Source organism: Lactuca serriola, chromosome 8 (genome assembly GCF_051521515.1).
Source record: "Lactuca serriola cultivar US96UC23 chromosome 8, Lser_US96UC23_V15, whole genome shotgun sequence".
NCBI classification, from domain to species: Eukaryota; Viridiplantae; Streptophyta; class Magnoliopsida; order Asterales; family Asteraceae; genus Lactuca; species Lactuca serriola.
Window position 1 is genome coordinate 268,918,828 of NC_136415.1, and position 72,089 is coordinate 268,990,916.

The following is a 72,089-nucleotide window of genomic DNA, read 5'->3' on the forward strand; positions in this document are numbered from 1 at the left end:
AACAAAATTCTACAATTCAAGGTATATGAAACATTACTGGTTCCATCCTTACCTATCTTACCACCTTCATCTTTACACAGCCAAAAGATGAAAGAAAATATTGTCGACACTCACTCGAGCATTTCATCAAACACCTCACGTGCACTTCATCAGTTCACCTTAAATTAAAATTGAAACTAATAGAAATCCCACCAACAAGTAGATAACATAATCTAGATCAATAATGAAGATGTAAGTAAGAAAAAAATAATTTTTTTCTCTTGTTAGTGTGTGTATTAAGCTGTTGAGAAACAAAAAGAAGAAGAAAAATTAAATCATAATTACCTTCTATTCTGGAACCAAAGCTTGATGGTCAATGAAATGGAACCTAATTCGAGTTCAATCACCTTCTACATCTTCCAGGTTCTATGATTTGGTTCCCTAATGGCTTGGTAGATGATCTTGATCAAGTAAGGTTCAGGTTTTGGGGCTCCTTAGAAAGCTGACATGAACCCAAACCTGATACCAATAAACCCTATGAACCCAGATTGACTCTTCGAACTACTACCATTTCGAGCTTTGTTCTACTTGTATGGATCGATGAAAACGAAGGTTGAATGATTTCTTCAACCAGGAATCCATGTCGGCGGTAGGGTTATCCGGAGCCGATGATGGTGTAGTGGCGGGAGTTGCTGGTGTGGAAAATAAATTCATCAGAAGAAGAATGGATGAGTGGATAGAGCTTGAGGATGAGGAAAGAGGGCAGGAGGAAAATGCAAGAGAGGGAAGTGAAAATGCGAGAGAGGGAATGCGATTTTTTAAGAAAAAAATTATAGAACGATTATATGTGTTGTCGAGGTGTATAGCAGACATGGTATCGTGATTAGGGTTTGCAGAGAGAAGGGAAGAAGAGAATGAAGGGGATCTTGAAGCGGGGTATTAAAAAATTTAAGAATTTTGAGTGGATTTCATTTCCCCCCTTTCAAGAATGTGCGTTTTGAGTAAAAATATATAGCGACATTCTAAGAGGCCGCACATTTTAGATAAAGTGCCCTCCATGTTTTTATTTTTTTTTACATGAGACACTAATTTAAGGGCACGTAATAATGTGTGACCTAAATCCTTAAATATTTTGAAAAGACGACACTTTTTTAATGTCACTCTCTTTTGCGTAACATAAATCAATGAGTGTCGTGGTTTGCGCGTCGTAAAAGGGTCTTTTTCTTGTAGTGCTTGAGTGACATAATCTTAAGAAGGTTTAAAACACTCATCAAATGTTGAGTAAAATGTTTTTGCTCTTGTATATTTGAAATTGGTAAGTTTTCATGTCTTGGTAAGGGCAAAGACCAACTAAGACCAATTGTTTGAAGTGTTTATCTTGATAAGAATCCACACTAACTCTTGAATATTTTTTTTTCAAGGAATGGTTCATGAGATGAGAATCTTATATGTCAAGAGGGCAATGGGAGTCGTAAAGATCTTTAAAAATTTCAAGAACTAATCAAGAATAAAACCTATTGTTTATCACTAGCACATGACTTCAGGTTTGCAAATTATCATGTTGACATATTCTTGTTTTTTGTGCCCATTCCAGTTAAAAGTTGACTATGCATGTGAGTTCTATGAGTTCTCAATTGTTTGCATAAGGCAAATCACCTGGATCAATGAAAGTTTCATTGATCAGTATGGGTGAGCTGCTTAACAACTTGGAAGACATGGTAGACCCTTGTGCTACCAAGTGACAGGAAATTAAGATTGAACAAGTTCAGTCCATATGAGTTTGGAGTTGTTACAAACCTTGTCTTATGATTATGGTTTGACAAATTCACATCGATAGGAACATATAGACCATAAAATCTAAGTTTCATAAGGTTTCTCTCTAGTTTAGGAAAATGATTGTGAGGAAACGCTTTCACTAAGTAGATTTTAAGGAGATAGAAATTCTGATATTTGCATTCTCAAATTCGATTATGATTACGGCATCCCTCTTCATAGTTCGAATTATGAGAAATGAAAAAAGGTCTAAACATTTGAGACTTATTGCTGTAAGTTCTAAAATTGTTTAGACACACATGTGAGCTATCTAAGGAAAGGTGTATGAGTTTGAAAAGCCTAGATAAAGTCTTATCGAAGCATCTCGTATCATGACAATGCAAAGTACTAAATAAGCAATAATCCGGGGCGGAGGACGTCATGTATAGTATCATAACAATGCAAAGTAGTAAATAAGCAACAACATCATCCATTGCATTAATAGTATAATTTATACAGGTGTCTTCTTTCTAAGTAATAAGACACCAAACAATCAAAATAAAACACGAGTCTTGAAGATGCTCCGTCTTCTCAAAACCTGGTCATCGGTACCTGTCTACTGGTGACATGAGAATACAAGTTATTTTGAAAGAGTAGATCAGCATTTAAGCTGGTGAGTTCATAAGTATTTAGTGTCAATATTTATATAAGTTTGATGAAAATGTTTGTAAATGTTCAATGTACATGTTTGTATATGTTTGAAAACTCCAAGAAAATCTTATATTTTCTACTAGTATAAAAAGTAGTCTTCTACCAAGACCCGACTGTTTTGTATGTTTGTTTCTTTCTCAAAGTGAATGCTTTTCCCAAGTATGACTATCATTATCAAAATATAGTTTTATATTACCCTTTATGTGAGAAGATCACAATTTGAATATAATGGGAAAATGTATATGTGTATTGCAATATTATTTGTATTAATTACTGAAGTAATAACTACCTCAAAACCAATGGTTTAGTTAAGGAAAAATGTGATATGATTGTTACCATAGTAAATTGACTATAACACAATGATGAAGACGTCGGAAGAAATGACATTTGGCACCCGTTGACTTAAAAATCTCACTGTAGCGAACAACAAAGGTGTAGGATAGTCAATCCAGTATAGATCTATATGCAAATTCACGCTCTCACTCTAGGAGATTCAGGTTACAAAACGTGACATAACGAAATGGTCGATGTGTCATGAAGTAGTATCTCACATTATGTTATCTCTGAATCTTGTTATACCATACTTATTATAGTAATTGTATTCTATGTATAGTATTCTCTGTATAGTATCCTTTGTATAGTATTCTCTATTATAGTATTCTCTTTTATAGTATTCTCTATCTAGTATTCTCTATTATAGTATTTGTATATGATAGTATTCTCCTAAACTATACCTATTATAGATTACTAGTAAGTTATTTATATGAATAGATGAATGTATACCTTTGCTACACAAAGGTATTGAACTGATTGAATAGAACTTTTATGTCTACATATGTATACATAATATATATCTAATATTTAGACGACCTTCGGACAACTGGCCGATACCCTAAGTCCACATCCAAACAAGGAAAAGGAAATAAAGTGAGCTAGTAGTCATAGGGCCTTTAAACATTATGTATATAACTATACATATATAGACATGCTTTTAACAGTATATAAGTTAAAAATAGGCTTTGTAATATATTTAAAGATTTTTGAAAAATAAATAAATAATGACTTGATGTTAGTTTATAAAACGATTTAAAAGTAGTTTTTTTTTGAAACACGGTTTGAAGTATATGAAATCCTTGTTTAAAACACAATTATAAATCACATGTGATTGATTATATAACTAGCATGTTTTGTACTTGTATCCCCCCCCCCCCAATAAAAGCATTTAAAATCATTTAATAGATATGTTAAGGGGTATGAACTCACCTGAAGTAAGTGATGCGAATGTAAGATCGGTAAAGGATGCTAAGTGTCAAGTGAAGACTTGAGCACACACGGATCCTATTTAACATATAATCTTACAATTAGTGTTTAAACAACTAATCAAGCAAGTATAGACACACTAGAACCTAGAAAACACTTTGATTCAAGTGTTATAAGTATAAAAGGGTTGCATCTAAGGGTTGTAGGGCTTCACCTTGGCGTTCACGGCCCATGGTAATTACTACACAAGTTTATTGCCCATGGGCTTATGGCCCAATGAGTTTACGGGCATAAACTCATGGTAACTTGTACCATTCTGTATTTCAAGGTATTACAAGTCAATACGAAGTGTTCTAAGTTCAAAGAATGGTGGCACAAATGCACCACTTATGAGTGTTTACGGCCCATGGAGATTGCCTTGGTTGTAAACACGATGCGTTCTTGAGTTTTTTATGATTTCAAGGGGTAAACTAAGTGATTCAAGCATTAACACTAGTGTATGTTCTTGGTGTTCTTGCTGAAATGAAGAACACTTGAAGATCTATCAAAATGGAATGATTTCATGGATGAAATCAATGGAGTGTGCTAGATAAAGAGATGTATCAACAAATCAAAGGATGAAATACTTATATTTTTGGAAGATTGAAATGAAGATCCTTATGATACTTGAGAGAGAAACGGAAGTTCTTGGCTTGAAAATGGATGTAATGATGAAAAAGGGTGTAAACTCATGCTTTATGCATGAGTTCATGGCCACAAGAGAGTTTAGGGCCCAAACTCATAAAGTTTGGCCGTAAACACCACATTTTAGGTTTAGGGTTTAGTTTGTTGCACATTTAACCCTAGAGGATATTTCCTAACGCTTGATTCTTGAAGGTACTATGTTCAGAACACTCAAACAGACTCTAAACAGTGCTAAAAGTTAGCAGAAATAAGTCTGACTGTGATTGAGTTGAACAACTGTACAAGATAGAAATTTCGGGTTGTCAAGAAGAAAGTCAACAAGTATTGATTTCTAGAAGTACAACTTATTTTTGGGTACATGTCAAAACTAGTGGAAGAATAAGTGTTATGCTCATAAGAATGTAATTATTATACTAGTGGGACCACAATTATTACGTTAAGTGTTTCGAGTTAGCAATGTTAATTGTATAAAACAAAAGTTTCAATTCACAAAGTTGCAGGGTTTGAAAACTTGTTTTGCTATAATTAATGGAGAGGAATTCATACTTCATTTCAAATCTAAAAGCTTAGATTGATAATTTTAATAAAATTTATTCAAGAACATATATGGATGTTATGTTGAAATGGTTCAACATGAGGAAATTCTATATGTGGAAATATTGTAGCAAGAGACTATGAAGTATCATGTCTTTATGTGAGACATTATGAATCATATCCCATATGCTTCGGGTATAGGATCGATTGCATATGCTAGAATATTTAAGTGATCCATTTTTTTCAAATGCCTAGGGCATTAAGAGGGAAAAGGACTAGAAATGGATATGACTAAGATGATTAAGTAATTATCAAGAAAAATCTGAGGTTTGCCAAAGATTGATTGCTCATGGACAGTTGGAAGTATAATGTAAATTTCGGTAGGACCATATTGATATATTCTGAAAAGAGGGAACTCTTGTTCATAAGTGATAGTCAAAATGGGAATATGGAAATGTTTCCATGGGTGGAAGTTATTCATTAAATCTGGGTAAGATTACAAAGCTTAATACAAGAAGGATGTTCAAAAGAATGTACTTTGAATGTGATACTTCGTTTCCTCGGAATTGCTCTCCATTGAAATACTTTGTAATGTCTGTTGCCAAATTTCTATGACTTTTGATGCATAGTCATTACAAGAGGATCATTACATATAAGTTTAGAATCTAACATATTACAGTAAATGACAAGAATTGTATTGTTACATTTACGATAAGGATTTGGAATTGTGAAATGAGTGTCATTGGAAATGTTTACAATTGATCTATTTCACAAAGTAAGGATCATAGGTAAAACATAGTGTGCATGCATGGAGCATGGGTTGACTATTGTTTTAATTCAGGTATTAATTTGATCAATCGAAACATTATACGATGAATAATGTGTAATCAATATGGTGACTATGTAGGGTTTTGAGCATTCTAACACTCCTAAGGTGTTCATGCAACCCTAAATACCTTGGATCCATGTTTTCTCTATTATACATGCAAATATGAAGTTTCCAAGGTATTACCTTACAACTAGCATACAATTGTCAAGAATCTTGTTAGGATAACATACCTTATGGTGGGGCTTGATGTCTTGATGTATCTAGCCTTAAGAGCTTAGCCCCAATAGTGTGGAAGCCTAAAGTGGAATCACAAAACACCATTGACAAAAGATGAACTTGAGAGAGAATCTTCATGCATCCAAAACCACCATGAACTCCAAGAATCCTCAAGTGACAATTTTGGGCAATGAAGTATGTATTTATATGTGGGATTTCTAGGGTCATGGATATAACCCGAATCCATACCCATGGGTTTAATGATCCATGGTTCATGTGCCCAACTCTTTATGCATCCATACATAAACTTGGTCCAACACGGATCATAAGCCCAACACATATAAATATAACTAATTAACATAATTAGTCCTCATAGATTTAATTAGTCTCTTTTGATCACTAAATAAATTCCAAATTAATTCTTGATCAATACTAAATAAAACATATGATTTCATATTAATATATTATAACTTATAATATATTTGTTGGGATTATAGTGTTGCGTCATGGGCTCGGTCCTTAGCCAAGTTTTGGTTGCCGGTTTGGGTCTATCCAACTGTGCATGCTTTATTCAAGGCTTTAGTATTTAAGCTGCATGCATGCAGTTTTTGTAATTAACGCTTTCATTATTTTTCTCATTGAGTGTTTGTAAACCCTAGCTTGCCTCTACAGTGGATGTTCTTCATCGAGCTCTGCTGAGGCATGACTATATTTGAATCATAAGCATAAAGTTGATTCTATTTTGTGTTCATAATATTATTGTGTTTGTTTTGTTTGATCTTCATCTTTTACCTGTGAAAGATCTAATCGATCTGAGTTTTATTCTCATCAATTGGTATCAGAGCATGAGACTATGTAATTCATACACATCAGAAGTTATTGGGGTTTTATTCCGCATTGATTGATATTAATTGAGCCATCATTCCATATTGACGTATCTCATTAATCGTCGATCTTACTCTAATTGATAAAATTACAAGTCTGGTCTTTAAACAGGTAATTCCTTTTCCCTCTTAATGCCCTAGGTAATCGATCAAACGCTATCACAATGTCCATGGATGATTCTCAAACTAATCCAATCAACGCCTCTAATAGCATTGGTTCAATAACAAGAATTCCAATCTTGTATACTCAAGATTATGAAGTTTGGACGCATCACTTTGAAGATTATGTGATTGGATCGGAAGATAATGGGTACTTGATCTGGGAAGCAATCACTGTTGGCCCATTCGCTCACTCAAGCACCTCAAAGATTGTTAAAACTCAGAAGGAGTACAATCAGGTAGTGAATGATGTAAAAGATATTCCTCAAGACAAGAAGGAAAAGTTTCAATGCAACATCAAGGCCTTGAGGATGATTAGGTTTGCCTTGTAGTCAGATACGTTCCGCTTGGTGAGTTTGTGCGCTACTGCTAAAGAGATATGGGACAGGCTAAAAGAATTGTATTCCACTGATGAAGATCTGGAACATTCGATTCAAACTCTTTTGCTTTCTGAATTTGGTGAATTCAGACAGAAGCCCGAAGAGAAACTTGTTCAGGATTTTGATCGCTTTAATCATCTCTTAAGCAAGATGATAAAGCATGGGATCGAAAGGAAGGTTATTGATTAGAAGGTTACATTCATGAACGGTCTAAGACTTGAATGGATGGCTGTCGTATCCACTGTTAAAGCACATGAACAGTTTAAATCGTATTCTCTGGCGAAACTGGTGGGAATTTTGAAATCCCATGAAAGTGCACTGTCTAAGGAAACGAATGTGGTTTCTAGTTTGGGTTTGCTAGCCCTTGTTTCTAAAGGGAAAAGTAATGTTGAAGAAGAAGAGGAATTAGACCTTGCTGACTACGGTCTAACCGATGTAGAGTATGCCTTGATGGTGTCTAATCCTAGAAAGTTCATTACAAGAAAGTTCCCAGCTAACAAGAACCGAAACTGGCAGGCAACTATGATGAATTCAGTGGCGTGGAAGTATGGTCCACAGATTCAGAGGATGAATGTCACACCCCAAAACCAAGAATGGCGGAAACGTTTCGGGGTGGAGGACGTCATGTGAAGTATCATAACAGTGTAAAGTAGTAAACAAGCAACAACATCATCCATTGCATTAAAAGTAAAGTTTTAGTACATGTGTGTTCTTTCATAATGTACAACAACAAAATGAATAATCAAAATAAGACGAGTCTTGACTGTGCTCCGTCTTCTCAAGGCCTGGACATCGTACCTGTGTAACTGGTGACCTGAGAATACAAGTTATTTTGAAAGAGAGTATCAGCTTAAAGCTGGTGAATTCATAAGTATTTAAGTGTCGTTGCCTTGTTTTGAAAGCTGTTATGAATGCCTTGTAACTTTTTAAATGAAGAAGTTGATATAAGTATGAAAAACCATAGAAAATCCCTTATTTCCTATTAGTATATAAGATGTAGTCTTCTCCCAAGACCCGAATGTTTTGTAAGTAAAATGATAGTTTTTCCTTCTTTCTGACTATTACAAACAGTAATTAGTTTAACTCATCGTTTATGTGAATATATCACAAAATAAAGTAAATAGGAAAAAGTACTAATGTAAGTGTCATCCTGAGGTACTAGGTCTAACACGACATATAACCAAAGTAAATAGGAAAAAGTACTAATGTAAGTGTTATCCCGAGGTACTAGGGCTAACACAACATATAACCAAAGTAAATAGGAAAAAGTACTAATGTAAGTGTTATCGCGAGGTACTAGGGCTAACACGACATATAACCAAAGTAAATAGGAAAAAGTACTAATGTAAGTGTTATCCCGAGGTACTAGGGCAAACACGACATATAACCAAAGTAACTAGGAAAAAGTACTAATGTAAGTGTCATCTCGAGGTACTAGGGCTAACACGACATATAACCAAAGTAAATAGGAAAAAGTACTAATGTAAGTGTTATCCCGAGGTACTAGGGCTAACACGATATATAACCAAAGTAAATAGGAAAAAGTACTAATGTAAGTGTTATCCCGAGGTACTAGGGCTAACACGACATATAATCAAAGTAAATAGGAAAAAGTACTAATGTAAGTGTTATCCTGAGGTACTAGGGCTAACACGACATATTACCAAAGTAAATAGGAAAAAGTACTAATGTAAGTGTCATCCCGAGGTACTAGGTCTAACACGACATATAACCAAAGTAAATAGGAAAAAGTACTAATGTAAGTGTTATCTCGAGGTAATAGGGCTAACACGACATATAACCAAAGTAAATAGGAAAAAGTACTAATGTAAGTGTTATCGCGAGGTACTAGGGCTAACACGACATATAACCTAATGAACATCCGAAGATTGTCCAATTGTATTCCGTAGCAGCAGCAGGGTGGAGGAAGGGTTAGTCCCATGAAGGCACTCCTAGTATAAGTAATAACCGTAGGCATCCGTAAATGTTCATCAACCACTGGTGCTAATCAGCTGGGATTCGGAATGGTTAGTACCGTCTAGATATCTCGAGGTACTAGGGATAGGTAGGATAATTTACACAGAAGGTACTAATAAATCATCCTCGCAAATCGAGATACAAGTATTCATGTAAGTATACACAGGTAAATGTATCTATGTAAAGGTACTCATGTAAGGTATTCATGTATCATGTAAGCATATGTAAAGGTACTCATGTATCAGATAATGAACTGGTATAGACTCACGAATGAACTGACTTTTGTGTGATTCCTTGTAATAGGAATAATGTTTGATATCTTCTAACTATCCCTACGATAGTTAACTGAAAGGTAATTGGTTGTTCAAGTAGGTTTATACACCCTTGCTACACAAGAGTGTGGGAAACTGAATGAAGTATGAAAACTATAATCTCAAAACATTTATATGAACATAAGTGTATAAGTATAGTTTTGTTCAAGAAGGTAAAAATAATGGTTTTGTAAGATATCTAAGAGTTTTGAACAATAATTAACAACGACTTGATGTCATTTTAATAAACATTTAAAAGGTAATACATTTGATAACAAAGTATTTTTCAGATAGAAAACCATTTCATGCATCACATTTTGTATTATGTGAAATCTGCTGAATGAAAAGACAGTTATAAAATACATATGGATGAATTAATAACATGTTGTTTTCTACTTGTATTCCCCCCATTAAAGCATTTGAAATCATTCAAAACATTGATTTAGGGGTATGAACTCACCTGTAGATGGTGGTTTAGATGAACTGAACTGTGTAGGATTGTTAGGTGTCATGTGAGGACTTGTACACACACTTTGATCCTAATGAACATATAATCACACATATATGTAACCAATTAGTCTTAATTTACTAATTGAAAATGTTTAGACATCCTAGAACCTAATAAACACTTTATATAAGTGTTATAAGCCCTAAGGATTGCATCTAAGTTGTTGTGGGACAAGGCAACTGGGTTTAGGGTTCCATAGGACCCTATATATGAGTTTACTCTCTCATAAACATCACACAAGGAGTTTACGGTCATAAAACCTTGTGTTTACAGCCGTGAACTCCTAGACTTAGTGACATTTTGTGTTTTGAAGTTCTAAATGATCCCTAGAAGTATTCCAACTTGGTGGATTAATTCTTGGAAGGGTGTAAGGCACTAATACACTCCTTTGAGGTGTTTACGGCGCCAAGGCCAATTCCCTTTGAGTTTACTGCCGTAAACTCATATGGAAGGGGTTTTTTTGATGCTTTGAAGTCCCATGCACATGTAGGATAGGTTCTAGACATTTATCTAAGGCAAATGAAGGCCTTAGGCACACATTGGTGCCCTTCTTTCATGTTTACGGACCAAGGACAATATTAGGGCCGTAATCTCTCTTTGAGATGGGTTTTTGAAGTTTTAAAGTCCTTGATTTATGTAGGAGTAAACCTAGGTAATTGTCCTAGACTTTAGGAGTGCCAAAAGCACTCTTTGGTCCATGTTTTTGGAGTTCACGGTCCAAGATCTTCTTGGGCCGTGAACACCCAAACTTTGGTGTTTCATTGTTGTTTTCTTGTCCCAATTACACCTATATACAAGCCTAAGGTAGTAACATATCATGGGGGAAAGGCTAGGCATTGTTTCGGGAGTTTACCGCCCAAGAACACCTTGGGGAGTAAACTCCTAAATCTAGTTTTTTAGCTATGATATCTATGTTATAAACACATTATAAGCTACATAACACTACTAGAGAGAGGTACTCACGATTTGGGATGAAAACCTGAAGATCCGTGAGAGAGAAAATGGATTTTCTCTAGTTGAAAATGTGAATAATGAATCAAATTGGTTCAGAATTCTATTTATAGTCCTGAGATTTTTGGCAGAAAATATTTTATTCCCGGAATGATCTCTAATATAATAGAGTGTTGGAATAACAGAGTTGCACAAAACCCTAGTGCATCCACTCTCCTGCGGGGATTCCTTCGGAAAGAAAAAGAACTATAAGGTATTCCTTGTATGAGTACTTCGGTGTTCTGATATGACGGCTTCGCTAAAAGACGATTATTGAGAAAGAGATGTACCTATGAAGCTGGTATTGCGAGGATCGAATTTACTCGAGTCATATGATAAAGTCGGAATCATATGGAAACTAAAGGCATTAGATTTGAACATAAGGCGTTACAGACAAAACACAACAGTGTAACCATTAACGGAGTTACTGCACTTTTAGATTTACTACAAGACTATTGCTCCGAACAAGGTATACTACAAAAGACAAGTACACGCAGCACGAGCATCCCTAAACGGACGGGATCCCACAAAAGATAAGACTCTGGTTGCACTAGTTTTGGGATGGTTCATAAGTCTGTTACCAAGAAACGCCTAAATTACATTAACGTGGGTCCGGAGTAGACTCTCCTACGGCGGTGGTCGGTAGCATACTTCCGTCTGTGCCAGCATTTGCTGCCTCTGGGCAGTCCTTTCTGTGGTGACCTATCTTGCCACAACCGTAGCAAGCCTAGTTCACACCGGTGTTGGACACTTGGTTGATCGGCCTTGTTAGGCTCTTGCAGTAACGTTTGGTGTGCCCCTTCTTGTTGCAGTTTGAGCACAACATCTCCTAACAAGGTCCAAAGGGGTGATAACTGCATTGAACGCATTTTGGGAGATTGCCAACATATTTCTTGGCTAGGTTAGGGACACTTGGGATGTTTGAAGGGATGGTAGTAGGAGGTACCGATGTCGTGGCTGTGAAGGTTGTTATTGCTGGTTGTTTCCTGTTCGCCCTTCGAAGCGACTTGTCCTTAGATTTAGTCCAAGACTTTCGTTTGTTACTCTTGGTCTTAGGACTCGGGTTATCGTGGTAGTTTGTTGCTCGTTGTGGTGTTTGATTGTTACTTGGATTGGAATGGTTGTTAACAATCCCGCTAACACTTGCGTTGTTAGTGTTCAGGTGGGTCAAAATAGCTGACACGGCAGCCGAGACTGCAGCTTGAAAGGTAGTTGCATCAATCTGAAGAGTTGGTGTTTGGTTGATGGGCTGATCGTTTCTCTTGGGCGACTTGATTCTGTTACACCAAAAGAAAAATGAATTTGTGAGCGATGATGGTTGAACCTAGACGTAGTTCGATCGCTCATGCAAAGAATAGAAGTATGTTCTCTAATGTTCGACCTACATCCCTATGATGCAGTCCTAGCAAAGATCGGAAGTAAGCTCATACAGTGGTCTCAAGACGTTTGTTGTTCGAGCCGAGGTATTGTTGGTTGGTGAATAACATGATCCAACCATTAAAAGAGACTTGGAGATGTCTCTGGAGTCACATTGCTATAGTCCAATGACTTGACTAGAGCATGTTTCAAATAGACTCTGATGAAAGTATGATAAGGGTATTTGAATAAAGAATGACACAGAAGTTAGCCGACTGTCAATATCTTTGATATTCATGACGTACAAGTTCGGGAAAATGACCTTGTAAAAAGGTCTTACATCATATCCAAAGAAGGTAGTTCTTGACAGCATAAGGACCTAATCAAAAGTACTTACGGTACAAGATAGTTTCATAGAAAATGCCACATTGGGCATAGACAGAAACACGATTCCTTTCTAACAAGGAATATAAAGTAAAGTATCTACTACTAGCGATGGTCATCCCTCTGGTGAACTCTCTGTTCAGCCAGTTGGCGTTCCGCATCAAGTAGGTGTCTTTCGTACACTCTCTGGCGTACTCGAAGTTCTATGACTTAGGCTCGTGATTCAGCTAGTGCTTGCAGTAGGGTTTCGTGGTCTCTCTCAGACCTCTCATGAGCATGTTCAAGGCGACTGGTGCGAAGCATATGCATTCCTCCATTTGTTTCCACTTTTGCGATACGTTGTAGAGCTGTCATGCCCTGAATTTCGTTTCGGGCAACTCTACGGATCAAAATTGGTAGAACACTGTCTGCTGAGCTCCCTTCACTTACGTTGTAGAAACTTTGGTCTCCATTAAACGGCATAGGTTGATCTTGATCTTTGCTCCATGTTTACAGACATTCCAGCCATGGAGGCGTCGGGCCATGAAAAGCCGAACAAGGGTTAGGAATTTGAAAGGGAGCTGCCTGGGGTAGGTTCTCAACCTCAGGTTCGGAGATAGCACCGTCTGAAAGGTCTTCAGCATGGTGATCATTCAGAGGGATCGGATGATCATTATCTAGTTCTTCTCCAAACCACCCAACAATAACCTCGTTCTGAAGGAACAGCTTGCTGTGGGGATGGAATCCAGCCATGTTATCTACGCGAGAATTGGGGTAAGAAAATAATTATTAGACGAACTATCTAGATACTTATTTAGGAAATCATCATTAGTTACATCGCTATTTGTAAAGTGCATACCAGTTATATGTAATCTACACATGATAGGCCTTCGAATAAGTGACCTTAACTCCAAATTCACAAGGAATAGGGGTAAAACAAAATTTTCACCGATTCTAAGTCTATAACATCCTAGTTACATATAACTTTAGTGTATCCACTTAGCAACTATCAACTTGGTAATGAAGATCCCACTTTAGTTCTCAAGTATAAAGTACTTATAGTAACACAAAACACCCCTATGGTATTTTAGACTTAGGTTCTGTTATAATGTTCTCGTTGTGGTAATGTTGGTAAGTTTTTAGACTTGTTGCCATATCACAACCATTCTTGGGCATGTGCTAATCACTCCTAGGAACAGCATAGTTGATCAGGCTATGCCACTCCCAAGACTGACCATACATCCCCGAGCTTACCTGTGATATTCAACAATCGCAATACTTTTGTTCTTGTCATTGTGACACGGATTTTAGTATGAATGCAGGCACGTATACTTTGTTAAATATTTTATTATTTAAAAGTATAAACTCTTAGATAGAGTTTTTTAATCCCAATGTATTTATAGTTAGTATATCTTTTATGGGTTGATATACTTAATTCACTATAAACAGTGCTCTGATACCAATCTGTCACACCCCAAAACCAAGAACGGTGGAACCGTTTCGGGGTGGAGGACGTCATGTGAAGTATCATAACAGTGTAAAGTAGTAATCAAGCAACAACATCATCCATTGCATTAAAAGTAAAGTTTTAGTACATGTGTGTTCTTTCATAATGTACAACAATAAAATGAATAATCAAAATAAGACGAGTCTTGACTGTGCTCCATCTTCTCAAGGCCTGGACATCGTACCTGTCTAACTGGTGACCTGAGAATACAAGTTATTTTGAAAGAGAGTATCAGCTTAAAGCTGGTGAATTCATAACTATTTAAGTGTCGTTGCCTTGTTTTGAAAGCTACTATGAATGCCATGTAAATTTTTAAATGAAGAAGTTGATATAAGTATGAAAAACCCTAGAAAATCCCTTATATCCTATTAGTATGAGATGTAGTCTTCTCCCAAGACCCGAATGTTTTGTAAGTAAAATGATAGTTTCTCCTTCTTTCTGACTATTACAAACAGTAATTAGTCTAACTCATCGTTTATGTGAATATATCACAAAATAAAGTAAATAGGAAAAAGGACTAATGTAAGTGTCATCCCGAGGTACTAGGGCTAACACGACATATAACCAAAGTAAATAGGAAAAAGTACTAATGTAAGTGTCATCCCGAGGTACTAGGGCTAACACGACATATAAGCAAAGTAAATAGGAAAAAGTACTAATGTAAGTGTTATCCCAAGGTACTAGGGCTAACATGATATATAACCAAAGTAAATAGGAAAAAGTACTAATGTAAGTGTTATCCCGAGGTACTAGGGCTAACACGACATATAATCAAAGTAAATAGGAAAAAGTACTAATGTAAGTGTTATCCCGAGGTACTAGGGCTAACACGACATATAACCAAAGTAAATAGGAAAAAGTAGTAATGTAAGTGTCATCCCGAGGTACTAGGGCTAACACGACATATAACCAAAGTAAATAGGAAAAAGTACTAATATAAGTGTTATCCCAAGCTACTAGGGCTAACACGACATATAACCAAAGTAAATAGGGAAAAGTACTAATGTAAGTGCTATGCCTAAGTACTAGGGCTAACACGACATATAACCTAATGAACATCCGAAGATTGTCCAATTGTCCTCTGTAGCAGTTGCAGGGTGGAGGAAGGGTTAGTCCCATGAAGGCACACCTAGTATAAGTAATAACCGTAGGCATCCGTAAATGTTCATCAACCACTGGTGCTAATCAGCTGGGATTCGGAATGGTTAGTCCCGTCTAGATATCCCGAGGTACTAGGGATAGGCAGGATAATTTACATAGAAGGTAATAATAAATCATCCTCGTAAATCGAGATACAAGTATTCATGTAAGTATACACAGGTAAATGTATCTATGTAAAGGTACTCATGTAAGGAATTCATGTATCATGTAAGCATATGTAAACGTACTCATGAATCAGATAATGAACTGGTATAGACTCATGAATGAACTAACTCTTGTGTGATTCCTTGTAATAGGAATAATGTTTGATATCTTCTAACTAACCCTACGATAGTTAACTGAAAGGTAATTGGTTGTTCAAGTAGGTTTATACACCCTTGCTACACAAGAGTGTGGGAAACTGAATGAAGTATGAAAACAATAATCTCAAAACATTTATATGAACATAAGTGTATAAGTATAGTTTTGTTCAAGAAGGTAAAAATAATGGTTTTGTAAGATATCTAAGAGTTTTAAACAATAATTAACAACGACTTGATGTCATTTTAATAAACATTTAAAAGGTAATACATTTGATAACAAAGTATTTTTAAGATAGAAAACCATTTCATGCATCACATTTTGTAGTATGGTAAATCTGTTGAATGAAAACACAGTTATAAAATACATATGGATGAATTAATAACATGCTGTTTTCTACTTGTATTCCCCCCATTAAAGCATTTGAAATCATTTAAAACATTGATTTAGGGGTATGAACTCACCTGTAGATGGTGGTTTGGATGAACTGAACTATGTAGGATTGTTAGGTGTCATGTGAGGACTTGTACACACACTATGATCCTAATGAACATATAATCACACATATATGTAACCAATTAGTCTTAATTTACTAATTGAAAATGTTTAGACATCCTAGAACCTAATAAACACTTTATATAAGTGTTATAAGCCCTAAGGATTGCATCTAAGTTGTTGTGGGACAAGGCAATTGGGTTTAGGGTTCCAAAGGACCCTATACATTAGTTTACTCTCTCATAAACATCACACAAGGAGTTTACGGTCGTAAAACCTTGTGTTTATGGCCGTGAACTCCTAGACTTAGTGACATTTTGTGTTTTGAAGTTCTAAATGATCCCTAGAAGTATTCCAACTTGGTGGATTAATTCTTGGAAGGGTGTAAGGCACTAATACACTCCTTTGAGGAGTTTACGGCGCCAAGGCCAATTCCCTTTGAGTTTACTGCTGTAAACTCATATGGAAGGGGTGTTTTTGATGCTTTCAAGTCCCATGCACATGTAGGATAGGTTCTAGACATTTATCTATGCCAAATGAAGGCCTTAGGCGCACATTGGTGCCCTTCTTTCATGTTTACGGCCCAAGTACAATATTAGGGCCGTAATCTCTCTTTGAGATGGGTTTTTGAAGTTTTAAAGTCCTTGATTTATGTAGGAGTAAACCTAGGTAATTGTCCTAGATTTAGGAGTGCCAAAATCACTCTTTGGTCCATGTTTTTGGAGTTCACGGTCCAAGATCTTCTTGGGCCGTGAACACCCAAACTTTGGTGTTTCATTGTTGTTTTCTTGTCCCAATTTCACCTATATACAAGCCTAAGGTAGTAACATATCATGGGGGAAAGGCTAGGCATTGTTTCGGGAGTTTACCGCCCAAGAACACCTTGGGGAGTAAACTGCTAAATCTAGTTGTTTAGCTATGATATCTATGTTATAAACACATTATAAGCTATATAACACTACTAGAGAGAGGTACTCATGATTTGGGATGAAAACCCGAAGATCCGTGAGAGAGAAAATGGCTTTTCTCTAGTTGAAAATGTGAATAATTAATGAAATTGGTTCAGAATTCTATTTATTGTCCTGAGATTTTTGGCAGAAAATATTTTATTCCCGGAATGATCTCTAATATAATAGAGTGTTGGAATAACAGAGTTGCACAAAACCCTAGTGCATCCACTCTGTTGATATCTCCTAATGTGTAAACCCAAAATTATTCAAATTTATACGGAAAAGTCTAAAAATTTGTTGTGACTGCTATAACTTCTATTGAAGTGATATTGTTTGTTCAGAATGGAAATTTCGGGTTGTCACATCATCCCCCTATTAAAGGAAATTTCGTCCCGAAATTAGACTTTAGGCAAGGAAGTTGGTACGAATGATCGAGTCATGAGGTGGAAACTTCCTAATCGCTTTGTTCCTCACGCTCCAAAGTGAAATTCACTTCTCGGTTGGTATCCCAACGAACCGTCACTAACGGGCGACGGTGTTGCTTCATCCGCTTGACCACTCTGTTGAGGGTCACTATGGTTCTAATACGAAGGAGTGGATCTCGTAAATCTCGATCTCGTCGAGAGGGCTTAAGAGTCCTAATCAGAAAGGTACTGTTTCAAGTTCGAGTTGCGAAGGGTAAAATGCACGTTACTGAGTTCGCGGACTAGATCTAGTTTGTGAGATACATGATCAATTTTTGGTAAGAATCTCAGAGGTCCTAACTATATTGGATTTAGCTTTCCACGCGTTACGAAGCGTATTAAGCCATTCCCAGAGTAAGGTTCCTTAAAGAATTTGGTCCCTTACTTGGAATTCCAAAGGTTCTTTCTATTGCTTAACTTCCCAGTCAAGGGCTACCCCTTGTTGGGTCAAAGTCAAAAGGGTTTATGAAATTTGCGAGGAGTTCTGAATGGACTAAGATAGTAGGTCTGTAAGACCTACAGTTTGGCGAATTTTCTGTCGGTGACTACGGTGCCGACAAATTCCCAACAGTTTTGGATAATTTGCCAGAGTACTCCAGAATTTCCACATCAGTAATAGTGTGTCTCAGGAAATTTGATTCCTTAATTCCAAAACACATGTTCAGAGAACTTTGCGAAAAGTATCTCCGAGGGTAATGCTTCCATGGGTTCTTTCTTACTACGAGGGTAGATAAGTAAGTCATTACATGGGGAAATGATGAACTGATCCCAGTAAGAAAGACGTACCCCACTCGTTTAGCTCACGAATACTATTGGCGTATTGGTCCTATCCGAGGGGTATCACTACGGACTTGAAATGTCCGCATCAAGTTCGGAGGGTAGTCTTCAGGACATCCTTCCCTATCACTCGAACTAGTGATATTCGGATCTCAGGTCCATTTCTGAAAGTAACTCTTTCCCTGTGTTTGCTCAATCAACTCGTCTATGCGAGGCAGAGACAACGATTTCTAAAGGAAATCTTAATGAAGCCTCTAGTCGTCGAGGTACATATGATGCACTCCTTCGACTTCTGGTAAGAATAAGACCGGAGCTCTCAAGGGTGAGAAGCCTGGTCTTCTAATTCTATTGTTGAGTAGTTCGATGTGTTGTTCGAGCTGTTCTTGTATCTTCTGTAGGTGTTTAGATTGTACAGAGATCTGGCTTTAGGAGTCATACTGGGTTCTAAGTTTGTTCCTACACCAATGCAATTTCTCGTACTCTTGGGCAGTCTCCGTCTTGAAGTTCATATTAGAATTCATACATGGTTCAATGATCACAATCTCGTGTATACGAGTCGTATATAATTAAGATTGAAAAGGTAGTCGAATAACTGATTCTTCCTTAATCTCCCATCCCATCGAGGGAAAAGAAGTTAAAGTGGAATCATCAATTCTAAACCTGTAGAACATTGATTATATATCACTATCATGTATACATTCTTCAGTGATAGATCAACCGTATGAATCCTTGAATTGAACTTGACATACTGCACGAGTAATAATGTGGGGATTCCTTCGGAAAGGAAAAGAATTATAAGGTACTCCTTGTATGAGTACTTCGGTGTTCTGATATAACGACTTCGCTAAAAGACGATTACTGAGAAAGAGATGTACCTATGAAGCTGGTATTGCGAGGATCGAATTTACTCGATTCATATGATAAAGTCGGAATCATATGGAAACTAAAGACATTAGATTTGAACATAAGGCGTTACAGAAAAAACACAACAGTGCAACCATTAACGGAGTTACTGCACTTTTAGATTTACTACAAGACTATTGCTGCGAACAAGGTATACTACAAAAGACAAGCGCAACACGAGCATCCCTAAACGGATGGGATCCCACAAAAGATAAGACTCTGGTTGCACTAGTTTTGGGATGGTTCATAAGTCTGTTACAAAGAAACGCCTAAATTACATTAACGTGGGTTCGGAGTAGACTCTCCTGCGGCGGTGGTCGGTAGCATACTTCCGTCTGTGCCAGCATTTGCTGCCTCTCGGCAGTCCTTTCTATAGTGACCTACCTTGCCACAACCGTAGCAAGCCTAGTTCACACCGGTGCTGGACACTTGGTTGATCGACCTTGTTAGGCTCTTGCAGTAACGTCTGGTGTGCCCCTTCCTATTGCAGTTTGAGCACAGCATCTCCCAACAAGGTCCAAAGTGGTGAAAACCGCATTGAACGCATTTTGGGAGATTGCCAGCATATTGCTTGGTTGGGTTAGGGCCACTTGGGATGTTCGAAGGGATGGTAGTAGGAGGTACCGATGTCGTGGCTGTGAAGCTTGTTAGTGCTGGTTGTTTCCTCTTCGCCCTTCGAAGCGACTTGTCCTTAGATTTAGTCCAAGACTTCTGTTTGTGACTCGGGTTATCGTGGTAGTTTGTTGCTCGTTGCGGTGTTTGATTGTTACTTGGATTGGAATGGTTGTTAACAATCCCTCTAACACTTGCGTTGTTAGCGTTCAGGTGGGTCAGAATAGCTGACACGGCAGCCGAGACTACAGCTTGAAAGGTAGCTGCATCAATCTGAAGAGTTGGTGTTTGGTTGATGGGTTGACCGTTTCTCTAATGTTCGACCTACATCCCTATGATGCAGTCCTAGCAAAGATCGGAAGTAAGCTCATACAGTGGTCTCAAGACGTTTGTCGTTCGAGTCGAGGTATTGTTGGTAGGTGAATAACATGATCCAACCATTAAAAGAGACTTGGAGATGTCTCCGGAGTCACATTGCTATAGTCCAATGACTTGACTAGGGCATGTTCCAAATAGACTCTGATGAAAGTATGATAAGGGTATTTGAATAAAGAATGACACAGAAGTTAGCCGACTGTCAATATCTTTGATATTCATGACGTACAAGTTCGGGAAAATGACCTTGTAAAAAGGTCTTACATCATATCCAGAGAAGGTAGTTCTTGACAACATAAGGACCTAATCATAAGTACTTACGGTTCAAGATAGTTTCATAGAAAATGCCACATTGGGCACAGACAGAAACACGATTCCTTTCTAACAAGAAATATAAAGTAAAGTATCTACTACTAGCGACGGTCATCCCTCTGGTGAACTCTCAGTTCAGGCAGTTGGCGTTCCACATCAAGTAGGTGTCTTTCATACACTCTCTAGCGTACTCGAAGTTCTATGACTTCGGCTCGTGATTCAGCCAGTGCTTGCAGCAGGGTTTCTTGGTCTCTCTCAGACCTATCGTGAGCATGTTCAAGGCGACTGGTGCGAAGCATATGCATTCCTCCATTTGTTTCCACTTCTGCGATACGTTGTAGAGTTGTCATGCCCTGAATTTCATTTCGGGCAACTCTACGGATCACAATTGGTAGAACTATGTCTGCTGAGCTCCCTTCACTTACGTTGTAGAAACTTTGGTCTCCATTAAACGGCATAGGTTGATCTTGATCTTCGCTCCATGTTTCCAGACATTCCACCCATGGAGGCAACGGGCCATGAAAAGCCGGACGATGGTTAGGAATTTGAAAGGGAGCTGCCTGGGGTAGGTTCTCAACCTCAGGTTCGGAGATGGCACCATCTGAAAGGACTTCAGCGTGGTGATCATTCAGAGGGATCGGATGATCATTATCTGGTTCTTCTCCAAACCACCCAACAATAACCTCGTTCTGAAGGAATAGGTTGCCGTGGGGATGGTTTCCAACCATGTTATCTACGCGAGAATTGGGGTAAGAAAATAATTATTAGACAAACTATCTAGATACTTATTTAGGAAATCTTCATTAGTTACATCGCTATTTGTAAAGTGCATACCAGTTATATGTAATCAACACAGGATAGGCCTTCGAATAAGTGACCTTAACTCCAAATTCACAAGGAATAGGGGTAAATCAAAAATTTCACCGATTCAAAGTCTATAACATCCTAGTTACATATAACTTTAGTGTATCCACTTAGCAACTATCAACTTGGTAATGAAGATCCCGCTTTAGTTCTCAAGTATAAAGTACTTATAGTAACATAAAACACCCCTATGGTATTTTAGACTTAGGTTCTGTTATAATGTTCTCATTGTGGTAACGTTGGTAAGTTTGTAGACTTGTTGCCATATCACAACCATTCTTGGGCATGTGCTAATCACTCCTAGGAACATCATAGTTGATCAGGCTATGCCACTCCCAAGACTGACCATACATCCCCGAGCTTACCTGTGATATTCAACAATCGCAATACTTTTGTTCTTGTCATTGTGACACGGAGTTTAGTATGAATGTAGGCACGTATACTTTGTTAAATATTTTATTATTTAAAAGTATAAACTCTTAGATAGAGTTTTTTAATCCCAATGTATTTATAGTTAGTATATCTTTTATGGGTTGATATACTTAATTCACTATAAACAGTGCTCTGATACCAATCTGTCACACCCCAAAACCAAAAACGTTGGAAGCGTTCCGGGGTGGAGGACGTCATGTGAAGTATCATAACAGTGTAAAGTAGTAATCAAGCAACAACATCATCCATTGCATTAAAAGTAAAGTTTTAGTACATGTGTGTTCTTTCATAATGTACAACAATAAAATGAATAATCAAAATAAGACGAGTCTTGACTGTGCTCCATCTTCTCAAGGCCTGGACATCGTACCTGTCTAACTGGTGACCTGAGAATACAAGTTATTTTGAAAGAGAGTATCAGCTTAAAGCTGGTGAATTCATAACTATGTAAGTGTCGTTGCCTTGTTTTGAAAGCTACTATGAATGCCATGTAAAATTTTAAATGAAGAAGTTGATATAAGTATGAAAAACCCTAGAAAATCCCTTATATCCTATTAGTATGAGATGTAGTCTTCTCCCAAGACCCGAATGTTTTGTAAGTAAAATGATAGTTTCTCCTCCTTTCTGACTATTACAAACAGTAATTAGTCTAACTCATCGTTTATGTGAATATATCACAAAATAAAGTAAATAGGAAAAAGGACTAATGTAAGTGTCATCCCGAGGTACTAGGGCTAACACGACATATAACCAAAGTAAATAGGAAAAAGTACTAATGTAAGTGGTATCCCGAGGTACTAGGCCTAACACGATATATAACCAAAGTAAATAGGAAAAAGTACTAATGTAAGTGTTATCCCGAGGTACTAGGGCTAACACGACATATAACCAAAGTAAATAGGAAAAAGTACTAATGTAAGTGTCATCCCGAGGTACTAGTGCTAACACGACATATAACCAAAGTAAATAGGAAAAAGTACTAATGTAAGTGTTATCCCGAGGTACTACGGCTAATACGACATATAACCAAAGTAAATAGGAAAAAGTACTAATGTAAGTGTTATCCCGAGGTACTAGGGCTAACACGACATATAACCAAAGTAAATAGGAAAAAGAACTAATGTAAGTGCTATCCCGAGGTACTAGGGCTAACACGACATATAACCAAAGTAAATAGGAAAAAGTACTAATGTAAGTGTCATCCCGAGGTACTAGGGCTAACACGACATATAACCAAAGTAAATAGGAAAAAGTACTAATGTAAGTGTTATCTCGAGGTACTAAGGCTAACACGACATATAACCAAAGTAAATAGGAAAAAGTACTAATCTAAGTGTTATCCCGAGGTACTAGGGCTAACACGACATATAACCAAAGTAAGTTGGAAAAAGTACTAATGTAAGTGTCATCCCGAGGTACTAGGGCTAACACGACATATAACCAAAGTAAATTGGAAAAAGTACTAATGTAAGTGTTATCCCGAGGTACTAGGGCTAACACGACATATAACCAAAGTAAATAGGAAAAAGTACTAATGTAAGTGTTATTCAGAGGTACTAGGGCTAACACGACATATAACCAAAGTAAATAGGAAAAAGTACTAAGGTATGTGTCATCCCGAGATACTAGGGCTAACACGACATATAACCGAAGTAAATAGGAAAAAGTACTAATGTAAGTGTTATCCCGAGGTACTAGGGCTAACACGACATATAACTAAAGTAAATAGGAAAAAGTACTAATGTAAGTGTTATCCCGAGGTACTAGGGCTAACACGACATATAACCAAAGTAAATAGGAAAAAGTACTAATGTACGTGTTATCCCGAGGTACTAGGGCTAACACGATTATAAACAAAGTAAATAGGAAAAAGTACTAATGTATGTGTTATCCCGAGGTACTAGGGCTAACATGACATATAACCAAAGTAAATAGGAAAAAGTACTAATGTAAGTGTTATCCCAAGGTACTTGGGCTAACACGACATATAACCTAATGAACATCAGAAGATTGTCCAATTGTCCTCTGTAGCAGCGGCAGGGTGGAGGAAGGGTTAGTCCCGTGAAGGTACTCCTAGTATAAGTAATAACCGTAGGCATCCATAAATGTTCATCAACCACTGGTGCTAATCAGCTGGGATTCGGAATGGTTAGTCCCGTCTAGATATCCCGAGGTACTAGGGATAGGCAGGATAATTTACACAGAAGGTACCAATAAATCATGCTCACAAATCGAGATACAAGTATTCATGTAAGTATACACAGGTAAATGTATCTACGTAAAGGTACTCATGTAAGGTATTCATGTATCATGTAAGCATATGTAAACGTACTCATGTATCAGATAATGAACTGGTATAGACTCATGAATGAACTGACTCTTGTGTGATTCCTTGTAGTAGGAATAATGTTTGATATCTTCTAACTTTCCCTATTATAGTTAACTGAAAGGTAATTGGTTGTTCAAGTAGGTTTATACACCCTTGCTACACAAGAGTGCGGGAAACTGAATGAAGTATTAAAACTATAATCTCAAAATATTTATATGAACACAAGTGTATAAGTGTAATTTTGTTCAAGAACTTAAAAATATTGGTTTTGTAAGATATCTAAGAGTTTTGAACAATAATTAAAAATGACTTGATGTCATTTTAATAAACATTTCAAAAGTAATCCATTTGAAAACAAAGTATTTTTAAGCTAGAAAACCATTTCATGCATCACATTTTGTAGTATGTGAAATCTGCTGAATGAAAACACAGTTATAAAATACATATTGATGATTTAATAACATGTTGTTTTCTACTTGTATTCCCCCCCCCCCATTAAAGCATTTAACATCATTTAAAACATTGATTTAGTGGTATGAACTCACCTGTAGATGGTGGTTTGGATGAACTGAACGGTGTAGGATTGTTAGGTGTCAAGTGAGGACTTGTACACACACTATGATCCTAATGAACATATAATCACACATATATGTAACCAATTAGTCTTAAATTACTAATTGAAAATGTTAAGACATCCTAGAACCTAATAAACACTTTATATAAGTGTTATAAGCCCTAAGGATTGCATCTAAGTTATTGTGGGACAAGGTAATTCGGTTTAGGGTTCCAAACGACCCTATACATGAGTTTACTCTCTCATAAACATCACACAAGGAGTTTATGGTCGTAAACCCTTGTGTTTACAGTCATGAACTCCTAGACTTAGTGACATTTTGTGTTTTGAAGTTCTAAATGATCCCTAGAAGTATTCCAACTTCGTGGATTAATTCTTAAAAAGGGTTTAAGGCACTAATACACTCCTTTGATGAGTTTACGGCCCCAAGGCCAATTCCCTTTCAGTTTACTGCTGTAAACTCATATGGAAGGGGTGTTTTTGATGCTTTCAAGTCCCATGCACATGTAGGATAGGTTCTAGACATTTATCTAAGGCAAATGAAGGCCCTAGGCACACATTGGTGCCCTTCTTTCATGTTTACGGCACAAGCCCAATATTAGGGCCGTAATCTTTCTTTGAGAGGGGTTTTTGAAGTTTTAAAGTCCTTGATTTATGTAGGAGTAAACCTAGGTAATTGTCTTAGACTTTAGGAGTGCCAAAAGCAGTCTTTGGTCCATGTTTTTGGAGTTCACGATGCAAGATCTTCTTGGGCCGTGAACACCCAAACTTTGGTGTTTCATTGTTGTTTTCTTGTCCCAATTACACCTATATACAAGCCTAAGGTAGTTACATATCACGGGAGAAAGGCTAGGCATTGTTTCGGGAGTTTACTGCCCAAGAACACCTTGGGGAGTAAACTCCTAAATCTAGTTTTTTAGCTATGATATCTATGTTATAAGCACATTATAAGCTATATAACACTACTAGAGAGAGGTACTCACGATTTGGGATGAAAACCCGAAGATCCATGAGAGAGAAAATGGCTTTTCTCTAGTTGAAAATGTGAATAATGAATGAAATTGGTTCATAATTCTATTTATAGTCCTGAGATTTTTGGCAGAAAATATTTTATTCCCGGAATGATCACTATTATAATAGAGTGTTGGAATAACAGAGTTGCAAAAAACCCTAGTGCATCCACTCTCCTGATATCTCTTGAAGTGTAAAACCTGAATTATTCAAACTTATACGGAAAAGTCTGAAAATTTGTTCTATTGAAGTGATATTGCTTGTTCAGAATAGAAATTTCGGGTTGTCACAATGAAGAAGTAAGAAAACCCACTCATGGCAAGGCGATGCTGGTGAAAGAAGAACCTGTTGTAGGAAGGTGTTTGATGGTGACCGAAGGTGTATCTCAAATGAGAGGATACACAACTGATGGTGGGATAAAAGGCGAAAAGGAGCGAGAGGACATGTGTTTTGCTTCGAAACCTGTTAGTGCACAGACTAACGAATGTGATGAGTTGATCAAGAAGGTATTGCTTCTCTAAATATACCTGTTACTAAGTATGAAAAGGAATTGAATAGCTTAAAATCTAATTTTTCAAGTATAAGTAGCAGTCTCACCCAAACCCGTGTCAAAAATTCTAACCTGACTGATCAAATTAGCAGGATATCGTCAAAGAGTGAGGAAAGGAGGATGTGGATTGAGCAGAAGGAGAAAGATTTGATTAGGTCTAAGGATGATTCGATTTATTTTCAACGAGACAATCTTAAAATTTTAAAACAACGAAATGTGTTTTGTTTGATTGCTAAAAGACTTTATTTTAATATCACTCAGTTGCATCTCGATTATAAAATAGGAAAGAAGATACATCGCATAATTTTACCCTTCCTTGAGTTAAAGGAGGATGAAATCGATCCTAAAGGTTACAACTATGAAAGCGTCGCATCTTCTGATGAGGTCTCACCGGCATACAAAATTGGTCTTGACAAAATTGAGTCTTACATAAAGTCCAAAGACCATAAGGACATGTTCAAATATCTGTTAGATGAGAATGATAGACTGAAGTTAAGAACCAAAACCGTACAGAAATTTGACTCATTGAATGCCAAATTGAGTTCAGAAAATAAAATTGATGTTGATAATGCATGTAAACTTAATGAGGATGATGATCTGAGTGAAAGCTCTGTAGAGGATTTGGTGGACTGTTCAAAATTTGTCAAAAGCGAACCTGAAACACGAAAAAATCTGATTTCTGAAAATTTTGTTAAGTTCGCTCGTTCATCAATAGATAAGACCAAAATTCTCAAAGAAAAAGTTGTGTATCAAAAGGTACAAACCACTCCAAATCAAGTCTACACAGTTCTTGGAGTCACTCCACAACAAACCGCAGAGCTGACAGCTATGGTGGAAGAAGATAATGCAGCTGGATGTGATGAGTTCTTCTGGTCAACACCAATAGACAACGCTGATGAGACAAAAGGCCTATCTCAGAAGACCTCATGGAGAGTGAAAGGTAGATACGTGCTAGAACCACTAAATGAGCCTACAAAATATTATGTGCAAAGCACAAGTGGAACCAAAACATCATTGGGTGAATCAGTACAAACTACCAGTGAAACATCTTCAACCAAGGGTGAAAACTATGCTCGTGCTTCAAAGAAAAAGGCTAACATCCATAAAAATCCAAAACAGGTGGCAGATCGAAAACACCAATGAAATATGAGATACAAGAAGAATCTCTCAGAAAGAAAACAGTTTTGGAGATCACAAAATCCTCACTATGTCAGGAACGAAAGGAAGCATAAGTCACAAGAGGAATCAAGGACCGAAAGGGTAGTTTCGGTCCCTCGACTGAAAGGAACCGAAAGGGTAGTTTCGGTCCCACGACTGAAAGGAACTGAAAGGAGAGTCTCGGTCCTCAACCCAATATCAACCGAAAGAGAGGTTTCGGTCCTCAACCCAATATTAACCGAAAGAGCGGCTTCGGTCCTCAATCCAATAGCAACCGAAAAAGTAGTTTCAGTCCTCAACCCTACAAGTTCAATCAGACGAATAGAAGATCCAATGTCACTTCTAAACCCAACTCTTCTCATTCTAATTATTATTCTTCAAAAGATTTCAAGGGAAAAGGAAACCTCTATCCAGAAGATGGCAGACGTCCAAAAGAAATCCACAAGAATGCTCACATCAAAATCTCAAAATCTACGTCTAATGAACCTAAAGTAACCAAAATTAAAGGTTTCACTACAAAAATAAATGATGAGACAACTTTGATTAAATGTACTTATTTGGTTGATATCACTCTTACTATTCCCTTTCCTGTAAAAGGCTCACAAGGACCCAAGAAACTTTGGGTTCCTAAATCTGCTTAATATATTTTGCAGGTTATTCGTGATGAGTAGTTTGACGAAGAATGGTATACTGACAGTGGCTGCTCACGTCACATGACAGGAAGGAAGGAAGAACTGAGGGATTTTCGGTCTCTCAAGGATGGTGGTATTGTGAAGTACGTCAACAACTCATATGGAACTATCAAAGGCTATGGAATGATTACGAATGGTGATTTCTTGGTAAGAAAGGTAGCAGATTTTGAAGGGCTCCAACACAATCTTATCAGCGTATCACAACTGGTAGTTGGAACTGGATTGAAGGTATCGTTTGATGATGAAGGCTCAGAAATAGTCGAGAAGAAGTCCAATAACATTCTGCTGAAATCGAAGCAAAAGGGGGAAATGTACCCTTTAAACCTCAACCCAATTAGAGGTAAACCTGCAGTTTGCTTACTCATGGAGGCTCACTCAGATGAAAGTTGGTTATGGCATCGAAGACTCTCATCTTAATTTCAAGGATATCAACAAGCTGGTTTTAGGAGATCATGTTCGAGGACTTCTAGTTCTCAAATTCGACAAAGAACATCTATGCGCAGCCTGTGAAATGGGAACTCAGAGTAGACAAAGTCATCCCTCATTTATCAATACAAAGGTGATAGAACCATTGGAGCTATTGCACATCGATCTGTGTGGTCCCTCTTCCATTGAAAGCATTGGTGGACACAAGTACATTCTGGTCATAGTGGACGATTTCTCTCGATTCACATGGGTGTTCTTCTTGAAGCAAAAACCTGAGGCTACTCCAACGCTCAAGCTCTTCATAAAACAGGTAGAAATTCAACTGAGGAGAGTTGTTCGTAACGTAAGAAGCGACAATGGCTTGGAATTCAAGAAAAAAGATTTTGAAGATTTTCATGCTGGGAAGGGAACGACTCATAATTGCTCAGCCCCTTATACTCCACAGCAGAATGGTATCGTTGAAAGGCGAAACTGATCTCTATGTGAAGCAGCTCGAACGATGTTATGGTTCGCATCCTTGCCTTTATATTTCTAGGCTGATGTAATTGTTGCTGCTTGGTATACTCAGAATAGATCATATCTAAACAATCGATTCTCTATCACTCCTTACGAGATCTTGAATAATCGTAAACCGAATGTGAAATTCTTCCATGTGTTCGGTTCAAGATGCTTCGTCTTCAACTCTAAAGAGAATCGAAACAAGTTTGATGCTAAGGCTGATGAAGGAAAATATTCTTAGGTTACTCACTGAATTCTAAGGCATATAGATTTCTAAACAAGTGCTCTAAGAAGATTGAAGAAACATAGTATATCACTTTTGACGATAGCTATGTTAAGAAGATGAAGACAGCAGAAGGTGCAAGGCAGGAAATCTTTCCAAAGACTAGTAAGGTTACAGCCTCTATTTCAAATATTTTCGAGCAATATCTGATTCTTTTTTATGAGCCTCAAACGGCAATTGATTGAAGAAACAAGTGCTCTAAGAAGATTGAAGAAACATACTATGTCACTTTTAACGATAGTTGTGTTAAGAAGATGAAGACAGCCGAAGGTGTTATGCAGGAAATCTTTCCAAAGACTAGTCAGGTTACAGCCTCTACTTCAAATATTTTCGAGCAATATATGTTTCTTTTTATGAGCCTCAAATGGCAATTGATTCTGAATCAACGGCGTAAGACAAAAAGGTTGATAGTCTAAAGCAAATCATCGATGATGCTGCTCAAAAGATGGCTGCTGATCAACCTAAAGCAACCGAGAGGCCAGACGTAAGCGAACCTTTGAATGACTATTCTAATGTCCAGAGGGAGGGTCCGACTCAACAACACAATAAAGGCTCTTCATTCCAGGGGAGAACTTAACGTCATAATCATCAAGCTCTACTGAAAGTCCAAACGAAGGAGAATATACTAATCCAGATTCTGAATAGGCGTCATCCTTCGAGGGGGAGAACACAAATGTCAATGACAATGACACTCTATCAGAATTGGAAGAACAAATCAATGCATAATTGGATGCCTCTTGTGATCCAAACTACCCACCACTTATTAAATGGACCAAAGATCATCCACAGAGTCAAATTATTGGGGGAATCTTCAGAAAGGGTGTTAACTCGATCTCAGATCAAAGTGAAACAAGTTGCACTCTTTTCATCAAGTAGAGTTTTGCATGTTCAACTCCTTTGTTTCCAAAGTTGAACCGAATACTGTTAATTCAGCACTTGATCATTCTGACTAGGTTCAAGCCATGCAAGATGAGTTGAATGAGTTTGAAAGAAACAAAGTATGGCGTCTTATTCCAACTCCAAAGGATGCTTCGGTTGTCGGTCTCAAATGGGTATTCAGAAACAACATCGATAAGGAGGTGAACATGATTCGTAACAAAGCTTGGTTGGTGGTGAAAGGCTACTGTCAGGAAGAACTTATCGATTATGAAGAGACTCTCGCCCCTATTGCAAGATTAGAGTTTGTTCGTATCTTTCTTGCCTATGATACACACAAAAACTTTGAAGTCTATCTGATGGACATCAAGTGTGGCTTTCTAAACGATGAACTTGAAGAAAATGTGTACGTTGAGCAACAGCCAGGCTTCGTGAACGAGAAGTATCCAGATCACTGCTACATACCTGACACAGCGGTATATGGCCTAAAGCAAGCTCCCAGAGCATGGTATGAAACTCTAACTTGATTCTTAAAAATGTATAAATTCAAACAAGGTTCGGTTGAACCAACCTTCTTTCTAGAGAGAGAGGGTAACCACCTTATGATAGTCCAAATTTATGATGATGACATCATCTTCGGCTCCACGAATCCTAGCTTAACAGCAGAATTCAGGAAGTTGATGGAAACTAAATTTGAGATGAGCTCAATGGGTTCAATTAACTATTTCCTTGGCCTAAACATTAGACAGGGACCCAAAGGCACTTTTTTTTGGATTAGTGTCTAAGTCCATAACTATTTTTGGTATGTAATTGACCCGATGGTGCATGGTCCTTTTGGGTTGCCTTCACCAAAGCAACTTGATAGGATGAATTATGGAGAGAGAGGATTAATTATGATTTATTAATATATTATGAGAATAATATATTAAAGGAGAAATCATATTGTGTAATAAATATCAGTCAAGAATTAATAAGAATTAAGTTTGGGGCTAAAAGACATTGATTAAACTTAAGGGACTAGAACTATCAATTGTGTGATAGTTGAATATTGAGCTAATGGACTCCATATTAGAGGGGTGGACGAATTCTATGGGGAAACCCATTAGAAATCGTCCTAGGCCTCTAAGGAGGGAGTCCATGGGTTGTTTAGGGCCTAAGCATCCAAATTAGGGTTTCCTTGTTAGATAACCCTAATAGACTCACTATTTAAAGGACCCTTTAGACTCAAAAACGTGGTGAACTTGTTCCTTAGGGTTTTCACACGTTTTGGGCAGCCTCCTCTCTCCTTATTCTTCATCCTCTTGCTCTTGGTGTTTGTGAACCATTAGAGGAGTGACACTTGTGACTCTAAGCTTTCTAAAGTCATTACAAGGAGGATTTGAGATTGTTATTGCTACATAACAATCAAGGTAAGATGTAAGACCCCATTCATAAGTTAATTTGATTAATTGTATGCTAGATCTAGGGTTTAAAGTCTTGGATGAATTGCATGTACAATAGAGAAACCTAGATCCAAGCATTAGGGTTTGCATGAGAACATAGGATGTTCTTATGGCCAAAACCCATCATTTTTATCAATCAGGAGGCATACACCAAGACTCTATTAGCTAAGTTTGTTATGTTGGGAGACTCCAAAGTTAAAGTTACAATGACTTTTGGCATAAAGCTTACACCCTCATTGAAGAAGCCAGCCGCTGACATGACGCTCTATCGTCAAATGATTGGGTCTCTAATGTATCTCACAGCTAGTAGACCTGACATCATGTTTTCAGTCTGTTACTATGCCAGATTCCAAGCTAACCCACGCGAACCTCATTTGCAAGCTGTGAAAAACATCTTTCGCTATCTGAAGCAAACCTCCTCTCTCGGTCTGTGGTATCCAGCCAACTCAGGATCCTTTGTCCAAGCATTCTCAGACGCTGAATTAGGTGGCTGTGGATTACATCGTAAAAGTACCATTGGAGGATGCCAATTTTTCGACGGTAAATTGGTTAGCTGGCAATCAAAGAAACAAACTTGTGTTTCTCTCTCCACTGCAGAAGCTGAATACATCGCTGCAGCCTGTAGCATCATGCACTTCTCAAGTTGTATGGATACAAAGTCAGCTTAGAGATTACAGGTTGCATATGAAGAAAATCCCACTATATTGCGACTCTGAAAGTGCAATTAGGATTTGTCACAACCCAGTGCAACACTCGAAGACTAAACATATAGCACTGAGGTATCACTTTATCAAGGATCACGTGGAAGATGGCAACATGGAAATTCTTTTTGTAAGGACGACTGATCAACTAGCAGATATATTCACTAAGGCTTTACCTGAAGCAAGCTTCAACAAGATTTTGAAAGGCTTAGGAATGATGGAAGCAGAATCAATACGAAATCACTTTCACTTCAATAAAGGTAAGAAGCGAAATAGAGCAAACCGAAATGAACCGAACATTCGGTCTATTTCGGGTAAAGCTCCACCAAGAACCGAAATGAACCGAACGTTCGGTCTATTTCGGGTTCGGTCCTTCTGAACTTGTTCGCTTCTTTTTCTTATCAAGGAATTTTGATTGTATGTACACTCTTTTAAATACTTTCTTTTACATTCATAAAACCCAAAAATATTTTTCTTTTTTGTTCAAATAAATAATTTTCACAAAATACAAAAATATTTTTCGTTTTTCATCTAATGATTTCTTTTGCATAAGTGTTACTCTCGATGATGAAGATCCATAAGGTATAATCTCTTTTCTATACACTTTCTACGTGTCCCTAGAAGCATGCTGCTGCATGTTGACTAAAGCCTCGACAAATTCTGAGTGAAGCCTTAATAACATGACACATACAAATCATGTTTTCCCAAGCTAGGCTGCTATATTCACTCTAATCATGAGCTAACTTACTCTACTCATATTGAGCTTAGATTTTTTTGCTTAGTCTGTCTTTTATAGCAGAGGTACATTTGTTTCTTATACCACCTCCATCATTTTTCTCCATTATACTTCTTCTCACCAATATAACCCTTGAGATTCTCAGCATTTACCACTGAGGTTTATGGTTATACAAAAATATGTGTTAATGATCTTAGTTTCGTGTCACTATGTACTAAGTGAAACCCACCATTCAATACCATTAATGAATTGATGGTACATGAACCATATGTTACAAATGAAATCTCTTTTTATTTTGAGTGATTCTTCTAAAAATTTCTATTACCAATTATTTTTATTCCCCAAGGATCCAGTTAATTTTTTTTGAGATTTCCCACCTATCCAACTATCAATAAAAGTCTTCCCTACCTACTTGTTAAATAGATCACATTGATCTCACAAGTACTTCGTTCAGTTTTGGTCTTATATCAAGTATCGAAATCATGAATTGAAGCGAAAGCCACCCTTTATAAGCTTTAATTAAAAAGATGTCTTTCAATACTTCTTAACAAGTTCTTGATCGTTATTTAATGGGAAGCCACACAAGCACTTTAAAGTCTCTCTTGACTTTGAAGGAAGAGATACGTGCCCATAATCAGTTGCTTTATGTCTTTTTAAGACATCAGAAATTATCACAAAAAGTTTGCTTTATTTCTTTATCTTTTACACTCTTTGCACGAAATTTTTTGATTTTCCAAAATCTGGTTCTATTAATGATGCTCTAGTTGTTCTAGCTTCGTTTCTTCAAGTATTACAATGCTCGATAATGTTAAAAGGCAATGACGGTTCATGTGAAATATGGGGTGACGATTCGGATAAAGTTAAAGCTTAGTCAGCTGTTGTCCAATCGTTTTGACGATTTGAAAAAGCACTTTTTATGGAATGGTGTGTAAAAAGGAAACGTCCTTTCTCTTTCCTGCGTCATCATCGGGTATGACAATTGTTCCTCCGTCAAATCAGGCGCAGTTTCAAATAAATCCAAGATATCAGCCTGATTTTTCTCTCTCCTACTTGTACGTATAAAAGGTTTTGGCACGTTGATCTTTACCCTTTTATCACTTACAAAGGTGATTCATCTTACTGTTCATCTTCTTCTCCATGCTTCAATAATGGCAGACTCTTCTTCAGTTCACGATACCTCTGTTCACCAAACCCTCCTCACCATCAAACCTCAACAACCTAATCATCGATCTCACTCCCTTCATCTATGAACCCTACATGTTGTATGTTGTCGAGTGTCTCAAATACTCGCCTCTTTTCGACGCCCTATCTAAGGTCGAAGTTGTTCCCATGTCCTGCCTCTCACTCATCTACTCCATTGCTTACTACGAAAAAGTTGCTGAGAGGATTCACTTTGAAATCCACAACGAGAAGACTTCCATCTCTAACAACCGCTTATGTGCCCTAATTGGTCTCTCTCAAGAACCCACTTTGGTAAACCCTGAATCGATCACTACTGGTCAACTGTTCCCAATGTTTTATCAAATGGGGTACAATGAAACCCTAACCACCATTACCAAGTTCAAGAAGTCATGCCTTCCTCCTCAATGGAATGACCTACTCACTCTACTGTTCAAAGGACTCTCTGAGCGAAGCGCTGGCTCAGATGGAGCAAGCAAGTCCTTTATGACTGTGCTTTATGGACTCTATCACGAGATCAATTTGGATTATGTATCCATCATCTGGCAACAACTGGTCCAAAGCTTGTATTCTTCCTCAAGACACTCAGAAATCTCGTGTGGCAGGTACTGGTCCATCATCACTAAGTGGGCAATGGATCGTCTTCACATTCCAATCATGGCAGACTCTCTTCTCTCCTACATCGCCACCTTTCACACAATGAAGATAATCGTAATGGATCCCACCAAGTACTCCTTTATTGGATCCATTCCTGACACCATGCTTTCCAGTGTGTCTGCAGCAAGCAATGTTTTGCAACAATACAGGAAGATTCCTTCTTCGGGTGCAAGGGAGCTCACGCCAGCCATGGTTCGCTCCATTGAAGAGGCTGACAAGCCAGCAAAGAGGGGAAATAAAACTGAGACTCATAAGGAGACGAAGGTTACTAAACCAACCAAGGGGCAAACCCCTAAGAAGCGACAGTCAGATAAAGCTACTCCGTCACAACCTCAACCGAAGAAGCAGAAAAAGCCCACTTGGAGACTCATATTCCAATCTTCAAGCGACTCCGACTCAGAGTATGTTCCTCCCAAACACAAATATGCTCCTCCTTCAGAATCTGACAGCGACAGCTCTGATGATGAGGCGTCGGGTCGTGGTGATACCCCGCCTCACTTGCCTACCCCATAAATTCTAGTTCACTCCCAACCTCCTTCTCCTCCACCCATTACCATCCCAATATCCATCCCTCCAATATTTCCTATCCCTACATCTTAACCATCAACCACTATTCCCATCCCTACTCCAATCTTCACAGACACTACCACTACCACCACTACTACAGGGGCTCATTCTACAGCTCCCACCCTACCTGTTACAACTGAACCACCTGTTACAACCGAACCACCACTAACAACCAAACCTCCTATCACTACCAAACCCTTATCCCCTACCCCATCCAGTGACACCACCCCAGTTCCAGGCGGCGAGGACTTGGAATTTGATTCCACTTGTTTCAGTCCTTACCGTGTACAAAGTAATGAAGACGACGATGAACCTGTCACCAAGCGTCATCTCAAAGTAGTCAACGAAAAACTCGATCAACTGCTTTCCTCCTCTTCATCTGGGGCTTATACTGATGCTGCTTTAAAGGCTTTGTACTCCTATGTAGTCCAAGAACACAATGCCTCCCTTACTATTGCAGCTAAGGCTATAGACGCCTCCACTTCCCAATGCCAGAAAGCCTGCCTTGCAGTTGAGGCTTCCACCAAGGAGTGCAAAGAAGTGTCCGCAAAAGTCGATAAACTAATTACTGATGCTCACTTATTTTTTGACTCTTTTCAGGTGGCAACTCGGAAAAATTCTCAAACTGTGAACGCTTCAGTTGATAACCTTCAGCATTCTCTTCTAGCTGAACGGTCCAACCTTGAAGCTGCTCGTCAAGCAATCGAAGCAGCCAATTCCACTCTGCACGACAATGTCAATGATCGATTGACTCAATTGTAGGCAGAGTTGGCTGTTGAAAATCGCATCATGGATGAACTCGACAAAAAACCTCTTAGCTGAATATGCAGAATCTCAAACTTCGCACCGCAACAGCTGAACTCAATGACTTGAAGTCTGAGAGGGAGGTTATACGAAGATCTGCTGGCGATGTTCACTTTATCTTACTTCACCTCCTTGAAGCCCATGATCCCATCATCACCATCACCATCCGCAGGCATTTGGATGTCAAACTTCGGCCTGCACTGGACATCCTTATTCATATCGAGGGTGTTCCGGTGACTGGTGTCCAGCCGAAACAAGGGGGAGAGAAGGTAGCGAAGACTCAACCTCCTCCTGAACCGAAACCAACTATTGAACCGAAGGTTAATGAAGCTTCGGTCAGTAATAGAGACAAGAAGACGAATGTAGAAGATGTTTGTGAAAAGGATCCTGCTCAGCCTTTTCAGAAAACAAATCTTCTGATAAAGAGCTTGAAGAAAAGTTTAAGCAACACACGACTGAGCTTGAGCAGAAGCAAAAGGAAAAGAAGCTCCTAGAAAAGAAGAAGTATGTTTTTCCTGAGTGGACTCTTGATTCTCTCCAAAGGTGTGCTATTGATGAACCAAGTACACTTTCGCTTGAGCCTGTGATGTCATTCGGGCTTGACAACTCCAAGGATGCACAGTTTGACATGCTGATTACACGAAAGACATTCATCTTTCACTACTTCAACTCAACTGTTTCCATCCCATCTCCAGACCCGAAGGTGGATCGGGATCTATTGGAATTCTATCTGAAGTTTAATAAGCCTTGGTACTTGACCTGGAGTTCGCAGAAAATCACAATTGTCAAAGTACTGAAGCCCTATACAGCAGGGAAGTTTGTTAACGTGAAATTCAAAGTGACTAGAGGATCTAAAGGCTCGGTTCACAACTTCACTCTTGCTGATCTACCGAACCTCAATCCCCACGACTGGATACTCCTCAACAACATCTTACTGTCAAATCCTCAGGAGTATCAGCCGATCACTGACCATATCAAGCGAATGCTTGTCTGCTACATTCACGAAGTAGCAAAAATGGACCAAGAAATCGCCTTAGCAATTCACAAGAGAACAATGATAAAACCAATGGGAAGAGTTGGTGATGTTAACTTGATGGTCAAAGGGAAGATTGATTTGAAGTACCACACTATGATGTTCATCAGAGGCGAAGGTCAGAAATGCCTGTTCTGTCACACCCCCGAACCAGACGGCGGAAACGTCTGAGGGCTCGCGTGACTTTAATTGAATACCATCACATTGAATATACATGAATCATAACATAAACGTCACCATGCATCAATATATTACAACTGAAATTGTTTTACATCAAGTACATTGTTTTAAGATTACACATTCATAGCATAAATAGTTTGAGTGTTTTTAAAAACATAACATCTAACATTACTTCATAATACTCTTCCGCTTACCTGTTACATGAGAATACAAGTTATTTTGGAAAAAATTCAACATATGAAATGTTGGTGAGTTCATAAGAAATGTTGTGATAAAATGGATTAAGCAGTTTTGTAAAAACCCAGAAAATCCGATATTTTCTAAAAAGACCTTTGTTTATCAAAGCGTGAGATCCATAAGTTGATGCATGAATGATTTTAAACACACACACACACACACACATATATATATATATATATATATATATATATATATATATATATATATATATATATATACGAAGGGTATTTTGTAATATTATTATAAAGTTTCGAACGAGTAGTATTAAATTACCCGGAAAACCCGATGTTTTCCAATGTTGACATGTATTCGTAATTACTGATTTTTGTATTGTCTTAACGAATGAGTATTGATTAATCCATATTGTATATTGTCCTAATTATTGTCTACTTTGATTTCCCGTAAGCCTTAATAAATGAAGAGAAGGGGAGTATTATGTCCCACTATTATCGTAAGATCCTTAGGCTGTCGTGGATGCGAAAGATACAATGGTCCAACTCGCACTTGATTACTGTGACCTTACTAGTTTTTCTAACGGTACACTTTGGCCCACTAGCACATAAAACAATTAAAAGTCCTTTTATAAAACATTGGGTCATTATAGGCCCAATAACATATAAGCGTTATCCCTTTGGGCCCAAAGATCATGTTGGTGGGCTTGCAAGGCCCAACAAGCATGATTTGAAACTCATAAGCCCAAATTTGGTAGGTTTATTCCTTTTAGTCATCACATATCTATTGGAGAGTTTTGTTTTAGCGATTGTTGTTTTGTATTGATTCGAGACCGAATCAATTCGTTTATAACGATATTTGCTATTGAATGTGTATTTGTTTTTTTCGTTTTGTCGCTAGTCGAATATCTTGTATTTTATCTTAATGGATTAATTTGTTTAGAAGTATGACCTTGACCCTTTTCACTACCTTTGTTTTATAAAAATAACACTTTTAGTCCTTTATATAAAAGAATTTCATTTTTAGTCCTTAAAAAGATTTTCTTGACACTTTTGTATCATAAACTTGTTGAAAAGACATTTTTAACCCAAATTATATTTAGTAAATAGTTTTAGCCCTTCCAGTATGGTATTTCTCGATTAGAACCGCAAATTTCACAATTTTTATAGTTTTGGCCCAAAATACAAAAAGTTTACATTTTGACCATTTTTGTAGTTTAAAAGCATTTTTGACCTTAGAAATAGTTTTATTACACTTCATGTCCCCTGTTTTACAAAATATTACAATTCAGCCCTTTAAAAACTTCAATTTTCGCAATTTTGGGCTTGTTGGGCCGAAAAGCCCATATTTAGCCCAATAACTCAAATTTTTGCATTTTAAGTCCTTTGAAAATTTTAATATTCAGAAAAAGGATTATAAAAACTTTTTTGACTCATTTGACCCTCAAGAAACCGTGACTTGGCAGTTTTTACCCAAGTTTTGTATTTTTAACATTTTAAGCCCTAAAATGAGTTTTATGTTAAAGTTTGTTCCTTATAACCTTATAAGCTATTTTTCTTAACTTGATTAGTTTAACATAGCTTAGATTATGTTTGTTTCCTTTCTCATGTCATAGATCTCGAATAATCACTCTGTTTGTTACAGATTTATCTAAGAAACACATAACATCACACACATACATGCATAAAATCACACATAGCATACACATACACATAGATCTACACATTCTTGTATTCTCCCCCATAAAACATATGAAAACTGAAAATAGAGGGGTATGAAACTCACCTTGAGTTGTAGTTTTGCTTTTGAAGAAGACTAGAAGAAGAAATTTCGATCCTAGCAAGTCCTCTTGGTAGATCTCGAGTTTAGATGATTTCTAAGAGAGTGATCATGATTTTGTATGGATTAGGAAGAGGTTTTTGATAAAAACAAAGACTCTAGGTCATAGATCCAAGCATGAACTTACCTTAGATGATGATTTGTGGAAGAATCTCTTTGAAAGCCTCTTAGATCTCGAAAATATGGAGAGGAGTGGAGAAAGTTTCCTTGAGAGAATTTTGAGTGAAGTGTGTGTGTGTGTGTGTTTGGGTTCGGTCGAGAGCAAAAAAGAGAGGAAGAGAAGAGAGAGTGAGTGATGAGATGGTGCATGGAGATATGAGTTATGTGCATGGAAAACCTCCATGTAAAAATGAAGTGGCAAGCATAAGTCAACTCCTTCCATCTTGGTGGGCTTGGGTCGAGAATGGAGAGGGGAAAAGGAAAGAATTGGGCCTTGAATGCTTAAATCTATTTTATGGTTAAGTTAGGTGGTTTTTGGCCCAAAAAAAATCAAAGAATGATTTTTATGACCTATTAGGGCTAATATAAATTTGTTTTGGTCCAATAAGGCCCATTAACGTTAATCTAGTTTATTTTGGGTTCATAAGGCCCAAAAATGTTAAGTTTCGTGTATACAGGTCCAATTAGGGCCCATTTGAGAGTTCTAGGTTCAAGATGGATAATTTGGAAGTTTATTGGTCCATTAGGTCCAATAAGGAAGTCCTACATCAAAGTGAACTCAAATTGGAATTTCAAAGGTTTCCAATTCTTTGTTGACCACTTGTAGAGCTAGAATATAGTATTTGATGGAGTTTTGTTGTTATAGAATGAGCATCATGCATGCTTTCATGTTATTGATTCATAATTATTATATGTGTTGTAGTTACAAGGCGCCAAAAATTCTAGTTGTGACATGTTCGCTCTTGTTGACAAGCACCTCTTCTCAACTGCTTTCTTGGAGCACATTTTGGAGATTATTCAGAGGTGCAATCAGAACACAACAACCGACAAGAAGATGTTTATGCTGAGATGGTATATTCAATTTCGGTAGACACTTCTTGCTATCATCCCTCGGCTGTTCAAGGTGGTAAAGACTATGAAGCCAACTCAGAAGAAATAATCTCTCGCCTCATTTGACGCAAAGGGGGAGATTGTTGGGATTATAGTGTTGCGTCATGGGCTCGGTCCTTAGCCTAGTTTTGGTTGCCGGTTTGGACCTATCCAACCGTACATGTTTTATTCTAGGGTTTAGTATTTAAGCTGCATGCATGCAGTCTTTGTAATTAACGCTTGCATTATTTTTCTCATTGAGTTTTTGTAAACCCTAGCTCGCCTTCATCGAGCTCTGCTGAGGCGTGACTATATTTGAATCATAAGCATAAAGTTGTTTCTATTCTGTGTTCGTAATATTATTGTGTTTATTTTGTTTGATCTTCATCATTTACCTGTGAAAGATCTAATCGATCTGAGTTTTATTATCATCAATATTAATAAATCATATATAACATCTTCTCTCAAAAGCCCATCCTAACAAATTGCCTTGATGATATGCAACCTAAATGGACCATGCTACTTTCGGGCCAAGTACATACCAATAATAGTTATGGGCATAGACATCTAATCCAACAGTCTCTCACTTGGATAAGTGTAAAAATATTATTGCAATTACGACTTCATAACCTGACTAGCAATCGTAGCTCTTAAAGCCGTTGTCGAACTCTGAACAGATCAAATGACACATCCATTAGATAAGTGATCATGTATTCCTCCATGCTAGATATCATATGGACTGAGACATGGATTATAATCATTCTCTCTGTCCATTTGTTGTTTCCCGGTTTCTGATTTATAACGACTGACTGATTGAACAAATCAAATCAGTCCTGTCTTGGCCAAGCACTCACATGTGTCATCATTAAATCATCGAGGGGCCCACATATATCACTTTTATCCTTATGAGGTAAGAGGCATGGATAAACTTCGAATCATATGCATGTACTAACTACGTGTTGAATCATACACAAAGCCATGTTTTATAACATCAAGTTACTGATGCGTTTACGTACAATCAATGTATAACCAACTCATAGTCAACAAATCATATCTCTAGGTTTAAAGAATATAAAATTTTATCATCTCATGATTCACTCGTGATAAAATCCATGAAGTGATTTAAATGAGCGTAGGTTTAATACAATACTCAGAACTTATGAGCACTCATGAATGTTGTAGCAACCATTGCTATGTCTAATGCACCTTAGACAAATCTTACAAGCCAGATTCATGACAGTCTTGATTCATATCTACTTCCATCATATGACCGACTGTGGATGGTTTGAATAAGTTATTCAATCAGGAGGAACGACCTAGTTATTCTAAAATTCAAAACATGCAAAGTGAAACACAAGAATAATACTTAATCCTATATGGCTCCAAACTCTTGAGTGTAAATAAAAACCCTTTTATCTAAGCACCATATTGATTACTCATTACTCATTGTTTCGATTTATCAACTTAATACTTGAATTGAAACAATAGTCATGCCATGCACCAAGCATGCATACTATGTTTACCTAAGGTCCTTTCTTTTGGGAAATAAATTAATTGAACACGACTCAATTGATGCTCATTTCACAATCCCAATCCCTTTTGTAAATGTAAGAATACCAAATTCATGTCATTTACCATAATCTTGATAGATTCTAAACATATATGCAATGATTATCTTGTAATGACTATGCACAAAAGTCATAAAGACTTGACAACAGACATTACAAAGAAATTCCAATGGAGAGCAGTTCCATGGAACCGAAGTCTCAAATTCAAAGTTTATTCCTTTGAACATCCTTCTTTGCATTAAGTTCTTTAATCTTGCACAGATTCAGAGAATAACTTCCACCTATGGAAACAATTCCATGTTACCATTTTGACTATCACTTCTGAACAAGAGTTACCTCTTTTCAGAATATGTCAATATGGTTCTTTCCAATGTTTACATTATACTTCCAATTGTCCACGATCAACCAATCAATTTTAAACCTCAGATTGTCCAAGACAATTGCTTAATCATTTTAGTCATATCCGGTTCTATTCCTTTTTCCCTCTTAATGCCCTAAGCACTTGGAAAATTTAAAATGGATGTAAACAATCCTATATCCGAAGCATATGGGACATGATTCATGCTATAAAATTTTTTATTTTCCATGTTCTCACAATTCGAACTATGAAGAGGGATGCCGTAATCATAATCGAATTTTGAGAACGCCACATATATAGAATTTCCTTATGTTGAGTCATTCCAACATAACATTCATATATACCCTTGACTAAAGCTGATTAGAATCTCAATCTAAGCTTGTAGAATTGGAATGAAGTATAAAATCATCTCCCTTAATTATAGAAAAACAACTTTTCAAACCCGAATTGAAACTTTTGTTTTCTAAAACTAACATTGCTAACCTGCAACACGTAACATAATAATCATGCTCCCACTAACATGATGATTATTAGCATAACACTTATGCTCCCACTAGCTTTGACATGTATCCAAAAATCAGTTGCACTTCTTGAAATCAATACTTTATTGACTTTCTTACCAAAGTTCAGATTTCTGATACGAGATGTTTTGATAAGGCTTTATCAAACTCATACAGCTTTCCTTAGATAGCTCACATGTTTGTCTAGACATTTTGCAATTCTCACTAGTTAGTGTGCCGGTTAACCACACACGCTCCGCTAACTATATGAGAATGCAAATATCACAACTGCTATCTACATAAAATCTTCTTAGTGAAAGCGTTTCCTCACCATCATTTTCATGAGTCGAAGAGAAAGCTTATGACACTTAGATTTTATAGTTTATGTGTTCCTATCCATGTGAATTTGTCAAAACCATAATCAAAAGAAAAGGTCAGTGACAAATCCAAACTCAAATGGACTGAACATGTTCAATCTCATTTCCTTACCACTCGTCAACATAAGGGACTACCATTTCTTCCAGGTTGTTATGCAAATGATTGAGAACTCATAGAACTCACAAACATATCCAACCTTAACTGGAATGGCACAGAAACAAGAATAAGTCAACACGATAGGATATAAACCTTAAGTCGTGGGATAGTAATTAACAATACTCTTGATCAATTCTCGAAACCATCTCAAGACTCCCACTGTCCTCTTGACATATAAGATTCTCTTTGTCAAGAACCAAACGTCGACAAAACAAATATTTAAGAGTTAGTGCGGATTCTTATGAAGGAAAAACGTTTCTCACAATTGGTCTTAGTTGGTCTTTGTCTTATCCAAAACATCACAACTAACCAACTTCTAATGTACAAGAGTAAGAAAACATTGTACTCTACATTTAACAAATGTTTTAAACCTTTCTTAAGATTATGTCACTCAAGACTCAATCTTGGAGTATTACTCTAAGATTTGATTTTGGAACGAAGTATGATTTATCTTTTTATTTAACCATTTCAACAATTCATGATTCCTCTCCTTAGTGAAACAGATGAACAAAGGTGTCCTTAGAGGATCAATTGTGATATGGTTTCATAATCACTAAGATAATCATAAAACATGATACTCAAGTACTCTCCCATCTCTTCATATTTGAGAAACTTTTATCTTCCTGCCTTATTTGATTCTTCTTATCCGTTCTGTCATACATTGAAACCTTTCTGATGTTTCAGAATTACACTTAAACTTGTAAGCATAACCATATTTACTAAACTTTAGTAAATCACGACGAATATTCTTTGTGGTAGACCTGATCAGCGCACACCCAAGTGTACCCGATCCCTTTGTCCTTTACTTGACTCACATATACATGTGAACAAGGAATTAGTCTTAATTTCCCAAAGATGAAAAATTCGCATTCATCATACAATACAAGTTGCATGATTCCAAGTTTTATCCAACTGAACCTTGGGTGATGAAAATCTTTCCTTATTTGGTAAATTATGACACTACCACAAATGAAAGAAATAAATCCATTTACCAATATTGCTTATCAATGGAAACATATAAACAACAATTTTTTTCACAAATGCCATTGTAAGGATACTTAATAAAATAAATAATAACAAAAAATTTCTTTTATTTTAAAAGTTGCGTAAAAAACTTATCCTTACAATGCAAATACATATGAAAACTTGTTATCTATTCCTAAGCAATATTCCATAACTCTTATGCAGCGGCTCAAAATTCTGGTCATCGAACCATGCGATCAAAATCAGCACACTCTTTCTTTAAGCTTCCTTTGATTCTTCCAAAACATCAAAATGTAATTACATTACATCATGTATTAACAATCACAAAAAGAGACTTAATAGAGTTTACTCAAAGCAAAGTTAAACCTTTTGACTTTACCTTCCTTATGAAATTTCAGGTAAATTGGGCAGCTTCGCAACCAATGTCCCTTTTATTGGCAAAAGAAACATATTCACTCTTTCAAAATGGTACACGAGACTATCACAGACTTAGCCTTTCTCATTGCCATTGGGTCAAACGACTTGACCATGGCCGATCCCTTTCCATTGGGAAGAGAAAGGTTTTCTGGACTTCTCGTGTTAATTTCCATGAAAGTTTGGGAAGTAAATCTTCCAATCTAATTCGCTTTACCAATGCTCCAAATCATTGTTTATTCAGCATCATCAAGCAAATAGGTAAGATCATTAAGGGTCATGTCGTGATCTGTCATTAAGGAGTGACTGAAGAACCAAGTCAACAACCAGCCACCTCGAGACTTTGACATCTGACTCTCCCGACTTGTCAATATGTTACTTAACCTCTAAGATGTAAGTACATATAGACTTTTCTTGCCAATAGGGATTGAGTGACTTAGAACTTATCAAGTATCGAAACTTGTGGGATAGGGAGATTTATTAGAGGAGGTGGAGGAAGTGTAGTATGATTTCCAGTCCCACTAATGCACAACAAAGGGATATGTCTTTCACCTTGATTGCCTTTGGGATATCATCTTCATTAGGAAGCTTGTTCCTAAGGATTTGGGAAGACCATAGTTGTCTTGAAGGAGATATCTATAAGGGAGAAATTGAAGTTTAGTTGATTTAAAGTCCTTAATATAACACCCAATATGAAATATTAAGGCTAGGATCCAACAACCTTTTTATAACTGGAAGAGGGATGACGTAATCCAAGTTATAAAATAGTTGAAGGTAGGTAAATGACGATTTACCAATTTCCACCATGAAAATGAAATATAATTACGTTTTTATTGGATTTGAAACTCCTAGATCTTTTGAGATACATTGAACTTTCAATGGCATGTTTGAATCTCGATTGTGCCCTCTCAAGTTTGTGACTGGGATGCTGATGATCACAAACAAGGTGTGAATAACCATGCAAATTGACTTGGCACCCTTAACTTTATCACCTAATCGATGTGCCGGTTAACCATACATGCTCCACCGATCTCTAATAAAGTCAAGGTACCCTTTTTCCACTCTTACTAGTCCTTGTTAGTGTGTCGGTTAACCACACACGCTCCACTAACGACTTGGTAAGGTACAAACTGTAATTTCATGGGTTAGCACCATTTCACATTTGCCTAAGTAACTAAGATTGAGAATTTATAAGTGTTTAGTTACTTAGTTTTTATCATTATATTTTTAATGAAGGGAGGATTATAGTCTTTATCCTACCCATTCGGCTAACGACCCTCCACCAGTCAAGGAAGTGGTGGGTGAGAGTGGACATCCATTAAACCGCCATTTTATAGGCAGTAACCTTATACCCTCTTATAGACCGACTTCGTGAATGAGGCCTACTAATGGTAAGATTGAATTTATCTTATACATATCTATATAATTAAAATTATAATAATAGTATAAGGGTTGAATTTTAAACTTTCAAAATTCTAAGGTTTTAATTTGGAATTAAAGTGTACATGAGTGGTAACTTTTCAAATTCCAAAACTTGAGGGCAGGTTTTGAAACTATTCAAGAATTTTCATTTCATAACTTATGAGTTTAATGGTTCATTAAAATGAATACTCTTCATTTTTATGTAACTCCTTATCTTTTAATTACAATTTTAAGGAAGTGACTTTTCAACATCCATAACTTAAGGACAAGTTATGGAGTCATAAAATCATTTAATGAAAAAGACTCTTCATTTTTATGTAACCTATGACACCTTTTATGAGTTTTAAGATTCATAAATATGACTTTTTATATAACTTGAAGACAAGTTACAAAAACATACTTTATGAACTAACTCTAGATTAATTTGGATTGAAAACAACTAACACATAATTTTTTTTATCAATCTAAATTAACTCATAAACAAGGTAACACAAAAAACTTTTGGTAATCCATAATTTGAGGACAAATTATGGAGTCCATACAATTTCATTAAGATCAAGAGTTATACTAACCAAATAATTTGTACATAATTCCTATGATCTAACAAAAAACTCACAAGCATGATCATTCATAATCAACAATTTTTTCAAGAATTACATAAACGCATATAAACTTGAAACTTTGATTATAGCATTGAAATTGATTTCTCATAATCATTACCACATTAAAAAACAGGTTTTGTAAGTCCAAAACAGTCAAAGGTAATGTTTCTAGACCAATTCCAGCACCAAAACTCGAAGATATGTTGTTTGGGGCTCCAACTCGTCGAGTGCATGAACAAACTCGGTGAGTTGGATGAGTTTTGCCTTGGACTCGTCGAGTCCCTTTATGGACTCATCGAGTCCCCTGTCCAGACAGCACAAAACTTCGTATTTTCGAGCCAATTTTGCAAGTATAAGTGAAAACAAGCCTAGTCTCTGATACCACTATAGGGTTTTGAGCATTCTAACCCTCCTAAGGTGTTCATGCAAACCTAAATACCTTGGATCTATGTTTTCTCTATTATACATGCAAATCTGAAGTTTCCAAGGTATTACCTTACAACTAGCATACAATTGTCAAGAATCTAGTTAGGATAACATACCTTATGGTGGAGCTTGATGTCTTGATGTATCTAGCCTTAAGATCTGAGCCCCAATAGTGTGGAAGCCTCAAGTGGAATCACAACACACCATGGAAAAAAGATGAACTTGAGAGAGAATCTTCATGCATCCAAAACCACCATGAACTCCAAGACTCCTCAAGTGACGATGTTGGGCAATGAAGTATGTATTTATATGTGGGATTTCTAGGGTCATGCATATAACCCAAATCCATACCCATGGATTTAATGATCCATGGTTCATGTGGCCCAACTCTTTATGTATCCATACATAAACTTGGTCCAATATGGATCATAAGCCTAACACATATAAATATAACTAATTAACATAATTAGTCCTCATCGATTTAATTAGTCTCTTTTGATCACTAAATTAATTCCAAATTAATTCTTGATCAATACTATAAAACATATGATTTCAGATTAATATATTATAACTTAAAATATATTAATAAATTATATATAACTTCTTCTCTTAAAAGTCTATCCTAACAAATTGCCCTGATGATATGCAACCCAAATGGACCATGCTACTCTCTGGTCAAGTACATACCAATAATAGTTATGGGCTTAGACATCTAATCCAACAGACTATGTAAAAGGTGTTTTATTTATATTCAAAAGTTTTGAGACCATATTGGATTCAATTATTATTGTGTTTCATTTTGCATGTTTTGACTTCCCGAATAACTAGGTTATTAAACTATCCACAGTCGATCATACTTTGGAAGTAGGTATTGAAGGTAGACTGTCATGAATGGGTCTGTAGATTGTCTAAAGGCATTTAGACATAGCACTATTTTGTTGCAGTGTTCATGAGTACTTCTGGAATAAGATTCAAGTATTGGATTAAACCCACGCTCATTTGAATCACTTCATGGATTTTATCACGAGTGATTGTGAGACGATAATATCTTATATTATTGAAACCAAGACATGTGAGTTGTAGTTTGCAAGTCGGTTGCACATTGACATATGTAAACACACCAGTAACTTGGTGTTATAAAACATATTATTGTGTGTGATTTGATGAGCAAGTACAAGCAAGCATTTGAGTCGAAGTTTATCCATTCCTTTTACCCTTAGAGGGATAAAAGAGGTATTTGTGGGCCCCTTGATGATTTAGTGATGACAACCCTAAGTGCTTGACCAAGACTGGACTTATTTGATTTGTTCAATTAGTCAGTTGTCATAAATCGGAAATCGGGAAATAACGGATGGACAGAGAGAATGATTATAATCCATGTATCATGTCCATATGATATCTAGAATGGAGGAATATATGATCCCTTATCTAATAGATGCGTCATTGAGTAGATAAAAGTTCGACAGTGGCTTTTAAGAGCTATGATTGCTAGTCGGGATTTTGGATTCGTACTTGTAATAATGGTTATTAGACTTATCCAAGTAAGAAATTGTTGGATTCGGTTTCTAAACCCATAACTATAATTGTTATGTACTTGACCCGAGAATAGCATGGTCCATTTCAGGTTGCATATCACCAGGACAATTTGATAGGATGGATATTTGAGTAAGAGGTTACTTATGATATTAATATATTATATGTTCTAATATATTAATACGAAATCATATTATTTAATTAGTATTGATCAAGAATTAATTTGGAGTTAATTATGTGATCAAAAGAGACTAATTAAATATATGGGGATTGATTTGGTAAATTAATGATTCTTATAGTGTGGGCCAATTGTTATTTAGGATGGGCTATACCAATATGGTAGTCCATGGATAGTCCATGGAGGTTTAACCAATGGAGCCTAAGTAATATAAAGAGGTAAACTCCTAACTAGTATTTATGTTGTTTATGTCAATTGTATGCTACTTGTAGGCTTAATACTTTGGAAACAATATTGCATTTATAATTAGAGAAAACATAGATCCAAAGAATTTAGGGTTGTATGTGCACAATAGGATGTTGTAGTATACTAAAACACAACCATACCAACCGAGGTTTCACATACTGAGTCACTTAATTAGGAGGTTCGAACCTCAGGCATCACTGCAAATGTATCTGATACGGGTGCAAATGTCAACAAGGGTGATGGAGTTTCGACACATGGAGCCCAAGGTAATCCTTCTATTATCGTATCATCTACTTTCGAAACATTAGTTCTTGATACCACTGTTTCTTTACCACCATATATTGTTCCCAATACATCTCACAATCCTTCTTTATCTCATTCTCCTACATTCGATATTGTATTATAACAACCATTTATTACTTTGTTCCCATCCCAATCCACTGACACACCACTAGTTCAACAAACATAAACTGATGAAGAAGAATTCCAGGGTTCGTTTGGAGAAATTAAGTTTGATTCTGAGGAAGAAAAAAAATCCTAGATCACATGATAATGTCCGGAAAAGCAGTTTAAGATCTTGAATAGGAAACTCAATTCACTGTTACAATTTCAAGCAAATGCAGCCAGCAATCTTTCTGTCTCATGAATCGAATTGGATGTGATGGTCAATGCTCAGGAGCATCAGATTCAAAGTAAAAGTGATCCTGTGAATTGAGATCTTGAATCCAGGCTCCAATTTCAATCTGACTCCTTTAATGATGCTATGAAAGAATTAAAGGTAGTTGCCAAAGAGAGACATGTTCTTTATGTTTAGGAAGTAAAGACTGTTCTTGAGAATTTTAATCTCAAGATTAAAGAATTCTGTGATCATATGGCAAAGGAAGTTGCTGAATTAGATCACAACTATTCCAATCTTCACAACAAGGTGGACATACTTGCTGGTGTAATCACAAAAGTAGTGGACTGGCATACCACGCTTGCTCTGAACGTTGATAAGCTTGGAGATGATGCAGTAAAGGGGTTTGGAAATGTTGAAAATTTGTTGGGTGAGTTGAAAGATCTCATGATCGTGAGTGAATCTTCGAAGGTTTTGTCTATTTCTCCTGAATTTTTAAATCAAAATTTTCAAAAGTTAGAGTCAACAATTCACTCAAAATTGGCTCCACTTGCAAATTTGAACACTTCATGCCAACAAATACCCCGCCTGTTAACATACGGGTGCAAGGGGGAGAAAAGGGAGGTGTTGGCACTGGTTCGGAAGTGAGTACTGGAGGAAGTGGTTCTGAAAATGTCGAAGTTGATGCCAATGTGGTTGGAAGAGTATTGACCACTCAAATTCCAACATCTCTACCAACATCAACACTTGTTTTGTCATCAACCACAGCAACAACTAGACGATTAACAAAGGGTATAGTTATTGGGTCAACTGGTGAAGAATCAAGTTCTTCAAAGCCCAAGCCAACTGAAGTTGATAAAGGCAAAGGCAAAGGTGTCATTATAGAACCTTTGAAAGAAGATATCAAAGCTACAAAAGAAGCAGAGATAGAAAAACAAAGGCATGTTCAAAGCATTCTGAGACAACATGCAAACGATCCTCCTAGTCTGAAAAAAGGTCATCCAACAAAGTTATATCACTATGAATATATTGAAGCTTTGACAGTGACAAGAGCTATGCATGTGTTTGAAAAGATTCCCAAAAGAAGTTTCGACACTGTGAACACAAATCTAAATCAACTAGATTTTTCGGTGAATAGAATGATGTTCCTGGATGAGCAGTTCAAACTTGCTAACAAGTACAAGGATAAGACTGAATTTAAACGTCTAAAGTTTCGCTTTCATGCTATACTTGGGAAAAAGGAGGAGGATATATGGTCATTGGTCATCATAGTTCGAGTTGTTGACATATCCAAAGACGTTCGGTTCAAGGGTATGTCACAAAATTATCGTTATTATGCAGTCCTAACAAACAATGTATAATTTGATTTCTTGATTGCAGACTTCCCTATTATGAATCTAAATGACTTGATACTGGTGGCCATGATCATGAAGAATGTTGATGTTTCAAAGCTTCAAGTTACAAGAAAAGAAGATTTTTTGAATGGTTATGCTCATTTGAAAACCTTCATTGATGGATATTATGGAGAATTAGCTTTAACAGATGTTGAATTTGCCAAATCTTTGGATAGAGAGGTATCTGTTTCTCAAACTGTTAATGTGAGTAAGGCAAGCTTAAATAAATTCGAAGATGGAGAAATTAGCTTGAAGCCTCTAGGAATTGTTATCGTTGGGAAGAACTAAAAGGGAAATACTTCAAAGTTTCTATTCCCTGTGTGTGATGTTGAAAGGTTTACAACACCTCATTACACAAATCTTCTGGTTCGAATGAATACTTCTACCAAAAACAATGAGAAAGAAAAAGTTGAGATTCAAAAGATTATGAATTGGTATACTGAGATCAGAAGAGTTATTCATGAGACTGCGAAGATATTAATGCCATGATTCGTCACTGCTCACAAAGGGGGAGAATGTAATGGTCGAATTTAGTTGTGAGGTGTCCAATCTTGTTGATAGCTTCGTTAGTATGCAATTTTATTACAAGGGCATTTTAGTGTTTGCAGCATAGTTTATTAGTCCCTTTTATTTTTTGGTCGCTTTCATCTTTCCTATAAACAGGGAAGTGTACTAGAGTACATAAGAACCATCATAATGAATATTTAATAAGTTTACATTATGCTCAAAACATTATTCGCGTGATATCAAATACGTATAACAAAAATAAATAACATGATGCGGTGACGCCCTTCCTCCAAAAACTCGTTGACTACCCATTTATTGATTTCCTGAGAATACAAGTGATATTGAAAAAGTGTGAACAATTAAGTTGGTGAGTTGATAATCATGTTGTATGAGAGAAATCGGTAGCTCTTCCTTGTAAGAAAATGATAGAGCGTGCTTTCAGAAAATCCAATATTTTCTTTAAAAATGAACTGTAAGTCTTGAACCCAAGACTAACATGTAAGTAATGTGTACTGGAACATAGTGTTATGAAGCTTTATCTTTATATAAAACTAATTGAATGTATGTTAACCCCGTAAACAAAATGTATTGCTAATACCTAATGTGAGTTATCATAACCATACTAATTACTAGTTGGCCTGCTACGACGTTCTTCAGGCGTCTGAATGGTATGATATTTGCCACCCTAGACTGGCCGGTCTAACTGTAGCTAACAGCTTAGGTGCGGGGTTTTCAATCTCGTATAGATCTATACACAAGTCTCACGCTCTCCCTACAAGAGACTCTAGTTATAATTCACGACTTAGTGTGCACTCTGGTGGGTACGATGAAGCTAAAAGTCTCACAAAATTGTATCAACCGGTTTATGTGCACTGAAAACCCATTTTTCTTGTAAATGAATGCATTACTCTTCCATAGTGGTTACATAGTGTAAAAATAATTATACCTTTAAATAATTATATGTTTCTTCCATAATGATAGTGTTGTGTTTGTGACTCCCAAACTATACCAATTATAGTTTATTATGTTTGTTTTTTAATACTATTTATATAATCATTTATATAAATACATAGTAGTTATCTTGTCTAGGTGTCTATAAAAGATTATGTCATAAAATCTTACACCCAACACAAATATGAGAAATTTGTATGTGAAAGTCAATTTCAAGCTATTGACATGTTTTTAACGATGTTTTTGTCTAGTTTTAAAATGTATGGTTAAAACATCATATTTTTGGGTTGCTTTCCAAAAAATGTTGAAATAACCAGAATGTAACCCTTTTTGTTAGAAAAAGTATATGTTGGTAAAAGTCTCAAAATCTTTGTAGTTTTGTAATCGTAATTTTTCGTATGATTATATAACATAGTTTATGTGTTTTAAAGACCGAGTAACACAGCTTAGCCCATGTCTAGCCAGGACTAAACTAGGTTACACCAAGCTAACCTAATTGTTCATTGGTTGTCGGAGCCTGATCCTAGGGCACACAGTCCCTAAGATAGTTCTTGTCCAGTATTACCAAAACGTCTAAGAAACTTTGGATTTTGTTCGTACTTAGGTAACCATGTTTTTTTCGTACACATTTAACTAATAAAATTGTTTGACATGTTCATAATAAGGTAATATTTCCATAATTACCGATCATATTACCCTATTTGAATAGGTCAAACAAGTTCAATGGTCAAATGTGAACGAAAATAACATGGTAACTTAAATTTGGACAAAGACAAAAGTTCATTTCCTTTCTACGTCATTAACCCTAAAATAAATGAATAAGGGAAGTACCTCATAAATCATGAGAGGCCATGTAATTTTAATTTCATGAATCGAAGAATTTTTTTAGCTTACTGGTTTATTCATATCTTCTTTATTCCTTTTTAATCAATTACATAATCTCATGAATAGAAACCACGTCGTTGTACGTATGTATGCGTATAGTATGTATATATTACTATAATAAAGTTGTATATAAAATGCTACATCAGTACATATTTTTTATATAAATACAATTTTTTAATACAATTTAACAATATTTTCATGTATTTAGTTTAATTTAAATAGTATTTCTACAGTAAAATTACATATTTATATGCAAGAAGTACATATTTTAAATTAAACTTTGGTATTTATTGAGAAATATTGTTAGAGATTAATAATATCCATATATATATATATATATATATATATATATATATAAACATTATTGAATATTTGTATTTATGAAAAAAATGGAATTCTAAGTATAAAGAATATGTATTTATATATTTTCAAATGTAATATATATATATATATATATATATATATATATATATATATATATATATATGTACATATGTCACACCCCAAACCAGAATGGCGGAAACGTCTGTGTGTGGACGACTTACATGTACAGTATCATAACAAATGAATAGTAGTGATCAAAGCATTACAACCATCATAATGAATATTTAATAAGTTTACATTGTACTGAAAACATTATTTGCTTCATATTGTAACGACCGAAAAATACAACCAATTTTAAATTTTTCAAAAACAGCTCGATTTCATTAAATCTTTACAAAAAGGTTTTCAGTACAAAACACCTAACGTATTCCCAGAATCACATTACTACAAAATCATGAGGAGCGGTACGATCACGCCTTTGCCTTGCCACGATCTCCTGAAGAACCTGAAAAACATACAACCACAACTGTAAGCCCGAAAGCTTAGTGAGATATCCCCAAAATACCAACCACAAATACCATACACGCATAACATGCCATAATATATCCGATCACAGAACAGCCATGCACTTCGGGTCTACTGTGTGACTGGTCCGCCGCACCGGCCTACAGTCCACCTGGTCCACCCTCTGAGTCTATCCACATACATTGAGTCTGCAGTGTGATTGGTCCGCCCGCTCTCGGGCCTTCAATCCACCTGGTCCACTCTCTGAGTCTACAGTATGACTGGTCCGCCCACACCGGGTCTTCAGTCTATCTGGTCCACTCTCCGAGCCTTCGGCACGTCTGGTCCGCCCTTTCGGGGCCGACAGCCTATCCGGACCGCTCGCTGGGCCTTCAGGACAACCGGTCCACCCTGGGTATCTTGGCCTACAGCACACAGCAGGACCCGCCTCAACCCAACTCCAGTCCAAACAACCATGTTCACATATACATACAATCATATAGCAATTCACAGTCAACAAGCAGATCAAACAGATCACATAACATACCACCATCCTAACCCAGATACCGACCTAACAGGTCACTAGTTTAGCATCTCCCTATCTCTCAGGATACCGATCTCAATCAGGTCTCTAACATATACCATCCTAACTCACAGGATACAAACATATCAAAGCAGTAACATAACAACAACTACCTGGATCTCAATCCGATAAGGGCCGGCCTTGGTGCCTTAGACCCTGTTGATATAATGAGGATAACTCACCTCGAAACTGTCGGCTGAAAGGATAAGATCCCGCTGCTCCAAGCTCCGACACGAACTCCTCCACTGAACACCAACACACTCACTCAATAAATACCCTTAATTACCAAAATACCCCTGAAAGACAACTGGTCAACCGTTGGACAAGGTCAAAGTCAACCCCTGACTGACCCTACTCGCCGAGTCAACCCGATGATTCGCTGAGTCCCCCTACTCAGAACTTCCCTCAATCTGTGACCTAACTCGCCGAGTCACCCCGAGACTCGTCAAGTCCAACAACCCTGAGTCCTCTCGCCCACAACTCACCGAGTCATCCCGCGACTCGCCGATTCTCGACTCAACCAGAATATATTGGAACTCTTCGACAAGACTCGCCGAGTCTAAGGCTATCTTCAACCTACTCGCCGAGTTGTTCATACAACTCGCCGAGTTCCAGGCCATCTTCATCCAGCTCGCCGAGTTGTTCTTCCAACTCGTCGAGTTCCAGCTCATCTTCAAGCAACTCGTCGAGTACACCCATGTGACTCGTCGATTACCACCGGTCTGAATCCATACAGAAGCATTCCAGGCCATGCAATTGATCCAAAACATAGATCTAGCCTCCTACAACTCATCCATCACGTAAAGTGGTAAACTTTACGTGAATCCAAAGAGAGCTATGCAGTTTGCACATTAGGGCTAAGGTTTGGGACATGATAGCTTCATCTAACACTCAACACAGGGACTTTCATGCATTCCAACTCTTCTCCATTCCAGATCTGAGGTAGCAACCTCAGATGTAACCTCTAAACTCCAATACATCCAAAGATATGATCTCTAATACCCCCAAAATGATGCATCTAGGAAATAGCAGCTCAAAAACGAGATATTACCTCAAAAGAACGCCCCAACTGCAATGAAACTCAATTCCAAGCAAAGCCCCTTGCTCCAAGCCTCTTCTTCTCTAAGATCTCTTCAATAACCACCTCTCCAAGTTCCAATTTGCTCAACAATGGGGTTTCTCCATGAAATTAGGGTTTCTGGGACTCAAGGGGTGATAAAGAGGTTGGGAAGGAAACATAATGTTCTTTATATAGGGCTCAACTCCGAGAATTAGGGTTTTCTCCACTCAGCGCCTACTCGTCGAGTCCATCTCAATGACTCGCCGAGTTGGCTACTTAACACGCGACCAAATCGCGACTCTACTCGCCAAGTCCATCCATGGACTCGTTGAGTTACTCTTTCCCAATTTACTCTTTTAGCCCTTCAACTCTACTCTTGATATTTCAGGATGTTACAATTCTCCCCCACTTAAATTATGCTTCATCCTCGAAGCCTACAGCAATTCAATCCCAAAGATACTCCCACAATGCGCCACCTGGCCTTAACCGGGCCAAGTCCCTCAAGGCATACCCATCGAAACTCAAACAGACTTTCTCTTTCCTTACGGTGTCCTGACCACCGTCTCGAGCCGGGCACCGGCTGTACCCTCTGATAATCACACTCATCAACCGAGAATTACCCATGAAGCATCACTGCCCCAAATCTCAACAATCACTCGACCCATAAGGGCTAGAAAGCCATGAACCATCGGATCCCCGATCTGAATCCCACTCTATCCATTCCGTGACGACGGAAAGACCCATTCTGAATCTCAGAGCAACTCCCACGAGTTCTCCTCTTGCAATCACATACACATGCTGAACTTGCTCCAGCACCCTCAGGTTCAGAAAACCCGATACACTGATGATATCCTCCAACATCCCCCAGGATGAACCACTAATACATATCCAATACCCTGATCAGAATCACACCGAGAGCTCAAGACTCTCTCCCTGCATCCCTTCCGAGTCTCTTGGCTCTACATCTACGGAATTCCTCCGCAACCTCAGCAGACATCCCAAACCGGATGAGCTCCTATTCCACTGCCGCAAACACGTTGCTCAAAAACCATACTCGAATTACTCTAATCATAACTCTGCTCTACCGCTTTCACTTCCGTGAACTTGCACTCCCTCTCGGAGTTACACACCCCTCTCTCTTCCTTTTCCATGGAATCCACTTGGCCACATTGTCACTCCAACAAGTGCCACGGTGCTCGCCCAACGCTACACCACCCTTTTAGCGTATCCGCTATCCATCCAACACACATACTCTGACTCTCATCGCAGGGACTCTCAAGCCCCTACACTATCTCCACTAATCATGATCACTACCCGGGGCCAGACCTTCTAATTCAATCACACTGCAACATACACAATTCATATCCTCAACTGATCCGACAATACCTGCAGAGTCTTCAGCATGACTGGACCGCCTCACCAGGCCTTCAGCCCATCTGGACCACTCTTAGAACCTTCAGCCAATCTGGACCGCTCTCAGTGCCTTCAGTTTGGCTAGACCGTTCTCCGAGCCTTCGGCCTAACTGGTACGCCTACCGGCCTTCAGTCTATCCGGACCGCTCAACTAGCATTCAACATCCCAGGCTATCCCCCCCCCCCCCCCCCCGGAAATCCTCCCATGCATACCGTTCTAGCCCTCTAGGGGTTCCGAACTCTAACTCCATCATACATACTCGATCCCGGCCTGCTCCCAGGCCCTCCACAATCAAATGCCCTAGGTCTGTATCCCGCCCCGCATGCCCGACACTTACTCCTATCAGCCTATACTCTGGGCTGACAGAACACTTGCTGAATCCCAACAGCTAAGCAATTTCAAATACTCATCAATCTCCCAGAGAATTCTCCAATTCTCCCCCACTTGGGCACTAACTATCAACCACCGATCGCCATCACCGACCTCCCAGAACAACTCTTGCACAAAGAAAACACTTACACGCGGACTGCTTCCCACAAGCATAAACAACCTCAACGAGATCTCACATCAACACCGATCATCCTGCTCAAAAGAAACTCAATCTACATCTAACCACTCCTCAGAAAGCAGATGCTACCTGGCCTGCAACCCAATGTCGGGTTTCCACTAATAACCCTCATGAATGATAACCAACGGAATTCCCAAAACAATAACCCATAACCAAAACCACAACCCGCAAAATGACGAATACCGCATCGAAAACGACACAAGGATACCAGCACAAAACAATACACCACAATAATCACAAGATAACAAGACATCAAGAAAGAAACATACCCGCAGCTGCATCCGGCACTGCCCTCACCTCCTCTGCTACAAGCTGAAAAGCACGACCCTGAGCCCTTGGGGGCTCCGCTCCACCCTGACCTCCACTTGTAATCCTCAAAGTGGCCGGTGCTGGAGCCTGCACCGGTCCTGCAGCAAGCTGTGGACAGTTGGCCCTCAAATGTCCAACCTGATGACAATGATAACAAATCCTCAAATCCTGAACCGGCGTATAGTGCCCCTCCTTTCCGCACTTGCGGCATGCACCACCGGACCTACAAACTCCGGTGTGACTCCTCCCACACTTTCCACAAGTGTGGCTGCTCAGATCCCCCACTCTAACATCAACGGTCTTGGACCGTTTCGGCATCGGCTGCAACTGCACCGGAGCCTGCCTCAGCTCACGTAACTGCAAGTCAATCTCTAACTCACGCCGCCTGGCGGCCTCCTGCAACTCCAACAATGTCCCGCACCTCTGTGCAGACACAAACTGCCTGATGTCCCTCTTGAGCATGCTCAGATATCGAGACATCTGAGCCTGCTCCGAAGCGAACTCTGGGCAAAACATTTCCCTCTTAGTGAACATCTTGGTGATCTCAGTCACTGACTCCGAACCCTACTTCAACTCAAGGAACTCCTGAGCCAATCTCTCCCTCTCAACTTGCGGAACATAACAAGTGCTGAACATCTCCCTGAACTGATCCCATGAAATCGCAGCCCTCTGCGCATCCGAATATGACCCCGTGGTCAATCTCCACCAATCCTTCGCCCCTAGCCTCAACAGGTACAGAGCACACCTCACCCTCTGATCAGCAGGGCATGAACACGTGAAGAAACACCCCTCCACGTCTGATAACCATCTCATAGCAACAATCGGGTCCTGAACTCCATCGAAGGTGGGAGGCTTCGTATTATCGAAGTCCCGATATTGAAAACCCCGGATAGCTCCTCCCCCTGCCGCTGCTACAGCCGTTGTAGCCGCCGCGGCAGCCGTCTCTACGAGAGCCGCATAGCGCTCATCAAAATACTCAACCATGGCGGTCTTGATCGACCCAAACAGCTCTGGCAACTCAGCCTGAAACAACTCAGCAATCTCCTCACGCAGGATCTCACGAATCCTCGCATCTAACTCGCTCGTGCTCATCTGACCGATAACCTCGGGCGGCACCGATCCGCCCGGAACTCTCTCTCCAACTCCCGATCCTGATCCGAATCCACTCTTATCATGCCTCGGAATCTCCATACTGAAAAACACCACACAAAATCTCAGACTCTTCCCACTAACCTGGGATCCAACTCTCTCAACCCAACCCTAGAGATCATTCTTTCCCTGATACGTGTATGGGTCCTGTGCTTTCAGTAGTACGGGCTCATACTACCTTCCACACCTACCCATATTTGTATGAAGTACTACCACAACACCCTAGAGAAACATGCATAACAACGCTCAATCCTCACCACTAGAGAAACACTGAAAATCTCTCATAAGGAACCCTAGGCTACAGGCATCACAAATCAGGCAACATTATCATGAAATCCTGAAGATCCCTAGCCTATCACTAGCATGCTGTTCTATCAAAGCTCAAAAACAAATAACATGCATGGTATTTTGGGTTTACTTACTGGCTCCGGCTGATCATACCTCCGCGTCCTCCCTTACTCATTTTGAAAACCATTTTAAATACTCTTTTGAAAACTCTCCTCGATTTGAGACTGGAGTCACACGAATGTTCCTCCAATTCACTCAAACCAAGGCTCTGATATCAACTTGTAACGACCAAAAAATACATCCAATTTTAAATTTTTCAAAAACAGCTCGATTTCATTAAATCTTTACAAAAAGGTTTTCAATACAAAACACTTAACGTATTCCCAGAATCACATTACTACAAAATCATGAGGAGCGGTACGATCACGCCTTCGTCTTGCCACGATCTCCTGAAGAACCTGAAAAACATACAACCACAACTGTAAGCCCGAAAGCTTAGTGAGATATCCCCAAAATACCAACCACGAATATCATACACGCATAACATGCCATAACATATCCGATCACAGAACAGCCATGCACTTCGGGTCTACTGTGTGACTGGTCCGCCGCACCGGCCTACAGTTCACCTGGTCCACCTTCTGAGTCTATCCACATACATCAAGTCTGCAGTGTGATTGGTCCGCCTGCTCCCGGGCCTTCAATCCACCTGGTCCACTCTCTGAGTCTACAGTATGACTGGTCCGCCCGCACCGGGCCTTCAATCTATCTGGTCCACTCTCCGAGCCTTCAGCACGTCTGGTACGCCCTTTCTGGGTCTACAGCCTATCCGGACCGCTCGTTGGGCCTTCGGGACAACCGGTCCGCCCTGGGTATCTTGGCCTACAGCACACAGCAGGACCCGCCTCAACCCAACTCCAGTCCAAACAACCATGTGCACATATACATACAATCATATAGCAATTCACAGTCAACAAGCAGATCAAACAGATCACATAACATACCACCATCCTAACCCGGATACCGACCTAACAGGTCACTAGCATAGCATCTCCCTATCTCTCAGGATACCGATCTCAATCAGGTCTCTAACATATACCATCCTAACTCACAGGATGCAAACATATCAAAGCAGTAACATAACAACAACTACCCGAATCTCAATCCGATAAGGGCCGGCCTTGGTGCCTTAGACCCTGTTGATATAATGAGGATAACTCACCTCAAAACTGCCGGCTGAAAGGATAAGATCCTGCTGCTCCAAGCTCCGACACGAACTCCTCCACTGAACACCAACACACTCACTCAATAAATACCCTTAATTACCAAAATATCCCTGAAAGACAACTGGTCAACCCTTGGACAAGGTCAAAGTCAACCCCTGACTGACCCTACTCGTCGAGTCAACCCAATGACTCGCTGAGTCCCCATACTCAGAACTTCCCTCAATCTGCGACCTAACTCGCCGAGTCACCCCGAGACTCGTCGAGTCCAACAACTCTGAGTCCTCTCGCCCACAACTCACCGAGTCATCCTGCGACTCGCCGATTCTCGACTCAACCAGAAAATATTGGGACTCTTCGACAAGACTCGCCGAGTCCAAGAACAGACTCGCCGAGTCTAAAACTATGTTCAACCTACTCACCGAGTTGTTCATACAACTCGCCGAGTTCTAGGCCATCTACATCCAACTCGCCGAGTTGTTCTTCCAACTCGTCGAGTTCCAGCTCATCTTCAAGCAACTTGTCGAGTACACCCATGTGACTCGCCGAGTACCAACGGTCTGAATCCATACAGAAGCATTCCAGACCATGCAATTGATCCAAAACATAGATCTAGCCTCCTACAACTCATCCATCACGTAAAGTGGCAAACTTTACGTGAATCCAAAGGGATCTATGCATTTTGCACATTAGGGCTAAGGTTTGGGACATGATAGCTTCATCCAACACTCAAAACAGGGACTTTCATGCATTCCAACTCTTCTCCATTCCAGATCTGAGGTAGCAACCTCAGATCTAACCTCTAAACTCCAATACATCCAAATATATGATCTCTAATACCCCCAAAATGATGCATCTAGGAAATAGCAGCTCAAAAACGAGATATTACCTCAAAAGAACGCCCCAACTGCAATGAAACTCAATTCCAAGCAAAGCCCCTTGCTCCAAGCCTCTTCTTCTCTAAGATCTCTTCAATAACCACCTCTCGAAGCTCCAATTTGCTCAACAATGGGGTTTCTCCACGAAATTAGGGTTTCTGGGACTCAAGGGGTGATAAAGAGGCCGGGAAGGAAACATAATGTTCTTTTATATAGGGCTCAACCGCGAGAATTAGGGTTTTCTCCACTCAGCGCCTACTCGCCGAGTCCATCTCATTGACTCGTCGAGTCGTCTACTTAACACGCGACCAAATCGCGACTCTACTCGCCGAGTCCATCCATGGACTCGCCGAGTCACTCTTTCCCAATTTACTCTTTTAGCCCTTCAACTCTACTCTTGATATTTCGGGATGTTACAGATATCAAATACGTATAACAAAAATAAATAACATGACACGGTGATGCCCATCCTCCAAAAACTCTTTGATTACCCATTTACTGATTTCCTAAGAATACAAGTGATTTTGAAAAAGTTTGAACAATTAAGTTGGGGAGTTCATAACCATGTTGTATGACAGAAATCGGTAGCTTTTCCTTGTAAGAAAATGATAGAGTCTGCTTTCAGAAAATCCAATATTTTCTTGAAAAATGAACAGTAAGTCTTAAACCCAACACTAACATATAAGTAATGTGTACTAGAACATAGTGTTATGAAGTTTTATATTTATATAAAACTAATTTAATGTATGTTAACCCCGTAAACCAAATGTATTGTTAATACCTAATGTGAGTTATCATAACCATACTAATGACTAGTTGGCCTGCTACGACGTTCTTCAGGCGTCTGAATGGTATGATATTTGCCACCCTAGACTGGCCGGTCTAACTGTAGCTAACAACTTAGGTGCGGGGTTTTCAATCTCGTATAGATCTATACACAAGTCTCACGCTCTCCCTACAAGAGACTCTAGTTATAATTCACGACTTAGTGTGCACTCTGGTGGGTACGATGAAGCTAAAAGTCTCACAAAATTGTATCAACCGGTTTATGTGCACTGAAAACCCATTTTTCTTGTAAATGAATGCATTACTCTTCCATAGTGGTTACATAGTGTAAAAATAATTATACCTTTAAATAATTATATGTTTCTTCCATAATGATAGTGTTGTGTTTGTGACTCCCAAACTATACCAATTATAGTTTATTATGTTTGTTTTTTAATACTATTTATATAATCATTTATATAAATACATGGTTGTTATCTTGTCTAGGTGTCTATAAAAGATTATGTCATAAAATCTTACACCCAACACAAGTATGAGAAATTTGTATGCAAAAGTCAATTTCAAGCTATTGACCTGTTTTAAACGATGTTTTTGTCTAGTTTTAAAATGTATGGTTAAAACATCATATTTTTGGTTTGTTTTCCAAAAAATGTTGAAATAACCAGAGTGCAACCCTTTTTGTTAGAAAAAAAGTATATGTTGGTAAAAGCCTCAAAATCTTTGTAGTTTTGTAATCATAATTTTTCTTATGATTATATCACATAGTTTATGTGTTTTAAAGACCGAGCAGCATAGCTTAGCCCATGTCTAGCCGGGACTAAACGAGGTTACACCAAGCTAACCTAATTGTTCATTGATTGTCGGTGCCTGATCCTAGGGCACACAGTCCCTAAGACAGTTCTTGTCCAGTATTACAAAAACGTGTAAGAAACTTTGGATTTTGTTCGTACTTAGGTAACCATGTTTTTTTCGTACACATTTAACTAATAAACTTGTTTGACATGTTCATAATAAGGTAATATTTCCGTAACTTTCGATCATATTACCCTATTTTGAACAGGTCAAACAAGTTCAATGGTCAAATGTGAACAAAATTAACATGGTAATTTAAATATGGACAAAGACAAAATTTCATTACCTTTCTAGGTCATTAACCCTAAAATAAATGAATAACGGAAGTACCTCATAAATCATGAGAGGCCATGTAATTTTGATTTCATGAATCGAAGAATTTTTTTAGCTTACTGGTTTATTCATATCTTCTTTATTCCTTTTTAATCAAATACATAATCTCATGAATAGAAACCACGTCGTTGTACGTATGTATGCGTATAGTATGTACAGTTTGTATATATTACTATAACAAAGTTGTATATAAAATGCTACATTAGTACATATTTTTTATATAAATACAAATTTTTAATACAATTTAACCATATTTCATGTATTTATTTTAATTTAAACAGTATTACTACAGTAAAATTACATATTTATATGCAAAAAATACAGATTTTAAATTAAACTTTGGTATTTATTGAGAAATATTGTTAGAAATTAATATATATATATATATATATATATATATATATATATATATATAACATTATTGAATATTTGTATTTATGAAAAAAAATGGAATTCTAAGTGTAAAGAATATGTATTTATATATTTTCAAATGTTATATATATATATATATATATATATATATATATATATATATATATATGTGTGTGTGTGTGTGTGTGTGTGTGTTTGTATATATGTCACACCCCAAACCAGAACGGCGGAAACGTCTGTGGGTGGACGACTTTCATGTACAGTATCATAACAAATGAATAGTAGTGATCAAAGTATTACAACCATCATAATGAATATTTAATAAGTTTACATTGTACTCAAACTATATTTGCTTGATATCAAATACGTATGACAAAAATAAATAACATGACACGGTGACGCCCATCCTCCAAAAACTCTTTGATTACCCATTTACTAATTTCCTGAGAATACAAGTGATTTTGAAAAAGTGTGTACAATTAAGTTGGTGAGTTCATAAGCATGTTGTATTAGAGAAATCGGTAGCTTTTCCTTGTAAGAAAATGATAGAGTGTGCTTTCAGAAAATCCAATATTTTCTTTAAAAATGAACTGTAAGTCTTAAACCCAAGACTAACATGTAAGTAACGTGTACTGGAACATAGTGTTATGAAGTTTTATCTTTATGTAAAACTAATTGAATGTATGTTAACCCCGTAAACCAAATGTATTGTTAATACCTAATGTGAGTTATCATAACCATACTAATGACTAGTTGGCCTACTACGACGTTCTTCAGGCGTCTGATTGGTATGATATTTGCCACCCTAGACTGGCCAGTCTAACTGTAGCTAACAGCTTAGGTGCGGGGTTTTCAATCTCGTATAGCTCTATACACAAGTCTCACGCTCTCCCTATAAGAGACTCTAGTTATAATTCAAGGCTTAGTGTGCGCTCTGGTGGGTACGATGAAGCTAAAAGTCTCACAAAATTTTATCAACCGGTTTACGTGCAATGAAAACCCATTTTTCTTGTAAACGAATGCATTACTCTTCCATAGTGGTTACATAGTGTAAAAATAATTATACCTTTAAATAATTATATGTTTCTTCCGTAATGATAGTGTTGTGTTTGTGACTCCCAAACTATACCAATTATAGTTTATTATGTTTGTTTCTTAATACTATTTATATAATCATTTATATAAATACATAGTAGTTATCTAGTCTAGGTGTCTATAAAAGATTATGTCATAAAATCTTACACCCAACACAAGTATGAGAAATTTGTATGCAAAAGTCAATTTCAAGCTATTGCCCTGTTTTTAACGATCTTTTTATCCAGTTTTAAAATGTATGGTTAAAACATCATATTTTTGGGTTGTTTTCCACAAAATGTTGAAATAACCAGAATGTAACCTTTTTTGTTAGAAAAAAAGTATAAGTTGTTAAAAGTCTCAAAATCTTTGTAGTTTTGTAATCATAATATTTCATATAACTACATAACATAGTTTATGTGTTTTAAATACCGAGCAACTCAACTTAGCCCATATCTAGCAGGGACTAAACTAGGTTACATGAAGCTAACCTAATTGTTCATTGATTGTGGGATCATGATCCTAGGGCACACAGTCCCTAAGACAGTTGTTGTCCAGTATTACCAAAACGTGTAAGAAACTTTGATTTTGTTCGTACTTAGGTAACCATTTTTTTTCGTACACATTTAACTACTAAACTTGTTTGACATGTTCATAATAAGGTAATATTTCCGTAATTACCAATCATATTACCCTATTTTGAACAGGTCAAACAAGTTCAATGGTCAAATGTGAACGAAAAAAACATGGTAACTTAAATATGGACAAAGACAAAAGTTCATTACCTTTCTAGGTCATTAACCCTAAAATAAATGAATAAGGGAAGTACCTCATAAATCATGAGAGGCCATGTAATTTTAATTTCATGAATCGAAGAATTTTTTAGATTACTGGTTTATTCATATCTTCTTTATTCCTTTCTAATCAATTACATAATCTCATAAATAGAAACTACGTCGTTGTACGTATGAATGCGTATAATATGTATAGTATGTATATATTATTGAAATAAAGTTGTATATAAAATGCTACATTAGTACATATTTTTTATATAAATACAAATTTTTAATACAATTTAACAATATTTTCATTTATTTATTTTAATTTAAACAGTATTTCTACAGTAAAATTATATACTTATATGAAAAAATACATATTTTCAATTAAACTTTGGTATTTAATGAGAAATATTGTTAGAAATTAATAATATCCATATATATATATATATATATATATATATATATATATATATATATATATCCATATTTAATATTTGTATTTATGAAAAAAATGGAATTCTAAGTGTAAAAAACATGTATTTATATATTTTCAAATGTATATATATATATATATATATATATATATATATATATATATATATATATATATATATATGTCACACCCCCAAACCAAAACGGCGGAAACATCTGTGGGTGGATAACTTTCATGTACAGTATCATAACAAATGAATAGTAGTGATCAAAGCATTACAACCATCATAATGAATATTTAATAATTTACATTATACTCAAAACATTATTTGCTTGATATCAAATACGTATAACAAAAATAAATAACATGACGCGGTGACGCCCATCCTCCAAAAACTCTTTGATTAACCATTTATTGATTTCCTGAGAATACAAGTGATTTGGAAAAAGTGTGAACAATTAAGTTGGTGAGTTCTTATTTGCTTGATATCAAATACGTATAACAAAAATAAATAACATGACGCGGTGACGCCCATCCTCCAGAAACACTTTGATTACCCATTTACTGATTTCCTAAGAATACAAGTGATTTTGTAAAAGTGTGAACAATTAAGTTGGTGAGTTCATGAGCATGTTGTATGAGAGAAATCGGTAGATTTTTCTTGTAAGAAAATGATAGAGTATGCTTTCAGAAAATCCAATATTTTCATTAAAAATGAACTGTAAGTCTTAAACCCAAGACTAACATGTAAGTAATGTGTACTGGAACATAGTGTTATGAAGTTTTATCTTTAAATAAATCTAATTGAATGTATGTTAACCCCGTAAACCAAATGTATTGTTAATACCTAATGTGAGTTATCATAACCATACTAATGACTAGTTGGCCTACTACGACGTTCTTCAGGCGTCTGATTGGTATGATATTTGCCACCCTAGACTGGCCGGTCTAACTGTAGCTAACAGCTTAGGTGCGGGGTTTTCAATCTCGTATAGCTCTATACACAAGTCTCACGCTCTCCCTATAAGAGACTCTAGTTATAATTCAAGGCTTAGTGTGCGCTCTGGTGGGTACGATGAAGCTAAAAGTCTCACAAAATTGTATCAACCGGTTTACGTGCAATGAAAACCCATTTTTCTTGTAAACGAATGCATTACTCTTCCATAGTGGTTACATAGTGTAAAAATAATTATAGCTTTAAATAATTATATGTTTCTTCCGTAATGATAGTGTTGTGTTTGTGACTCCCAAACTATACCAATTATAGTGTATTATGTTTGTTTCTTAATACTATTTATATAATCATTTATATAAATACATAGTAGTTATCTAGTCTAGGTGTCTATAAAAGATTATGTCATAAAATCTTACACCCAAGACAAGTATGAGAAATTTGTATGCAAAAGTCAATTTCAAGCTATTGCCCTGTTTTTAACGATCTTTTTATCTAGTTTTAAAATGTATGGTTAAAACATCATATTTTTGGGTTGTTTTCCACAAAATGTTGAAATAACCAGAATGTAACCCTTTTTGTTAGAAAAAAAAGTATAAGTTGTTAAAAGTCTCAAAATCTTTGTAGTTTTGTAATCATAATATTTCATATAACTACATAACATAGTTTATGTGTTTTAAAGACCGAGCAACTCAACTTAGCCCATATCTAGCAGGGACTAAACTAGGTTACATGAAGCTAACCTAATTGTTCATTGATTGTGGGATCATGATCCTAGGGCACACAATCCCTAAGTCAGTTGTTGTCCAGTATTACCAAAACGTGTAAGAAACTTTGATTTTGTTCGTACTTAGGTAACCATTTTTTTTCGTACACATTTAACTACTAAACTTGTTTGACATGTTCATAATAAGGTAATATTTCCGTAATTACCAATCATATTACCCTATTTTGAACAGGTCAAACAAGTTCAATGGTCAAATGTGAACGAAAAAAACATGGTAACTTAAATATGGACAAAGACAAAAGTTCATTACCTTTCTAGGTCATTAACCCTAAAATAAATGAATAAGGGAAGTACCTCATAAATCATGAGAGGCCATGTAATTTTAATTTCATGAATCGAAGAATTTTTTAGATTACTGGTTTATTCATATCTTCTTTATTCCTTTCTAATCAATTACATAATCTCATGAATAGAAACTACGTCGCTGTACGTATGAATGCGTATAATATGTATAGTATGTATATATTATTGAAATAAAGTTGTATATAAAATGCTACATTAGTACATATTTTTTATATAAATACAAATTTTTAATACAATTTAACAATATTTTCATTTATTTATTTTAATTTAAATAGTATTTCTACAGTAAAATTATATACTTATATGAAAAAATACATATTTTCAATTAAACTTTGGTATTTAATGAGAAATATTGTTAGAAATTAATAATATCCATATATATATCCATATTTAATATTTGTATTTATGAAAAAAATGGAATTCTAAGTGTAAAAAACATGTATTTATATATTTTCAAATGTATATATATATATATATATATATATATATATATATATATATATATATATATATGCATGGATATATGTCACACCCCCAAACCAAAACGGCGGAAACATCTGTGGGTGGATAACTTTCATGTACAGTATCATAACAAATGAATAGTAGTGATCAAAGCATTATAACCATCATAATGAATATTTAATAATTTACATTATACTCAAAACATTATTTGCTTGATATCAAATACGTATAACAAAAATAAATAACATGACGCGGTGACGCCCATCCTCCAAAAACTCTTTGATTAACCATTTATTGATTTCCTGAGAATACAAGTGATTTGGAAAAAGTGTGAACAATTAAGTTGGTGAGTTCTTATTTGCTTGATATCAAATACGTATAACAAAAATAAATAACATGACGCGGTGGCGCCCATCCTCCAGAAACACTTTGATTACCCATTTACTGATTTCCTAAGAATACAAGTGATTTTGTAAAAGTGTGAACAATTAAGTTGGTGAGTTCATGAGTATGTTGTATGAGAGAAATCGGTAGATTTTTCTTGTAAGAAAATGATAGAGTATGCTTTCAGAAAATCCAATATTTTCATTAAAAATGAACTGTAAGTCTTGAACCCAAGACTAACATGTAAGTAATGTGTACTGGAACATAGTGTTATGAAGTTTTATCTTTAAATAAATCTAATTGAATGTATGTTAACCCCGTAAACCAAATGTATTGTTAATACCTAATGTGAGTTATCATAACCATACTAATGACTAGTTGGCCTGCTACGACGTTCTTCAGGCGTTTGAATGGTAAGATATTTGCCACCCTAGACTGGCCGGTCTACCTGTAGCTAACAGCTTAGGTGCAGGGTTTTCAATCTCATATAGATTTATACACAAGTCTCACGCTCTCCCAACAAGATACTCTAGTTATAATTCACGACTACGTGTGCACTCTGGTGGGTACGATGAAGCTAAAAGTCTCACAAAATTATATCAACCGGTTTACGTGCACTGAAAACCCGTTTTTCTTGTAAATGCATGCATTACTCTTCTATAGTGGTTACATAGTGTAAAAATAATTATCCCTTTAAATAATTATATGTTTCTTCCGTAATGATAGTGTTGTGTTTGTGACTCCCAAACTATACCAATTATAGTTTATTATGTTTGTTTCTTAATACTATTTATATAATCATTTATATAAATACATAGTAGTTATCTTGTCTAGGTGTCTATAAAAGATTATGTCATAAAATCTTACACCCAACACAAGTATGAGAAATTTGTATGCAAAAGTCAATTTCAAGCTATTGCCCTGTTTTTAACGATGTTTTTGTATAGTTTCAAAATGTATGGTTAAAACATCATATTTTTGGGTTGTTTTCCACAAAATGTTGAAATAACCAAAATGCAACCCTTTTTGTTAGAAAAAAAGTATATGTTGGTAAAAGCCTCAAAATCTTTGTAGTTTTGTAATCACAATTTTTCTTATGATTATATCACATAGTTTATGTGTTTTAAAGACCGAGCAGCACAACTTAGCCCATGTCTAGCCGGGACTAAACTAGCTTACACCAAGCTAACCTAATTGTTTATTGACTGTCAGAGCCTGATCCTAAGGCACACAGTCCCTAAGACAGTTCTTGTCCAGTATTACCAAAACGTGTAAGAAACTTTGGATTTTGTTCGTACTTAGGTAACCATGTTTTTTTCGTACACATTTAACTAATAAACTTCTTTGACATGTTCATAATAAGGTAATATTACCGTAATTACCGATCAGATTACCCTATTTTGAACAGGTCAAACAAGTTCAATGGTCAAATGTGTACAAAAAAAACATGGTAACTTAAATATGGACAAAGACAAAAGTTCATTACCTTTCTAGGTCATTAACCCTAAAATAAATGAATAAGGGAAGTACCTCATAAATCATGAGAGGCCATGTAATTTTAATTTCATGAATCGAAGAATTTTTTTAGCTTACTGGTTGATTCATATCTTCTTTATTCCTTTTAATCAATTAAATAATCTCATGAATAGAAACCACGTCGCTGAACGTATGTACGCGTATAGTATGTATAGTATGTATATATTACTGAAATAAAGTTGTATATAAAATACTACATTAGTACATATTTTTTTATATAAATATAAATTTTAAATACAATTTAACAATATTTTCATGTATTTATTTTCAATTAAACAGTATTTCTACAGTAAAATTACATATTTATATGCAAAAATACATATTTTAAATTAAACTTTGGTATAATATCCATATATATATATATATATATATATATATATATATATATATATATATATATATATAACATTATTGAATATTTGTATTTATGAAAAAAAATGGAATTCTAAGTGTAAAAAATATGTATTTATATATTTTCAAATGTGATATATATATATATATATATATATATATATATATATATATATATATATATATATATATATATATATATGGATATATGTCACACCCCCAAACCAGAACGGCGGAAACGTCTATGGGTGGATGACTTTGATGTACAGTATCATAACAAATGAATAGTAGTGATCAAAGCATTACTACCATCATAATGAATATTTAATAAGTTTACATTGTACTCAAAACATTATTTTCTTGATATCAAATACTTATAACAAAAATAAATAACATGACGCGTCGACGCCCATCCTCCAATAACTCTTTGATTACCCATTTACTGATTTCCTGAGAATACAAGTGA